Below are 71246 nucleotides of genomic sequence, written 5' to 3'. Positions count from 1 at the left end.
CAGCTCTGGGAGAAAGAATTCACATCTCCTGGAGGAGAGGAGCAAAGTGGATCCTTGGTTGCAGGACATATGAACCAACCCTGCAGGGCTAGACTGTCTCCTGGTAGTAACTGGAAATAATTTGGCTTCCCTGGGGGACATTTGACAGGATCTCGATACTTCATTTCTCATCACTAGGGGATGGATGGATGCTTTTGGTATATAGAGGGGGCGAAATCAGGGATCCTACCATACATAGGACAGCCTCAACAAAGAATTATCCAGCCCAAGGCCGTGAAAACAGAGACTGTAATCACCTACCCTACACCCAGTTTCTTTTTCATACTCCAGATACCATTGGAGTATGAGGGTTGTAGCGGTGACTTTGGGGTATTAAAAACACTGCCATTGTTTCTACCATAACTACGATCAAAATCATACAATTTCACTGACTTCTGAACTCTGTGTCTGAGATTTCTATTTGGTAGTTGCCCAAAAGGGCCCAATCCAGCCAAGTCCATACAGAGAACAAAACAGGCTCCTCCTCCTCCTATTTTCCCAGAAGTGTTGCAGCAACAAAGATTCACAGATCAAATCCTGGCATGTGGGAGTATGGGCATCACAATGCAGCCTTTACTTGTCTGACTTCCCCAAACTGGGACTTCCAGCGTTTTTTTTTTTTTTGAAGGCAGGAAGCTTGTCAAGCCTAGCGCTCTGTCAGGCCCAGGGCAGAGGCAAGACCAGAAAGGCCAGGTTTAGATGCCCTCTCTTCTCCTCTGCCAGCGAAGTGAACCGGGCTCTTTCCTCACCCGTACACTGGGATGGTGTATATCCCATGCCACTTTCATGAGCGCATAGAAGACTGCATCGTAAAAAACCTCAGCAGAGCGCAGCTCTCACTGCCCCGGGGTACAGGACAGCATCTTAGTGTGCTTCCTCGGTATATTAGATGCAAAATGTAGACGGCACCTTCCTGTCCCTAGGGAGAAGATGCTGCACATATGAGGATAGTAACGAGCACATGCTGTGGTCCCTTCTCTAACTCCCATGGCTGCTTTTCCTCTTGGCCGTTTGGGGCATGTGATGCAGGGGTCCTGGAGCAGGGAGCATGGGGTTGGCAGAAGATCAGGAGCCAGCCGGTTCCCCAGGCAGTGTGAAACTAAGAAGGGCCTCTCCTGTGCATGCTTCTCGCTGTATTGCTGAGGAGCCCTATCGAAGGGAAATGGCACCTATGAACAACCACACACGTTAAAAAGCCACCTTCCTTCTCTCAAGACACAAGTTGTGTGATAATAGTGTGTTTTGTGTGTGTGAATGACAATTTGTAAATGTTGAATTCTAGGCTTCGACAATCATTGTCAGTGCAGATCAAGCTGATGTTGAGAAAGATGCATCACAAGCACAGGCTGGAGGCTAGGGGCTGGATGGTTTTGAGGAAGAGGTCTTGGTGGACTCTTTCGTGGAGCAAAGGGAAGCAATGCCTTCTGGGAAATGAGCTAAGTTTTAATCTAGTCTTTAAGATTAGAAGTCGAAAACAAAAATATTAAGGAAAGGAAAACCTAATTGATCTTTGAAGTATTGTTATGTGGAATTGAGTGGGACTTTTGAGGCTTTTCTTCCAGAAAACAAGGACTTGGTTGTCAGGCCTATGTTAGGCCTAAACCTTGGTGCCATGTAGTTGTACTTAAATCATTTCAATGGAAAGTGTCTTAGTGATTGGAACTTCTAGTGCAGTTTGGAGTTCTTCCATTTGAAAAATGTGATATTTGCATGGGATTGTTTGAATTTTGTTTTCTAGTCCCTCCCCATCACCACCCTCATAGTCTGAAGGTAGATTTTTCTTTCGATAAAGGAACAAAAAAAGTGAACATCTTGTTTGTAAATGGGTATCTAGTAGCTAGTGGTAAACTTGAAATGGTAGAATTCTTTAAAGCCTAATTCTAGGTAGTCTTAAGAAAATGTATCTTAATTATTTTTGAACCTGTATTCACCTTGTTTTTTTCAAATATCTTAAGTTATATTTTCTTTTTCAGAGCTGCTTCTTATTTGGGGCTATTTTTTTTAATTGAGGCGTAATTCATAAAAGGGTATATTGTTTTGATGAGACTCTCTACAACTGTGGCTGGATGTCTTTCTTTAGTCTTCCAAGAAGGACCATTTTACTTTTTTAGAGTTACTTTTTAAAGTCATGAGATCAACAACTTGGACTACTATGCACGTAAGTGCTAATGAAAATTAAAGCCCAAGTTGACCTCCAGCAGCAGTTCATTCTATGTTGACAGTGAGAAAACACTTTGCCTGTTAGGATACTGTTACTCGTGGACTGAAATGCTGAAGAAACCCCTCCCCCTATTTTGTTTTTTGCAAAAATCAAGGTATATTCTAGGGTTTCCTGGTTGACCTCAACAGATAAACTGAGATGATAGTTTTAGTTCAGAATTGATCTGAATGTAGATTTACAGTCTACGTGTACAGCTGGCTAAGTGAGATCGCTTTCACAGTTCTGCATGTATCCCATCGGCTCCCCATTAGTCATTGAACTCTTAAAACTGGTATTGTAACATTACCACAATGTTTTGCACCAATTTTATAAACTTTACAGTGCAATATGTGTTCCTTTTCTGAGGCAAACCAAAGGTATATTTCTCAAGGTTCTGCTTCTATCAGCAGCGTTGATGGAGGATTTTTTATACATTTGTAATAGATAGAAATAAACCAGAAAAAAAAGAAGAAAAAAAAAGTGGTGGAGGAAAAGGTGAACACTGCAAGAATACTCAAAAGGGCTGAGAGTTGCAAAGAAAAGTTTTAAAAAAATAAATAAATAAAAAAAAAAAAAAAAAAAAAAAAAAAAGCCACCTTCCAGAGCTCAGGGGCTTTTCCAGGTAAGAAACACAGAGTGGGTGCTAGAAAGGCTCACCAGTCATGTCTCCCTTTGGGGGGGGGCGGTATCTAGGGAGTGATGTCAGGGTTGCCTAGAGACCACCTGGCATCTGAGTGGCCAGGTTGTGACTTGCAAATCTCAGTTCTTGAGCCTGACATAGACTCTGGACTCTTGCTAAGAAGGGGGTGGGTCACAGCAAAAGCAGTGGTAAACAGGGCTTGATGAAGGGTCAGGGTTCTTCTCATGCTATGTTAAATGAGAGGGATTTGAGCACAGCATTGCTCGTGCTGGGGAAACATTTGAGAATCGTGCATGGCATTTTGACAACACAATGATAAACAGAAGCAGCTCTGCTAAACCAGGAAGGGTCACCACGTATCACGGGGAAAACAAAGGAGGGAGCTACACACACTGACCCACTCTTGGGTGGGGGAGGACTAAGCGACAGTTGATACCCAGTCCCCGAGAGGAAATGCCCGGTCATCTTTCTGCTTCAGATTGGCAGAGAGGGTTGCCCTGAAATGGAGTCAGGATCAGGACTGTCCACCTGGTACATTGTGTGGGGACAGAATCATACAGTGTTATCACATGATTAACTGTATTCTGACATGATTCAAAACAGCCATGGAAATATATCCGCTGGGTTAAGCATCATTCTGTCTGCTTCAGCAAGACGTACCCACTCTGGGGCGTAGTCATGGTACATGTGGTGGAGATGGCCCACCCTCCTTCTCTCTTTCCTGACTTATGCTCAGAGTCATGTTGTCCTCCCCAGAGGTATAATTCCCTCAAAAGGTTAGTGTCTAAGATGCCTTTCAAACTACAGGAATTCTTCCTCTGCCCTTTGTCCTCAGTGTGGGCAAGGACTGATCCTGTAGACCAGCACCCTGGAGCAGTGTTTTGTTTTTTTAACATCTGAATTGCTTCAGAGTCACCATGAGTATGGCACAGCTGACCAGGCTCTTACCCCAGAGTTTCTGACCGAGTGTGTTCTAGGAATTGTGTCTCTTATTGGTTCCCAGATGAGGCCGCCACTGCTAGTCTGGGCACCTTCCTTTAACGGCCACTTAGTGGATATTCTCAGACTTCAACTAGGGTGTTTCCCTTGAGAGAAAGGGCGAGGACGACAAAGAGGTGGGTCTGGTGTTGCGAGGCAACCACTAATAATGGAAGGTGAAGAAGATTCACGGGGTACCAAGAAGAGCAGCTGATGGAGGGTGACCAGACTTGACAGGAGAATACTATGACTAACTTCAATTTATTGTTACCTCTCCAGAGGCATAAGTAGGCCTCATCCCTATTTACCTGAGGTGTCGGCAGACTACTTGAAGGCCTGGCAGCTGACCAAGGAGAGCCTCTCTCCTGGCCGGGCCTTCTGCTCCTTGCCCCAGAGAGTCTTGAGCTTGCGGTAGTATACCTTGCAGCTGAAGCCCTCCTTGAAGCCCCCCTTGATGTGGCTCTTGAGGGAGTGCAGAGTGGGGTACATGCGACAGCAGGCCGCACACTTGTAGCCATTCTGTTGGGCTGGGTGCCACTTGGAAGCCATTAGGATGTCCTGGGATGTAATAGACTCCAAACCATGCTTGGATTTCTTGTTGGCCTCCCTGGGGTACGTGTTCTCTTGGGAGGAGGAAGACGAGCAGACACTCTCAGCCACATCCTCAATAAGGCAGTTGTCGCCTCTGCCCTCTTCCCGGTCCACCTCTGGGAACCCATAAGCCTCCAAGTGGCTCTCTTTGTCTGTGCATACGAAGTAGCTGTAAGGGGAAAACCAGGGCCGGTAGATGGTGCAGTTTCGCCTCAGCTGCTCCCCATTCTGGGCGTTCCCCAAGTCTGCAAAGGAGAGGGCAGGGTCTGAGTTTGGGGCTGAGGAGAAGGAAGGGTGAAGTGGCTGGAGGCAGTCAGGAGAAGCAGGCAGTCAGCCACAACCTCACCAGACCCAAGTCCCACCTTGACGGTGGCTGAGAGGCCACGGTTGATGAGGGGATGGGAAGAACAGGCCAAGACATCCGTTCCTGCTGCGTTCTTTTCCTGCTGGTGAAAATAGCCATTGGGGGTCTTGGCAGAAGACAGAACCTGCCCTGTGCAAAGAAATCCTGACTTCTGACTCCTCTAAGGATAGGCAAGGGCAGGTAGACACCTGACAACCTGTAACCTTTCTCCCGCCAATGACTTGACAACTTCTCCAGTCTCGGTACCCATTCTAATCACTCCATAGGCGACTCAGACAGAAACTGGCCCTCCACATGAGCTTGGCAGAGAGGACTAAAAGACAAGACGCCTCTGTGGGCCTGTGGGCCTCTACTACAGGAGGTACAGGTTAAAAGGCAGCATGTGGTGAGTGGACACCCTTCCCTTTAGGGGTACAGTGTCTCTCGTATCCCTGCCCAGAGGAGGAGAAGGCCTCACCTGGTGAGGGCACTTGGCTCTGCACCCCATGCTGGAGAGCATTGCTTTGGTACTGGGGTAGCAGGTCCTGAGCTGGGCTGGAAGCCTCAGTGGGTACCTCCGTCTTTACAATGTCTGGGTTATAGAAACGGTGAGCTGAGCAAGACTGGGAGTCCTCTTTTGGGGACCTTCCAAGACATACTTTAGAGGCTTACCTTCTGTGTGTTTAGGGATATCAAAACTAATGCAAAACAGTGACTTCTAGAGTCAAACAAGCAGACCTGTTCCAGGTGGTATCCCAGGGAGTCATAGATGGGGCAGTTTCTTCAAACCTAAAAAAATGTCCTCTGGGAACCAGGTTATAAGATTTGGCCAGGCCGGGGGCATGACGTAGTAGTAAAGGTCATGTGTAATACAATGAAAGCCTTGGTTTCCAACCTTATTATGAAGACTTGGCTCAGAGGACACTTTTTTCCCTGGCCCACCCCTCACCTGACGGTCCTGCTTATCACATGTAACTTCCTTTTCATGGGACTCTGGGACACAGGTTCCAAGAGGGAAGCTCTGGTCACAGCTTACATAGGCAAGTTGCATGCTGAAGTAGCTACTAAATCTCAGGTGACAAGTTCACTTAAGAAAAGGTTATGGCCGGGCGGTGGTGGCGCACGCCTTTAATCCCAGCACTCGGGAGGCAGAGGCAGGCGGATCTCTGTGAGTTCGAGGCCAGCCTGGGCTACCAAGTGAGTCCCAGGAAAGGCGCAAAGCTACACAGAGAAACCCTGTCTCGAAAAACCAAAAAAAAAAAAAAAAAAGAAAAGGTTATGGCCGTCTAGGGTTAGGGGTTAGTTCAGTGGGAAAACACTTGCCAAGCATGCCTGAGGCTATGGCTTTGATCTCCACCAAGTAGGTCTGGGAGAAAGTGGATCGGCCTTGAACTCCATGGCAAGAGCTAAGCTTTTAGGAGGTAAATTTTAAAATGTTCTCTGTAGGGGCAAATGGATGTTTAGGAGAACTCAGTTCTAGTGTGCATGGGAACCCCTAGGGGCTCTTGTTCTGAACCACTGGATCTGGTATGGAGGCCTGAGAAGCTGCCTCTCTCATCTTCCAGGTGATGGTCACACTGAAGAGCTAGGGTCACACTTCAGTTGACAAATCTTCGTGTGTCTACCTTTGTTCCTGCCTGTGCTCATCAGTTAGCCTACTACCTGCCACTAACTAATGCTTTTTTTCCCCCAGTTTAAGACCAAGTTAATGCAAGAGCCGGCTCCCTGTGTAGACAGATCACCACCTCGAGATTTCATACAGAAGCTGGCTCTAGGGGAAAGAAACGTGGCAACAAAGGCTTCTGCCATTTGTCCCTTGCCAGAGATAGTCAGCAACATTGACTAGGAATGCAGTCTTTTGAAAACTTATATTCTCCCCCTATGTTATTTGGCTTCCTCAAGCAATCATGATCCTATAGTGTGATCTGACAAGACCATGTTTTCCAAACACAACTCAAAGAAGTTTAATGAACAGAATCCCCCACCTTTGTAGTCCTGGTGACTTCAGCATTTACCTGGCAAGCTGGTGGCAAGTGAGGACATAATGTCAGGAAAAGCACTCAGGGCAGAGGAAGAGATTCGAGGTCTAGAGACGCTGAGAAGTGAGAAGTTCTCCATGTTCCGACCACCACAAGCTACGGAGGTCACACACCTGCTCCGGGAGGCTGGCCAGATTGTCTGGACAGTAAACATTCTGAATGCAGCTGACATCACAAGGTCCCACAATTCCACTAGCCAGTGGGGTTACGAGTTTAAAAGATGGATGTAGTTGTCTTGCATGCAAGACGATTTCGCCTTTTAAAAACTTAACTACTTTTTTGTTTTCTTTTTCCTTACTTTAAATTTTTTAAATCAATATAACAAAGGATTCGCTATCATTATAGAATTTTGTTATCAAAGTATGTTTTAGTAAATTCTCCTTCCTTCTCCACCCCCTCTAATCTCCCAAGTCCCACAACCTTTCCCAGTACCTTTCTACGTTGACATACATGTGCCCTTTGTCCTTTCCCACTATCCTTAGCATCTCTTTTTATTATTTATGGGTCCCTTTTTCTAGTTTTCTGCTGGCTTCACCCACCTTTACACCCATCTATATACATCACAAACTAGAATCTGCACCTAAAAAAAAGTCCAGTTTTTAATCTTTCTGAGTTGGGTCCCCTTGTTTAATATTATAATTTCCACAGGTGTTAGACTAATAAAACAGGGGAGATGAAAATAAAGTGGCAGAGCTGTAGCCACCTAGTTTTTGACAAACGTGTCAAAAGCATACAATGGGGGAAATACAAATAGTTGTAGCAACCGGGCCCCCACTGCGGAAGACTACAATTGGACCTACTGTCTTTCACCTCATGCAAAGGTCTCTTCAGAGTAGGTCAGAGACAGTCAAACCGAAAATGCTGGAACTGCTAGAGGAAACATAGATATACTTCAAGATCATAGCCATAGTCAAGAACTTTCTAAGCAGAACTCCGGTCACTTGGGAAATGGCCCCAGGATGGAACTGCATGAAATTAAAGAGCCACTGAATAGCAAAAGAAGTTACCGATGGAGTGAGCAGGTATCTCCCAGGATGGCAGGAAGTCTACTCCACCTACACTTCAGATGGGGAGCTAATGGCGGGAGTTTGTTTGTTTTTGTTTTTGTTTTTGTTTTTTTGTCATTCCTCGGTGGTCCGTCTTGGCTGAGAATGCCCAGCCAGAAGGAAGAATATCATAGAGCCATAACAGTGATGGTGTTTGTCCCCCATTTTCTCTATGAGTGTCAACTTTTCTGTGTTCCCACGTCTGGGACCCTCCGTCCTCTGGGTGGGAGTGACCATCTTGCTTTTCTTCTTCCTATTTTCCTGGCCTCTACCACTGAATATCTGTGTTGTTTTGTTCTACTGATCGCATTGTTTAGAGCATGCTTTTTGCGACACTTTTGGGAAACAATTTCAGTTTCTAAAATGTGCAAAACTTAAAATTAGTACAGAAACATCCACAGACTGTGTGGCTAGATCTTCCTGTTTTAACATTTTTATCCCATTGTGTTATCAGTTCCTCTTCCAGTCATAATTTATGTGTACATATGTGTGTGTATGCATGCATGAATGTGTGTGTATTTGTCTGTGTGTGTATGCATCTGTGTATGTGTGTGTCTGTCTGTGTGTGTGTGTGATTGGGGATGAAACACAAGGTCTTATGCATGCTGGGTAAGCACTCTACCACTGAGCAACATTCCCAGTTAATGTGTTTTGTTTGTTTACTTGTTTTTTGAACAATTTGGAGGTAAGTTTCCCCATGTCCTTTTATACCTAAAAACACTTTAACATATATTTCCTAAGCTTAGGGATCAGCTATTGTTTCTAATTGTTGGTGCTCTTTTAGGTAAGTGGCTTCCTCCATCCTGCTTTGCTTATTAAGGCAGTGTGCTGGTGAGACTGTGGATTCTGGGGCCGCTTTGTCTCTCTGCCATCCTTTCCCATATAACAACCTGGCACCCTTAGGAGGATGTGGAATAAGAATGAAAGGTGATTGTGACCCTTAGAAGAGGAGATGCAGGTGTCCCATTCTGGACATCATCAAAGCCCATCAACTTAGATACGTAGAAGTGCTTTGGATGTAAATGGTGATGTGTTTACCTTAGCTGCAAAAAACAGCCCCATCCTCAACTCCCAACTCTGGCCAATTTTGTAGAGCATGTCTGAGCATTTATTCCCAGCTACTTGAACATTTGAAGGGATAAGGGAACCTAACTTCCCTTCTGTTTCTCCCCATGGTTGGTTTAGACTGCTAGAATGTTTACAATGTAAATTAACATTAATATTTTGGTGGCTCTAAGGTTGTTGGCCATTTCCCTTGAGTCACCATGGTGTAAACAAAGCTCGTGGGTCTGGGAGTCAGGCTTTGTGATTTTGAATCCCCTTCTCCATCAGCTGCCTATGTGGTGGGCAGCAGCCTCTGCCATTTGGTTTTAGTACTGTTCCTTTAGACTGAGTTAGAGTGTATGAATGAATGTCTTCCTGGCTGCAATGTAGTAGTTTCCGTGTGAAAGGAGCAAAGATGTGAGCTATATGCACAGGGTCCACCGGGTTTAGAAGTGTTTCCGTTACTAACTAGGTAGATTCTTTTAAATTCTTGTAAAGGGGGCCCAAAATGTCCGGAGGGAAATGGGAAGGCTGGCTTTTGGTTGTTTTGAAAACACGACCCTGTTTTGATTTAGCTATCGGAGAGTTTGTGGGAACTCGGTCTTTGCACAGTTTGCTAAAGCGGTTTGTGGCACAGCCTTTTTCGTGGGTTGTTGCTGACGGCTCAAACAGGAGATAACCTCTCTCACAGTGGTTGGTCACTACATAAACGTGTCTTTCTCTCATTTGTTCCCCACCTGCCTTTCGAGTCCTTTTCTCGGACAGGTAAGACCCCCTCTTCCTTGTGGATGATGTATTTTCCCAAACGTCGCCCTCCGCTTGAATATGTGCATGTTATGGGGTGCTGCTGGGAGGGCTTCCCTGCTGGGATCCAGTCATCCTTCACACCATCATCATTGTTCTGTCAGTCACCAAGACTAGTCCCCGGGGCTGAAGGCACAGAGTGTGAGAGGCTCATTAGCGGGAAAGGGACTCACATTGGGGACTACAGAGGCCAGCTTTACAGAGAAGATGATGTTTCCTAGCCTGAGCTCAGAAGCCTTCGGAACCACTGCCACAGAGAGGGCTTGAGTGCTTTCTGAGACTGGAGTCACAAGTCTAGAGACAGCTTGAGTGACTTCCTTATATTCTCAACCCATAGTTGAGATGGTTTTGGGTGTTTTTTTTTTTTTTTTTAAGAATTCACATAAAAGTCAAATTCAATTAAACTGATTTATTAAATGCTTATTGTTATGCAAGGCCTTGTGGATAATAAAAGCACTCTAAGATTCTATAGCCCCTTCCAAGGATCTTCCCCTTCTGTTATATAGACCAGGTGTACTTCCCAGGAAAACTGAGGTAATGAAAAAGAAAGCATAGAACAGACTTTAAATTGCTGAGGAATTTAGCATCTTTCACAGACTATATTATAAAAAGTAGAGAAGTACAGGAAATCCAAATGAGGCATCATCTAAGTTGTTTGTTAAAGGTGTGCGTTGGAAGTAATAGGCACCCGTGATTTATGAATCACATTGATGGGCAGTTTTAGTGTTTCTGCCTTTTAAAATGAGTGTGCTTGCTCTGACATTATAAAAACTGCCAGAGAATTATGAGATCCAGGAAACAGTGGCGAACTTGCTGTTCCTAATGCACACCTATAGAGCATTGCATACAATTCCTTTCTGTTCTGTGCTCTTTCTGGATGGAAGGGGGGAAAGGGATAGTGAAATTAGTTTCCAAATAACCTCAGCTAGCTTGCAGAGTGCCTAAGTAAATAAAATGAAAGGATTTGGGTCACGATAGGCAAATTATGCCAAAGTGGATGACATGGCAAGACACACTCTTAAGAGAATGGTCAGGAGCAGCTGTGGGGTAGCCTGAGGGCTCTGCCAGTGTGATAGGTGCACATCTGGAGTCCAAGCTGCTCGAGACTTCTCCAAAATTCCCTGGCATGTCCCTCCCACCACACAGTAATTCCACCCCAGGAGACCTGAGGAGCTGCTAGCCCATATTCCATGAGAAAATGTGCCCATGGGTCAAGGCTACTCAGAGGTGAAGACTATGGAAGCCATCCACGGGTGAGAGAGTTCCGCTCTTCTTCCCATGGCTTTCTCTCTGCCACCTAGGGACCCTTCCAATATAAGTTATCTAGGTGATTGATTCAGTTGGGATTTCTCAACTCAAATCACAGAAAGTAAAGCATTCCCCCTGGCCTGGAACTCAGCAATGCAGGACAAATGAGACAGAACATGAAGACTTATCCTCAGGCAATCTTAGGAAAGGTCTACTGAGATAGACCCTTAGCAGACGTATTGACAATGGGAGCCCAGGGACCACATGCAACCTCTCTTCATCCAGATAGACAACAAAGCTGGAACAATGGCCATAGACAACTAAGGCTCAAAGTCTGGTTATTTTGATGACCTAGATGAATTTTCAGAGAGAATATGGATACCCAGGTGTCAGCATGTCCTAGTCAGGGTTACCATTGCTGTGATGAAACACCATGACCAAAAGCAAATTGGGGAGGAAGGAGTTTATTTAGCTTATGCTTTCACATCCATAGACCATCACTGAAGGAAGTCAGGACAGGAACTCAAACAAGGCAGGAAACTGGAGGTAGGAGCTGATGCAGAGGTCATGGAGGGGTGCTGCATACTGGATTGTTCCCTGTGCCTTGCTCGACCTGCTTTCTTATAGCACCCAGAACTACCAGCTCGGGGATGGCACCACCCACAATGGGCTGGGCCCTTCCTCATCAGTCACTAATTAAGAAAATGCTCTATAGGCTTGCTTATGCCATGTTCTTATGGAGGCATTTTCTTAAGTTAAAGCTGCCGCCTCTCTGGTGACTCTAGCAGTGTCAAGTTGTCATAAAGTTATACAGCACCCTGTGTCTGAGCAGCATAGCAAAGAGCCTGGAGCTCCAGCCATTTCAACAACAGACTTCATGGCTACTGTCTTAGCCTTCCTAAGTCTCCACCGGCAATGTGAATTGGGGCAGCTCATCTGAGATGCTCATTGAGTACCTGCTGAGTACCAGGCCCAAGCTTGGTGTTGAAGATGCAAATACAAAGATACATGGAGTGTGGCCTCAGCCTTGGGAATATTTACCATCCAGTAAGCCAGCCCTCAAACTAACTGTTCAAGCCCTACAGAGGTCCCAAGAGGACCCTCTTCCTTAGCCATTCCATGACCCAAGTAGAGGAAAGAGCCCAGGACTCTGGGTTAGAAGGCCTGAGTTCTGATTCTAGCCAACCCACAGCTAGTGTGGTGCCAGGCCTGCAGCTGCTGCTCTGAGCCTCTCCCTGGTCTAATGAGCTCCTTTAATGGGTTCCCATGGGGACAAGTGGACAGGGGTTTGTCAGGACATTTGTACTTCACTGGAAGCAAGGCCCTGTCCGTGTGGCACACACTGGGTCTGATTGACTGTCTGGCCCCTGTGTCCACAAGTTTACCTACTCTCCCAAGTTCCACTCCAGAAGACCTGAGGAGCTGCTGGCTCATACCCACCCCATGGGGAGAATGTGCCACACATGTGGCTTTCAGTAGGGAACTCCCAACACAGATCCCTGTCTGCCCTTCCTGCAGCCAGCCCTGTTTCCAGTGCCTGAGACAGAGAGCGCAGTGTAAACATGTCACATTTCACTATGTCATCCTCATTTTTCTCTCTGCTTCAAAGGGCCTTGGTGACCTTAAGGCCAAAGAAGTCAAGCCACGAGTCAAGGAGGCTGGTTTAAAGGAATACGCCTGACTTTTTATGACTGGAGTCAGTCACTGATTAACCAGGGTGGGGAACAACTGGAATTTTTGGTCCCATGTCCTATCCCCAAAAACTACCCTGGAAAGTTTAAAAGCATCTTTACTAGAAGCTTTCAAAGCTTTGTGAGGTGATGAGTGTGCTATAAACGAAGGGAGGCTGAGTGGCACAGTCCAGGGTCCTGCTCCCCTCCACTCACCTGTCTCCTCTCTCCTCTGTCCATAGTTGACCACAGCATGTTCGAGAACTTGAACACAACCCTCACTCCCAAGCTCCAGTCCAGCCGTTCCTTCCCCCACCTGTCCAGATCTGCGGCGCCAAGCTCCGTCACCCCTGGCTCTGCAGAGGCAGGAGGACCAGGACTGAGGGTGGGCAGCAGCCAGCACCTGAAGAACCTGGGCAAAGCCATGGGGGCCAAGGTCAATGACCTCCTGAGAAGAAAGGAGTCCTCAAGCCTGGGCAGTGTGGGTGTGATGGAGATTAACAAGACTGTTGGGGCCCAGCTGCCTGGTGGGGAGGATGCGGCCTGTGAAGCCTGGCTGGAGGATGAAAGGTGAGTCTTCTCATCTGCCCCTTATCCCACTCGAAGACGTAGGAACATGGACAAACTACACTGAGTTCGGGAGAGAACAGACCCAAGGAGGGGATGAGCAACTACTGTCAAGAAAAGTGGAGAGAGATAGGCCTGAGTTGATGAGAGCCCACTTCAGACTCCACAGTCAGAGAAGCGCTTTCCGGTCTGGGTGTGGTGTCACACTGTAACCCAGGCTAGCCCGGAACTCACGGTCCAGCCCAGGCTGACCTCAAAGTCAGAGCAATTCTCCTGCCTTGGCTTTTCTGAGATTAGAGCTGGGAGCCACCATGCCAGGTTTAAATGTATTTTCATTTGCAAATTACCCAAGTTCAGAGAGGTAGCTGTGCCTCTCGGTATTTGGAACTGAGTTTGAACCCTGGTCTTGCCCACATGGGTTCTGATGCCAGCCATTCCTGAAAACTGCTGCTGTAGACTGAGTGCCTGGTAGGAAGGGAGAAACCTGCTACAGCTACTTCCGTTTCCATCCAACAGCTCCTTTCTGGGCCTTGATTCCAACACCTATGCCCTTTAATGGGACTTGGGTTCTGAGATGACTGGGATCTTTATCTTGGTGCCACTCTGAGCACTGAATGAGGAGGGAACGGCCCCATAACTAATTGTGCTGAAGTTGCTAAAATCTGCACCCTAAACCCAGAACGAGCGCTCAGCAGAGGAAGCATGACCTGGGGTGGGGGGTGGGGGGCAGTGAAGGGGCAGTTGGAGTAGAGAATTGAGAATGTGTGTAGACTGGTGTCTCGCCATCATAAAGCCTGGATGCTCATTCTCATGGTCCTGCAGGTCAGTCCAAGAAGCCTTCCCTCTGCTGGATCCTCCACCTCCCATAACCCGGAAGCGAACCCCTCGGGCCCTGAAGACCACCCAAGACATGCTGATCTCATCGCAGCCCGTCCTAAGCAGTCTCGAATATGGGACAGAACTGTCACCTGGGGAGGCCCAGGACTCTCCACCCACTGCTCAGCCTGCCTCTGCAGATACTTCGAGGCCAGAATCTACCGTTGAAATGGGAGATAAGGGAGAGGCTCTGCCCAATGGTGAGGTGTCTCTCTTGGTACCTGACCTAATACACAAGAACAGCCAGGAGGAATCCAAGCTAAAGGCAACTGAGTGCAGAAAAGCCTCCTCCCCTGGCCCCATTGAGAGGAATGGCCTCAAGCTCAGCTTGAGCCCCATCAGCCTGGCTGAGTCTTGGGAGAACAGCAACCCGCCTCCGCGGGCACGGACCTCCAGTCTTGACCACGAGGGCCTTCACCCAGACCTGCTCTCCTTTGAGTAGTGTGTCTTGTCTTCCCAGCCGAACACGCTCTTCACTTTGTCCTCCACTGCACACAGGTCCTTTGTCCCAACTCTGCCATGCCCCCATCTTCCTCGTGGAAGACACAGCAGAGCCCACTTTCAACCTGAGCTGCTGTGGGACCAGATGGCCACAAGTAGTCCCAGCGAAGGAGTCTGCAGAATGGCAAAAGGATGTGGGTGGCATCTCTGATCGATCCTACTTCTCTGTAAGATCCTCTGGCTGCTGTTGGAACGCATCTACCCTCAGGCTTGTCCCAGCTTCCTACTGAATTACAGGGCCACTGGCCTAGGAGGATGGATCCAGCAGGAATTCTCTTTGCCTGTCTGATCAGATGCATATGCTGTCTGTTTTTATCTACCCCCGCCCCCACCAAGTCCTGATTCTGTCCCTTTCTTCCATAGTGGTCCGAGGACTGCCTGCCTTGAAGGAAATACAGCTAGGGAGGAATGGGAGGCTTGGTTTAGTGATGGGATCCTGCCTGGAAAGCTGCAACTTGACCACAACCTCATCATACTTCCTTTAGCCTCCAGGCCATGTGGACCCCTAGCCACCATCTTTCTTCTGTTTCTGGGTTAGGGCCAGAAAAGGTGCTTCCAAGGCCTGGGACCTTGAGGACTTCCTCAAAGGTTGAACCTCATCACCAGGGTTCCAGGGTTTTCCTATCCAGTGAGATATACCCCTGCCTCTCTGGGTAGGCACTTCGGGCAATAGTATGGGCAGTTGTGCTACGTTTGTGAAGATAGAATTTGGCAGGCCCCTGCGGAAGCAGCAGAGAGTGTTCTAACATTCAAGAGGAGAGCTTGGGAACATGGAATGGTCCTGTAAGAGCCAAGGGCGGAGATCATAGAGAAGAGTAAAGTGAGGACTGAGAAGGGCGTCACTGAGAATCAGAGCAGCTTCTCAGGCCACTCCACACCAAGAATGAGGCAGTGCCAGGGCCTGGGAACAGTATGTGTGAGAGCCAGGGTGGAGCATGTGAGAGACTGGAATGCGGTGAGGACCGTGGTGGCAAAGTGGTTGTGGAAGTGAAAGTGCTTCTTTGTGTGTGTGCTGAAGGGTCCTGAGTTCCCCGCAGCAGCAGGCCTGCCCAGAGATATCCCCTGAGCCTCTGTCCTTTACCCGGGTGATAACGATCCTCCTCTGCTTCTGCCGGCAGGATCTGTGTAAGGAACCAGCAAGGTTTATCAACCCTTGACCGGTTCCTGCCTTCCAGGTTAACTTGCTTTGGGTTCTTTTCTCCCTCCAGGGGCCCTAGCATGCTGTCTTCCTGTGGCCAGGAGACTCTGTAGTGATCCCAGCCACGAGGGTCTTTGTAGCCAGAAGAGGACATCCCTGGTCTCGAACAAGGAGGTCAGAGCCCCACAAGGAGGCTGGGGATGGTGCACCCAGCCAGGGCAGGTCCTGTAGCACTCATCTGGCTCTTCTTCCTGTGGTCTTTCCTTGGCTGCCTGCTGGGCTTCCCATCTGGGAGACTGGGACTCCAGGCCTCGCTTCCCAGTTCAACATCACCAGCATGCTGCCCTCCTCCCAACCAGCAGACATCTGAGCTAAATCCTGCAGAACCAGAATAGGAGGCCTTGGCCACCGGGATCCCTGGGATGAGGTTCCCCTCTCATATACTTGCTTAAGCAGCTGTATGGCTCCAGCCACCTCTGCCCTCTGACCCTCTTCTCTCACCCCATCTTCCATTGCCACAAAGAACAAGACTTCATCTCGCTGCAAAGTCCTGTCTCTTCCTCTCATGAGGAACTGTGCAGCCAGGCATCTGAAGGCCCCGATGGAGTATATAGGATGGTTAACACATATGTAGCACATGTGCCTTGTTCCAAGAACATCCCAAGGATGTGACATCTGACCTTGAAGTCAGAGAAGTCCTTAGGACTAGCATTTGAGGACCTATGAATTTTCCCAGAATGACTTGTAATATTAACCTGAAATAGAGAGTCTAGGCTGTGGGATGGAAAGCCTAAGCATACACTAGAGAGCAAATCCAATGTAATCTGAGCTCTCCAAGCCAGAATCTTGGTTTGCTCCTCTGATGGGAAGCTCAGCTGGTAGCTTCTCTCTGGGGCTGCCCTTCCCCAGAGACTAAGTGATAAGGTTGCCTAGGACCAACAGCATGAGGCTTGGCTTGCCTAAGCACCCAGGATACTGCTAGAGTCCTGGCCCTCAGGCCCAGGATTAGCCAAAACATCCCATCGTATTGGCCCAGGACCCCTGAAAAGGAAACTTCTGAGTACTTTAGACTTGTTTTGGGTGTTGAATTAGGTGTCATGGATGCCTGCACCAACTCCTAGAATCTTGGTCATCTCCCAGCTATAGAAGTGATGCTGCTACCTCAGGAAGGCCTTTGAGACTGAGCTGTGTCTTAGATGCTGCAGATGCTGCCTGGTGCTAGGGGGACCAGCAGGAACAAATCCTCTTGAGGGCTTTGATTCACCTCAGCTCTTCCATTTAGTGCCCCAACAGGCTCACTGACCATCCCAACAGTCTGGACTGTAGTATGGCAGCCTTCACAATGAATCAGGATCCTCTGGGGGCTTGGTCTTTGGGTAGCTTGATCTGCATTGGGGCAGGGGTGGGGAGGGTCGTCAGGCAAATGGGGAGGAATGGAGAATCTAACTTCTATGTTTAAGAAGCTGGGGACTTGGAGCCTTTTTCTCCCCCACTTCTTTCCAGCCCCATTGTATACCCCCATTCAGCCCATAGCTTTACCCTGATAGATCACAAAGTCTGCTTCCAGAAGCCTGGAAAGAGGGTGTTCCCTCCCCAGTCCCAGCCCACACCTCTCTCTAGAAATGTATCTGTGAATGTTCTGTATCTGGGAGACGTGAAGACATGTGTTTTTATTCCATCATCTTTTACAGAACAAGTTTGGTCCCTGTTTGAAAGAACAAGATTATAGTTCTATTCTGAGTATTTTTTAGAGAGTTCGTATTTATATTTTTAGAGTTTTTTTCTTGTAGAAGGAAATTGCATAATAAAATGATAATGTGTTTTGCTGGCTTGTCTTTTTTCTTCCTGACTGGTGGAAAATTCTGGAGTTCTGGGATCCTAGAGGCTCCCTGGGTAGGTGCACAGCCATGGCATTTTGCTTTGCAAACCTGTGAGACTGGGGAATGAGGGAACTGGAAGAGATGAGGAAGAGGGCCACTGCAAACAAACCTCCAGCTTGACACTATTAGAGTAGTGAGGATGAGTTAGGATGGACCATCTTTTATGCCCCAGACTAGCTGACTGCTGTGAGGGTCCCCATCTATGACTTTCTGGACCATCAACATGATGTGTGCATGCCCAGCCCTCCTTGGGAAGCTGTAAGGAAACACACATGCCCACTGACTCCTTCTGAATGAAGATCTTTCTTACCCCAGGGTCCACGGTCTGCTTCCATCACAAAGGGATGGAATGACATGCTCATGTGTATACTTTTCCACACAGGGACCAAAGCAGCTCCCTCACAGGGAGTTAGCATCAGCAGCCACCAGAAAAACACTCAAAGCTGACAACTTTGGGGAAATTGCTCTGCCATTGCTGCTCTGGACTGGAACAGTCCTTGATGTCATTTGCTGATGTCATGAACAAGAGCTGGTGTGGAGTCCTTTTGCTGTTACTGCTGTCAGAGCTCAGAGTCCAGAGGAGTAACGCTCTAGAACAACAGTTCTCAGTCTGTGGGTCGTGACTCCTTTGAGGTTGAACAACCCTTTCACAAGGAGTCACCTAAGACCATCAGAAAATACAGATATCTATATTATGAGTCATAACAATAGCAAAACTATGTTATGTTTGGGGGTCACTACAACAAGAGGAACTTTATTAGAGGGTTGTAGCATTAGGAAGGTTGGGAACCATTGTTCTAGAGAATTGGGCCTTTGACTTCCTCAAAGGGAAGAAGATAGAGAAGAAATGGGAAGGGAGGGAAAGGGGCTTCTGTAGTGTTCACACAAGCCACTCACATGCCAGAGGGGGGAGATGGGGGCCTTTCTGTCTAGACCTTTCATTTGCTGCCTTGACTAAACCTGGGTTTAGAGTCTATAGTCCAGCATGTAGAGGTTCCCTTGTTCTGTGTCAGGAACATCTCAACGTGGGGTGAAGGCTCTGACCTTTTCTGCATCTCATTGTGTTTTCCCAGAGGCAGCAAAGAAGAGAAAAACTGGGTTTTCTAAGCTAGCTTGCTTGCCCCACTGTGGGGCACAGCTATGTTATTCCAAGAAAGCAGGAGTTATACAAAAACCGACCCAGCAGTATTCCATGCATGGGAAAATGCATTGAAAATACTTACAATAGCAACATTTTTCTTTAAGTGTGTGCTCTGGTGACCATTCTTTAGGCAAACTCTCCCATTGGATGGTCTGGAGATCTGCTTCTATCATCAATTCAGGTGTGAAATGTGCCTATTACATGCCCTCCTTTCCCACCACTGTGCAAAGTTGGTTTTGGTTTTTTTTGGTTGGTTTGTTTTGTTTTTTGTCTACAGTCAAGTATGCAGAAATGGTAATGAAAAAAATTTTAGGAAAATTTTTAAGTGTAGAAATGAGTGTGCACATGACACTTTTTCAATGCTGTCTTCTAAGCTGAACCACTGGTCCAGAAACTAAACTGCATTTTTATCCAGACATTGGAGGCAAGTGATAGATACCGGGCCCTCTCTGTTGACAGTGGATGAGGATGCCATGCCTTCCCTGTAGATATTATGCTAACACAAGTGTCTAGGAGCATGGCAGAACCACCCAAAACAGGCCAGTTAATTTCAATTGTAAGAATGTCCATTTCCTCTGGGTTTACAGCAAGTGCTAGGGGACATGGACAGTCTCCCGGAGGCTGTTAACAACTCTCCTTTGTTCCCAGGGTCTGTGTGAAGCTGGTGTGGAACCCAGCTGATGTTCAAATGTAATGGAATTAGCACTTCTAAACAGCGCCCCCCACCAGGCTGTCCCAAACTCAGGGAATTCCTTCTTGGTCCATTTGCTCACCAGTTTTGACATCCCTCTGAAGGATGTTATTGTCTCTTCGTTCCCTGCCACCCCATGCCTCTGAGTTTCCCAGCCCAGCTTGGCCCATAATGATTGTCTCTGAGATTTTGGTCCTGGGGTCCCTGAGGTCACTCAGCAGTGCTCCCCACAAGGCCCTCCCAGGTTTAGGGTGCCGCATGTGAAGCACCCCACCATGGCTCTCCTGGGAGCAGGAACAAGTACAGGTAGCTACTGTGGGGCAGACTCACTACCCCCCTAAGTACAAGTGGCATGTCTGCTTTTCATCTCCCAAGAAAAGCTCACTTTGGAAGCTTCCCATTGTCCAGTGAAAGCCCAGTGGAGGTCTTTACCCCTCCAGTGAGCTTTCCTCCCGGCTGCCATTTGTACCAGGGGCACATGATGAAAGCCCAGACTTCCCACCACAGACTTCCTACTAATGAGAAAATTCCTCCACTTTCCGTATCTAGGGACTGACCCTCTTGAGACTCAAGTCTTTGTGTCCAGCTTATCTCCAGCTGCTGCCATGATGAATAGCCCAGCCCAAGGGAGCCTGGGGGCAGCTGTACCCCCAGGAAACTTGGTTATTAATACAGACAGGGAAACAGTCCTGAAGAAATATTTAAGGACCAACTCGAATAGAGCAGACTGCATTCTCTCTCGTGGGAGTTGCTTAAGATTTATGTTGGTTACATGGCACAGGGAAACGTGGCCTGTGTTTTCCTTTGCTATAGAGGGAAAAAAAAGGCCTACAAATAAAACCTACCAACAAACTGTAGCTCCCCCACCTCCTTTCACCGTTTCAACAGTGATCTATTTCCAGTGCCATCTGCTTAACCACCTCCTTTCTTAAAACATCCCTCCGTTTGCCACCTTATCTCTCCCAAGCTTCTGCTTCTTATGTAATTCTAGTTGGCTCAGTCTGATGTTCAAACACATCCAAGTGTTCAGCCCACACTGTGGGCCAACTCACAACTCCCCAGGAGGTTTGGGGTGGTCCTAGCCACTGAAGGCTAGTAAAAGGAGCAGCCTAGACTCCTGTGGCAGAGGGAAGTCATTCCCATCAGTCCTGTGAAGGACTTGAGACTCAAGCACCCTTGATGAGGTCCTTGTGCCTACAACGGGCAGACCCAGTCTCACGCCACCTCCCGAGGCACCTCCTGGTTTCTGGGTAAAGTCTGTTCTGATTAGTCTTCCTGGCTTGGCTCAGTCCTGGGTCCTCTGTCTGGAAGAGTCAGCAGAGCTGGAGGACACTCTCTAGTTGGCGGGGCTTTTCTGGGAGCTGTGTCTTTAGAGATGCCGTATTAGTCTGTGGGAGCAGAGGTGTTGGTCAGGCCTCTTCCCTGCCAACTGGTGACTGTGGGTCGTATACACTGTGACCAGGCCTGGGGCCTTGCTGTCAGTGGTCCTCGGTACTCTATCTAGACCATCCTCTGTCCAGCCTCAACCTACCTTCTTTTCCAGGTTCGTATGCCACCATTCCATCTCTGCCCCAGAACCCTAGAAGCCCAAATTGCCTAGAATTGCTTCTCTGCCTTTGTTTTAGTTTAGTTTTTGTTGTTGTTGTTGTTGTTTGTTTGTTTGTTTTGTTTTGTTTTGTTTTGTTTTCTTTCTTTCTTTCTTTCTTTTTTTTTTAGAAGGGGTTTTACTACATAGCCTAGGATAGACTTGAATTTGCAATTGTCCCGCCTTGGCCTCCCAAGTGCTGGGATTATAGGCATTCGCCCCCACAGCTGCCCCGCCTAATCTCACACCTTCCTTCCCTCTGATGTTGCCAGGCCGTGATAACTCATCCTTCACATTCCCACATGCTTTGCCCTCCCTCCGGGTTGCCTGCCTTGCCCCCACCCTGTTGTGCTTTGCATGTGAAATCATGAGTTCCAAGCCAGGCTGAGCTCTACCTTCCCAGATAGTGCCATCAGCTGGGGACCAAGTATCCAAACACTGAAACGTGGGGAGCATTTACATTCAAACCGCACCCTACCCCACCATGCTCTCCCACACCACCCTGTAGTTTTAGTCACGTGCCCCCCATGTGGTTTGCAGAGCAGTGCGGCCTTCTGTGTCTCTCTGCAAGCCTCTGAGCGCTTTGGGGCAGGGGTCAAACCATCTCCACATAGAGCTCCTCAGTTCCCACACGGCACCCGTCAGGTTGCAGGAACTTTGGAAAGATAGGCTTGTAATTTGATTTGTGTGGGGCAGATGAGCTGAGCTTACCTGGGTTTGGAGCAGGTGAACGCTGCTGCTTCAGGCTGTCTTCCTCAGTGTCTCTGTCTGGAACAACCTTCCTGGGCCTGGTTAATCACTGCACAGGAGACTATGGGAGGCCATGCTCAAAAGGGAAACTGACTAATGGGCCAGTAAGAAGCTCATTTATGTCCACCTAGAGCCTTCGTTAACTCTGTTCCCTGGGTGGACAGGCGCAGAGTGCCCAGAAACGTGCTAATACTCCGTCTAAGGCAGGAATGCTAGGCACCTGCTGAAGCCAGAGAGATGCTTACACCCCTGAGCTCCAGTTCTTCATCCTCCCTTTTGTTGCATTCATTGGGGCTTAATTGTAGTCTCCAGAGCGTCTGTCTATGTAGTCCCGCAATTGTTCTGATCAATTCGCACACATCACTTCCTTTGTTTTTCTCAGTAACACTGTACAAGCAATCTAAGGAAGCCCACTTTTCAGACACATAATCTTTTACTATGTTTGGAAAAATCCACACACCTGATCCCATCAGTTCTCATATCTTGAGAGGAGGTATTTCAGCAGCACTGGTGGGGGTGGGGGGTGGGGGTGGGGTGGGGGACAGAGGGAGTGAACCTTACAACTGATGCAAAGCAGAATGAGCCCCCGAGGCCAAGGTTTTCAGACTGGGGGATCGCCCCTCTTCACTGCCACCCATGGCTCTGTGTGCTTCCATCACACCAGCTAATAAACAAGTCCAGGAACTAGTCACGGCCCAGAAATACCTTTTTTACTGTGGCCTTCTCCAAGGATAAATGCACTTCCCCTGAACACTGAACGTTCATTCAGAATGGGAATTTAGAGACCCGCTCTTCTGCCCCTCATTTTCCACAAGAGGAAACAGCAGACTACGTTTTGAAAACCATGCTAGGAAGGAGTCTCATGGAATGCCCACAGTACTCCTTCGAAGCAAGGGTACTTGTTTTCTAGGTATCTCCCGTCAAAGTTTTAATGTCTGTCAGTAACAAAGCCGTGTTAGTGTCTCCACAAAACATTCATTTAAAAAAAATTATTTATTTATTTGTATTTCACGTGTGTTACTGTTTTGCTGTCTATGAGGGTGTTGGCTGCCCTGGAACTGGAGTTACAGACAGTTGTGAGCCCCCAGGTGGCTTTGAATCAATTTGGGAATTGAATCCGGCCCTCTGGAAGAGCAGCCAGTGCTCTCAACCACTGAGCCATCTCTCCAGCCCCCAAACACTCATTCTTAAGGGCGTTATGTATGTTAGTAAGAATCCACTCTGAAATGCAAGCATTTCCACTTGCAGAAGAGTGGCCGCCGGAATAGAGAGGCAGGAGTACTTCTGTTACAAACTCGGGGAGGGCTGGCGTATGCACTTCTCTGGTTATCGACCCTGGAGTTATTTAACTGGGCGCTGAGTCCTGCTTGGCAAATACCCGCCAAAGAAATCGTTCAGGGTTTGCAGCTACCATGGTTACTCAACAAGGCTTGAAACAAAACAAAACAAAACCCCTCGTGGTCCTAGTTTTCTTGATGGCTGGCTGACCCCTTGTGGATCGATTTAGGATTGCAGCTTCTCATCCCTTCCACAAAAGGAAGATTCTTCGTGACAAAAATGGCATTAAGAAATGCTGCCCTCTGCCTAGAGATGCTTGTATGTACGCTAAGCTCATTTGTCTTAGCATAAGATAAGTAGTTTTTGGAGGAAAAAAATAAAAGTGATGACACTTCTTAACTAGACCTTCTAGGTGGAGAGATAAAATAACCAGAAAGAAAATCTTTGAATGAAAGTGTAGGTTTTATTCCCTTCTTTCCAGCATGACTTGGAGTGGTCGGGCCATGCTGTCCTATAATGCATGCATGAGGCAATCTGGAATTTGAGACCCACTTGGGCTACCTAACAAGTTCCAGGGCAGCCTCAGCTACATAGGGATGACCTGTTGATAGAGACTGGGGGGTCTGCAAAAATTCGAGGTCCTGAGAATCAAATGATGTACAGAGTTTTGAGAGAGAGAGAGAGAGAGAGAGAGAGAGAGAGAGAGAGAGAGAGAGAGAGAGAAGAGAGAGAGAATATTTTTAAAACACACTACAATTGGACACGTTCCATCATGGAATTTAAGATCATAAAGACAAACCATCCTTTAACTTTCCAGGAAAAAAAATCAGCTGTGAAGGAGAATCCATTTGACATGCTTTCATGGTAAGATGCCCATGCACAAAGCTAAAGAGGATGATTGATGACAGTAACTTAGCATGTTGGTGTTTTGAGGTTTGAATCTACCTACTACTTGCTATTTAGTTCAACTACCGCAATGTCTAAAAGACATTATAAAGCATTCAAGACCAAAGAAGGCTTGCCACTCAAAGATCAGCTCTAAGGAGAACACTGCAAATTTGCCAGGGTACAAAAATCCCCTTGCAGTAAACACATTAGCAAACCATTAAAGTCTAGAGGACACTGTGTACTTTGAGATGCATAAGAAGAAAGAAGGGGTAGTTGGTTCAGAGGTTTATGTCTACAGTATTGCAGAGAAAACCAGAAACATAGTGCATAATGAGTTATGGGTAAACCAAACATAGTGCCTTCATATGAAAAGAAATAAACTTGATCTTCTCAATAGGGAGCTGAAAAGGAGGGAAAAGAAAAATAAAAGAACAGTATATGGAAAGGAGTAAGTTGCCACCAGTCTGAGGCCAACCTGGGCTATATGGTGAGTACCAGGCTAGCCAGAGCTATACAGCAAGACTCTGATTCCAAATAAATATAAATGAATGGATAGATAGGTAAAACAAATATATAAATAAGTATATCAGAAAATAGCAAGTAGTGAAGAAAATAGCAGATAACAATTTAGGTGCCCCCATGGATGGGAAACCTGTCAACAAGGAATAATAATCTAAAAATAGTAACAAAACAAAAAGAACAGCAAAACAAAAGTCTGGCTTTGAAAGGACTAAGATAGACTTGATTAATATAAAAGAGAAAGAAGTAAGACATAGAATAATGAAGGAGACAGGTCTGTAGGTGCAAAAGGAGCATTAAAATAATAAAAAGGATATGTCAATGGAAATGAAATGTCAACCATTATGGGGAAAATGGAAAAATCACTGCAAAAACAAAGACAACACTGGTAAATAATTTAATAAAGCAATAATTTCTTTTGCTTTGTTTTTAGAGACAAGGTTTCTCTTTGTAACAGCCCTGGCTGTCATGGAGCTAGCTCTGTAGACCAGGCTGGCCTCGAACTCACAGAAATCATGCTGCCTCTGCCTCTTGAGTGCTGGGATTAAAGGCGTGTGCCACCACTGCCCTGTAGCACCAGTCTTAACAGGTCTTATTAATAAAAAACAAACCCGGAGCCAGGTATTGGGGTGAATGCTGGAAGATCAGAGAAGCAGAACAAGTCACAGCCACCTCACCTTGCAATTCCTCAGCTGATCCTGTTTCCTCAGACTGGAAGCCTCTGTGTCCTTATCCAAATGGATCTCAGCTGAACTGCTTCTTGAAAGCCTGAAAAGCTTAACCAACTCTAGTTCCTGGTCCTCATGCCTTATATACCTTTCTGCTTCCTGCCATCACTTCCTGAGATTAAAGGCTCACTTCCTGGAATTAAAAGCGTGAGTCACCATGCCTGGCTGTTTCCAGTGTGGCTTTAAACTCACAGAGATCCAGATGGATCTCTGCCTCCCAAGTGATAAGATTAAAGGTGTGTGTGCCACCATTTTCTGGCCTCTATGTCTATCTAGGGGTTGTCCTGTTCTCTGACCCCAGATAAGTTAATTAGGGTGCACAAAATTTGGGGGAACATAATATCACCACACTGCCCAGTTCAATAATTATTCTTTATTGTAATAAAATAAATATTACTTTATTTTAGTCTTCTTTTCATGAAAGGCTCAAACTTAAATTTACAAAAAAAAAATACCAAAATTTTTTGTTTTATTTGAGGCAGCATTTCTCTGTGTAGGCCTGGTTGTCCTAGAACTCACTCTCAGGTTGTTCTCCAACTCAGAGATATGCCTGCCTCTGCCTCCAGAATGCCGGGATTAAAGGGATGCACCACCACCACCACCTGGCTAAGAAAACACCAAAATTTTTAAGAAACAGCTAATCCTGACCTTGCAAAATTATTTTCAAAAATAGGAAAAGGTGGAAGACTTTAATTCATTTATTTGCTGTATTATGATTTGGATCTGGAAAAACCCAATGGGCTCATGTGTTTTGTTGGTTTACTTTATTTTAAATTTAAGATAAATTTTTTTTTTGGTGTATGGGTGTTTTTGCCTACATATATGTCTACATACCACATGCAAGCATGGCACCCATAAAGGCCAAAAGAAGGTATTGAATCCCTGGGAACTGAAGTTACATACAGTTCTGAGCTGTTGTATGAGTGCTGGGAATTAAACCCAGGTCCTTGAAAAGAGTAGCCATTGACTTTAACCACTGAGCCATCTCTCCAGCCCCAGGCTCATGTGTCTGAACACCCATCCGCTCCCCAGTTGGTAGCACTATCCTGGAAGATTGTAGGGCCTGGCTGGTGGAGTCTTTGAGGGTTATGGCCCAGCTTTGCTTCTGGTCCCACTTTCTCCAGGTCCTGATCTCCCTGGTGTGAAGAGTCACCAAGGCACGCTCTTATTGCCATGTCTTCCATGCTGTGACAAACTAAACTTCTGGGGTCAGGAGCCAAAATAGTCCTTTTCCCCTTTAGGTTACTTCTGTCAGATATTTTGTCCTCCCAGCAACAAGGAAAGTAACAAATACAGTTTTATGAATTTTAGTGTAAAAATCTTAGAAATTAACTCATGAAATTTAATAATTTATTAAAATATAGTATATCAAGTTACGCCAATGCAAGGATGGCATGATAGCTATTTCATTCATTGTAGTGACTAAACTTCATAATGCATCGAAGATAAAAAAGAATGTGCTATCTCAATAAATGCAAAAAAAAACTTCAAAATTTTTCATGTAAAAATCCTAAAATGGCCTTGATTAAAACTATTGAAAAACTTATAACAATATGCTTAACTTGAGAAAATTTTTTAACCATCCCTGTTTTAGTTACTTTTCTATTGCTGTGACAGAACACCATGACCAAGGCATCTTATAAAAGTGTTTAAATGGGCTTACAATGTCTGATGGTTAGAGTCCGTGATGGCCTAGCAGAAACAGGGTGGCCGAAACAGCTAAGAGCTCACATCCTGATCCAGACAGAAGGAGGCAAGCACACTGGGAAGGGCACAATGCTTTTTGAAACCTTAAAGCCCACCCCTAGTGACACACCTCCTTCAAAAGGCCACACCTCCTAATCCAAACAGTTTTACCAATGGGAAACAAGAATTCAAATATATGAGCCTATGGGAACCATTCCCATTCAAATCCCCCAAATACTGCACATAACACAAGAGTGTCCATTACCATGACTAGGGCTGAATGTATAGTAGGAGCCCTAGCGAATGAAATAAACCTAAAAAAAGGACATATCAGTACTGAAAAGAAAGAGAACAAAATGTTATTAAATACACCCCAAAAGAAATTTACACAGGACAAACACAGAGCCAACAGGTAAGTTAGTAAGTCCAGTGAGAAAATGTTCTGGTACTATCATAAACTAGTAGAAAAGTAATAAACTATGAGATGCAATTTATGGCAACTGAAAAGAATTAATATCTTAAGAATTAATTCTTAGCCAGGTGGTGATGTATGCTTTTAATCCCAGCACTTGGGAGGCAGAGGCTACAGAGCAAATTTCTAAGACAGCCAAGGCTACACAGAGAAACCCTGTTTCAAAGAGGAAAAAAAGGAATTAATTTTTAATTAATGGAACATTCAAAGCCTGTATGGTAAAAATTTGGAACTTTTGTTTTTCTTTGGCACAGTGGCTGCACCTTAACCTACTGCTATTTCAGCCAGCAACTGTGACTCTGCAGTTACCAGTCTGCTTCTTGGCAGTGATCTGATAGGAATTCTTTTCTCATAGGCACTGGCTTTGCCACTGCCACTAAAGGTAGCTTTAACTAAATCTCTATTGTTGTATTTATAAACAAAACTCAAGACTCAAAGGCTGGGGTGAAAACCTGCTAGCTCAGAGAGACTGAGTAGCAACTAGCAAATCTTCTCTCCTTGCTGGTGTCTCCCCAAAAGCACACCCTGCTCCTCCACTAAAACAAACAAACAAACAAATGCCCTCAAAATCCCTCCCTACTATTTCCGGTGTGTCTCTTTATCTCTTCCAGACGCCCACTAATGCTCTATTATTATTTTTTTGTCAGCTAGTTGCTAACTCAGCCTCCTGACCCAAGGTTAATTTTATTTAATTAATTCAAATGCAAACTCGGGGTTCACAGTGTGATTAAATATTCCCCAACAATAACTCCTTTACAAACCACCAAAGATGAGTGGGTAAATGCAGGGAGCATATTTATGTATAAGAAAATATCTCAAGGATGTCCATTTCTTTCTTAATTATAAGACAATGGCAGTTTCATTCAAAATTCTACCACAATATCTTGAGCAAGTTAACATATAATATAAAATGTATTGGAAGATTCGTAAATAGCTAAGATAGTTTTGAAAAGATAGGAGAGGGTCCTTGTCCTAGAAAGCAGGCAATACACCATATATATTAAGGCAAAGAGGTAAGACATCACAAAGCCAGAGTACTGGGACTATTGTAATATTATATAATGAAGGAGTCATAGAGTAGGGAAGGGATGGATTACTAAGCAGATCCATTACTAAGATGGATTACTAAGTAGGAGGGCTTCTACTAGTGAAATGTGAAAACTGGCTTAATAGATTTGAAGAAAAGTATAGCTGGGTTCATACCTCTTATGATATGCAGATTACACCTAAATTCATCATTTATTCAACAGAAACTTATTGAGTATCTACCATGTGTGGAAGACGTTTCTGGACACTGGATATGTGTCAGTGAAAAAAATGAAATCCTCTCAGTATTGTTAACCCCAGTAGGGTAAAAGGGCCAGCCAAAGAAACCCACCCTGGCTCTGAACCCAGAGCCAGTCAAAGAAACACTTTGGTCTTGAAACCGGAGCCAAAGAAACACACTTTGGCCCTGGACCCAGAGCCAGTGAAAGAAACCCTCATGGCCCTGAAACTAAAGCCAAAAGGCTGAAAGGGGCAGTGAGAAAAAAAAAGTTTGGCCCTGAAAACAGAGCCAAATTTGTCCCTGACCAACTGAACCTGAAACCAACCAATCCCTGGGCAGGAAAACTAGCCAATCTGAGCTTGTCTGAGCTCAATGGAATCAAAATCTGACTAATTCCCTCCCTGAAAATCTCCCTGGAAAAACTCCACCCTTAAGAAGCCCTATGTAAGCCCCCCTGCCTATTCAGTTATCAGTTGTCCTTCTCCACCCTGGCAGAGGTAGCCATTCTCCTGGATTCCTCCTTCCCAAATATCTTCCTTTTTAAAAAAAATATTTGGTGTGTGTGTGTGTGTGTGTGTGTGTGTGTGCGCGCGCGCGCGCGCGCGCGCGCGCGCGTGCGTGTGCGTGCCATGTGGGTACAGGAACCCACAGAGGTCAGAAGAGGGCATCAGGACCCCTGGAACTGGAGTTACAGATGGTTGCAAGCCCCCATGTGGGTGCTGAGGATCAAACCCAGGTCCTCTACAAGATCAGCAAGTGCTCCTAAATCCTGAGCCACCTCTCCAGCCTCTCCAGCTCTTTCCTAAAATAGTTTCAGGTGAAGATCTTCTCTCCCAGGGAGGAGCACAGTCTCTGCTGGGAAGCTCCCTTGGGAGTAGAGCAGGGCAGAAGAAGAAACGGATACTTCGGCTGGGAAGCTCCCTTAAGCGGAGCTGGGCAGAAGTAACAACTTTTCTCTGGAGCCAGAGCAGATTGCTACGTTTCTGCAGGGCTTTCCCCTTTAGCAGAAGTAACATCTTGGGTGGGAGCTGAGAAGAACAGAGCAGCCCAAGAAACGGATACCTCTGCTGAGAAGCTCTCTTGAAGGGGCAGGGGCTGCAAGGCAGAGCTCAGGTGTAATGGCTCTCTTTCTCAGAGAAGCAGGATTGCTACATCCTGTGGGGAGACTATCCCCCACCATACCCAAGCTTCAGGTATAGCCTGACTTCCTGACAAGTCAGGATACCTTTGTCTTCACAGCTGTAGGTATCCAGGACACCTCCCTTCACAGCTGCAGGTATAGCCTGACTGCCAGACAAGTCAGGATACCTTTCACTCTGGAGCTGTAATACTTGCAGTCCCTAAATGTAAAGAGTAAAAGCAAATATATATATATATTTAAAAAAATAGAAGAAAATGTAGCATCAGTTTTTTTATGACCTTGGAGTGGGGAAGGACTTCTTCCTAGACAAGAACCAGAAAAGCACAAAGCATATGGAAAAACAGCAACATGATAGGCTTCGTGACATAATGAATATGAGCGCACATTTTGATCCACTCATCTGGTCTAAAGAACTCCCCGCTGTTCCCTAGGACACTCGTGCAAGACTACCATAACCATGTTGTTTGTGGAAGCAGGAAGTTGGCACCAACTTTAATGCCTGCTTCTAGAGGAACAGGTGAGCAAAAGTGTGACAGACACACACTGTGGAACACGACCTGTCAGATGGAGGTGTACACTCAAAGCTGTGGAATAGACCCATACAATATTTCAGGAACCAAAGTAATAACAGAACTGAAGGGATACTACCATACACAGTCAGGGCTATGTATTTGACATCCACATTCAACACCTTCTATCAAAAGTATAGAAGTGGCTCCTGTGGAGGGAGGTGAGTGTTAGGGTAGAAATTAGGAATTAAAAGAAGAAAAATAAATTAAATGAAATAAAATAGAAGATTTTTATAGACTCATGCTGATAGTAAATTAAGAATCAAAGAATGGATAAACTCAACTTTCCATACCAAAGAAAGAGAAAGCCTGACAGTAGTGGCGCATGCCTTCAGTTCCAGCATTTGGGAGCCAGAGGCAGGCAGATCTCTGTGAGTTCGAGGCCAGTCTGGTCTACAGAGGGAGTTCCAGCACAACCAGAGCTGCTACACAGAGAAACCCTGTCTTGAAAAGAAGAAAAGGAAAGAAAGAAGAAAGAAAGGAAGAAAGAAAGAAAGAAAGAAAGAAAGAAAGAAAGAAAGAAAGGAAGGAAGGAAGGAAGGAAGGAAGGAAGGAAGGAAGGAAGGAAGGAAAGAAAGGAGAGAGAGAGAGGGAGAGAGAGAGGGGGGAGGGAGGGAGGAGAGGGAGGAAAGAAAGAAGAGAGAAATCTTCCTGTTGTGATCACTAGAGATTGGAGTGATGAGCTGGAGAATATACCACCTTCCCCCTGGGCCATCATGCAGGATGGACTGTTAGGCTATGGGACAGCTCTAGAAATGCAGCCTTCTTTCTTACATTTGGTTAAAACTGTTCTCCTTGAACCCCCAGCCATTGGTCTGAGTTCTGAGATTTAGCATTATACTCACATCCTCCACAGAACAGCATGCAATGGCTATTAATAATATATTATGATTATATAATTTAAATAGAATTATATTAATAAGGGGCATTACTCTTCCAGTGAAACATGCTCCAAGTTTCCAGTTGTTCATCCAGTAACTCATTCAACATCTTTCAAAAATATCAGGGGTTCACAGCATGAGGTCAACATCAGGCACGAAGCACGGCCTTAGTTGTCTCACAGATGCACTAAAAGTCACTGGGATCAAGCATCACTCAAACTCTCGATATGGGAAAAGAAGAGGAAATTGCTTCTAGGAAGTGGCATGTGCCTATAATCCTAGCACTTGCGAGGCCGAGGCAGGAGGAATTCCATGAGTTCAAATTCCACTTGGGCTACAGAGTTAAGACTGGATTTTGAAATCTACAAAACTCTGTCAAATCTTGGCTATCAAAAATGAGTGATCATATCTTTATAGCCCTATCCATTCATCCAAATATGTATATGTATACACACACACATATATATATATACACACACACACACACACACACACACACACACATATATATATATATATATATATATATATATATATATATATATATATATATATATATACACACATATTTCCTAGGCAAGGATTACTGCAAGCTCTGGATATTGAAACATGCTTATTGGCACCATAGAATGAAAGACCAGGAACTGAATCTCAGGGAGCAGACTTGCTCCTTGCATCTTCTACTGAAGATGCCTGCAGGATTTCTCCCCTTAGCTCTCTGAGCATGGCTGCCATTTTGGCTCCCTCTCTACTTGATAGCAGTGAAGGGGTTACTGGGACCCAATTCACAGTTATGTACATTTGGGGACTCTGGTGACAAAAATCAGTTTGTGTTATCTGGAAGTCTGGTGTTCCTTTCTGCAAAATAGACCACTGCAGTTTGAAAACAAAAGGCACAGAATGAGTACACTCTGCACTAACTGGGCTGCCTATTTATTATTTTTGAGAAGAGATCTTGCTGTGTGTCAGGTCCCAAAGAAACCCGGGGAAAGTCTCACTCAGTATGTGTGGCTTCTCCCAGCTCTTCTCACCCTGCCCCCTACCCTGAACGTCTTCAGCCCAGGGGCTTCCTTTCTCCCAGCTTCTCTTCTGGGTAAACTGAGTCATGTGGCTATGGGCTCTCTCAGTTCCTAATTCCTCGTTTGGCCTCTGAGTATCTTGGTTCCCATGTGCTCTCTTTGTTTCCTCTCTCTTCTCTTCCTCTATTGCTCCCCTACCTTCCTTCTACCCCCTCCCCGATGGTCCATCAGTCCGCTGACCCAGTTCAGCCTAGACTCTTCCAGATGACTCTGGCTGTTGTCTCCCTCATATCTACAATAAAGCCCTCTCCTTAAGCATCACCTTGGAGTAGTCATGTGCTCATTCTCATTCACTGGGCAGCCCAGGCTGAGCTCTAATTCTCCACCCCACCCCCCAAGTGGCTAGGATTTCATATGTATACCACCACACTTGGCTTCTAACCAGGCCTTAATTCATTTTACTTACTTACTTATTTATTTATTTATTTATTTATTTATTTATTTATTTATTTATTTATTATATGCTGGTGATTGAACCAAGGCCTTGCACATACTAAGCAGGTGTTCTACTGCTGAGCTACATGTCCAGCTTGGTTTAACATTTTTGAACCAGCAGAAAAATTCAAGAGGCCTTAAAGTCAACTCATCCAATCCTTCAGGAAAAAAAAAAAATGCTTTCAGTCCATAATTCCTATGTGCAGGGAGGGCATAGCTCTGTGCATCATGTTTCCACAAGGGGGGGCACATCTATGCTCTGATGGCACTTAGAACGTAGGCAGGAATAGAAACACCCATGCGAGAACATCTTTAAAATAGCCGCACGTTGGTACACATGCACAATGGAATTAGAACAATGAACCTAGAGCATTTACACACAAAAAATGCACAGTCCTGAAGGTCATTATGTTAAGTGAAATTTATCAGATTCAGAAGGGGACCAACCACATTTTTCTCATATGTAAAATCAAGATTTAAATATAAATATATATGGAGGGCACGGAAGTTCAGAAATTGGACGATGAGGCGGGAGGAAGAACAGAGAAGGCAATGGAATATGGGCAGAAGGGGTTCTCTTTGGGGACAGGAGGGCTCCAGCAAGGAGGGAAGGATGGAACAGTACAAAGGAAGGTTAAGAAAGAAGAAAGTATTGCCCACATATGATCACTTGTGCCTGTAATCCCAGCACTGAGGAGGTTTGAGTTTGAGGCTGGCTTGAGGATAGACTGAGATTCTGTCTCAGAAAAAAAAAAGGAGCGAGAAACAACAACAAACAAAAATCCCAGAGTATAATGATTTATAGGGTACAAAAAGGTTGAAATGAAACCCATTTCTCTGTATGCTAACCAAAAAAATAATAAAATAAATATTTTTATCACGTTTATCAGAAGGCAGAGCTGGTAAAGTGGTTGCTGCATATGTAGAATTAGGAAAAACTGTGGCCATAGGAATGTCTGGCAGAAAGCCAGCCTTAGAAAGAAGAGATGGGACTAGCCCAAACTGAAAGGAAAGGAAACATGGATGGGTCACAGCCCTCATCAGGACCAAGACCTGCACAGGTGGAGGACATGTTTGCTTCTTCAGTATCCTTAGACCTTGATTTCTCTGCTCAGACCCCAGCTCCACCTGGGACAACCAGGCTCAAGAGAGGGTCCAGGTTAGTGTGTATCAACCACTCAACCACACTAGAGAGGGTGTGTTGTCCAAAGTCACAGACTGCTGAGTATTCTCTCCTCTCTATGAAGCTGTCCTTCCCATTGTCCTTAGATGCCATCAACCGGGGTCCAGTGGCGGTGCCTCTGACCAGTCAGAAGACTGGATTCTGGCCATCCAATTCCAAGACAGGAGAGTGACAGGTGAGTGGTGGCTTTATAGCTTCTTGTGAGTGTGCCAGAAGGCAGGCATGCAGAAAGTGACTTCTCCAAGGTTGCAGTAGAGAAGATCCCACTACCCAGATCAGGAGGGTCTCAGAGACCTGCTAGAAATTGGCGATTTAGATGGACACTGAGAGCCCAGCCATCTCTCGTCTAGCTTGTTTTTGTCCCATGTCCTTGTCCTCAAGGCAAGATATCCACATAGTCCTTGTCAGTGTTCTCTGGGGGAAAGCAAAGGACAGCCATGAGATGCCGCACCCAGACGTCCCACCAGCCAGCCCGACTCAAGGGAACACCAGGCACAAAGCAGTGCCAATGCCACATCAAAGAGACTTCTTCCAAGGCTGCAGTGACATAGGAACTTTCTTGGCTAAATTGTTTTTTTTTTGTTTGTTTGTTTTTGATAAGTAGAGCCCTAGTCTCTAGTATTCAATGTCTGCCTTCACCAGTGGCAATCTCATGCCTTCCTCAGAGTAGCTCTTGTTCTAAGGAGGCAAGAGGAAGGGAAGGAAGAACTCGGGCATTGGGAAGGCATTTTTCCCTTTGGTAGCTAAGTACCTGGAGCACACTCTACCGGGTCTGACCACGCTTGGAAAATTGGGGTGGTCAGACCCATGTCCAGTTCTTGGGAAAGACCTCTCCCAAGCCCTTCCTCTTCTAGGGATTTGGTGGCATTTTATTACAGCTTAGACAACACTATTACCACCCCCAGCCACCCCCAGCAACTCATCTTGGTTTGCACAAGCATCTGACTTGGACACATTGGTGCTTTCTTCCCCTTAACGCGTTGTGTGTAAGTGTTTTTGCACGCTTGTATGCATGTATGCAGGTGCGTGTGCACATGGGTGCCTGTGCGTGTGTGGCCAGAGGTTAGCCTTATGTGTTGTTCTTCAGGTTCTATCTACTTATTAGGGTCTACCTCTGGCTTGGGGCTCACCAGATTCGATGGTCAGGGAGCCCCGTGGATCTACCTGTCTCTGCCTCTTCAGCATTGGAATTACAAGCACGTGCCACCATGTCCAGATTTTCAAAACCATCCTTTCTAGGGATCTAACTCAGGGCCTCCCACAAGCAAGGCAAACACTTTACCAACTGCGCTATTTCTTGAGCATTTTTATATTTCCTAATTCCATAAATTTTGGTGGAAAAGAGCAGTGGATCTACACCTATGGCTGGACCTACAGAAAATGATCAGTTTGTAATGGCCACACAATCCCCTGAATGGTGATAATGGGTATAAACAACAGCAGGGGGCAGGTTTTATCTTAATCATTAAAATCCCACTCCTCATCTTTGTAGAGAAATGGGAAGCTTACCATGGCAGCTTAAAGGGCGACTTTGCTCGGACAGAATAGCATGGATACGGATGCTTCTGGGCTCCCTGAGAACTCGTACCCTCTCATCATTTCCCCTAGTTAGCCGATCTGCTGTCATCACCATGGCCACCCACAGACAGCTGCAATCCCTCTCACACAGAATAAAACCACATATTTCATCATGAGAAGCTGGGTGGGACCATAAACGTCTCTGAGTGTCTGTGTGCGTCTGTGTTTAACTCAAAATTCACCACAATGGGCAGATACTAGGTTCTTTCAAAGTACTCTGCAATGGGCAGATGATGAAGGTGAGGGTAAGCTTGTAACGAGATCTGAGAGTTCTGTGAATAGACTTTCCTCACACATACTGACACCCATGCATCTCAATGGCTTCATACCTTTAGGGATATATATGAAATAATTTGTCCCTGATCATTTCATAAATGAATGTTTGCCAAAGATGGAACAAAGGGTAACAGGATAAGCCTTGGTGGGTGATTTGGTATGATTGGTTTTTTCCAGTGAAAACCTGTTCATATGTGCATTTATTCCCGTGAGTGGACTGCACGTGGTCACAGAATGAACTCCAAGTCAGCTTTTCACTCAGGACTTTTCCTCTCCTTCCTAGCTGTCCTAGAACAGGCAGCTCTATGTCTTGGCCACACGCAGGGGCTAGAAGATGCTGTGTCTCAGTACGGTAGAAACTGCACCTATCGGGATGAAGCTCTTTAGAGTAATGTCCTAGAACAAGTCCTCCATGGCCACTCTGCAGAGTAGACCCCGGGGTGGATGTCGGATTCAGGGTCCCTTCTGACCCTTTGTCGGGGCTCTTACCGTAAACATTCGGCTCTGACTTCACTCTTCTCCCTCTCTGGCAGAAGCTGTTTCTCATTATTGGCTTTGAAAGGTGAACCACCAGTCCTTGGCCCGGCTTCTCATATTTGGAGACTAATTCTTCTAGGTTTGGAAAGATCTGCCTTGGAACACCTTCCGCCGTCTGCAAAGACATTAAAAACGGTCACTCTTCATTGCGCAACTGTGGGCAAAACGCGACACTTCTTGCAACAGTGGTTTTTAGGGCTGCTTCTGAGAGTCGAAGAGCGGAAAGTATGAGGCTAGCCACACAGGCCCAGGGTTCTCACCCACTGCCTGTCACAGAGGTTCCTCATTCTGGAGAGGAACCTTGTGCCCCAGCTACGCTTTTTAAAGTGAACTTCTACTTTAAAGATCCTCAGTCACTGTATTAAGTGAGCCCCAACCGTGGCAATTTCTCTGGGGTGGTTCTTACGGTAGCTCCGCTGGGGTTCCCTGTCGGGCTGTCGGGCTGCCGGCCTTCGCTAAGTTAGGGAACTCATGAGAGGAAATGCAAAATAATTGACCTGTAAGATGCGTGTGGACTCTCCACCGGGCGCAGATAAGAGAAACAAGTCCCATTTTATACTGAGAGAAGGATGTCAGCGTGACTTAGTGAAATTGGGGACTTGTTTTCCAGTTAGCAACTAGAAAGAAAAGAAAAGTCCTCTTTTCTGATATAACTTGACAGAAGGAATTTGAAAACAAAGAGTTTTCTTCCCCTGCTCTTTTGAATGTGGTTTTCTTGGTCATCACCATGGTGGTTCCTACAGCCCTAGCATCGGCCAACAGATATGGCTGGAAGGTGGTTTGTTGAACTGCACGCTTAACCTCCAGGGTAGAGATGTGAGTGCTTCCGCGTGCGTTTCTTTAACGGGGTCGCTTCAGCTTGAAGCATCACCTGCTGCAGGTCTGCAAATGCAAAGCCTCTCAGCCAAATGCTTCTCTGGATCTGAGTTATGTGCCATATAGAGTGCTCCCCGTTTTGTTCATAAAAATGAACAAAAGGGATAAAACAGGTTCTGGGGGGACTATCCAGAATTCCCCAATGCATACAAGAAAAAAGGAAAAAATGGATTTCGAAAGAGTCTGCTTTATAGAAGGCATTTTATTTCGAGGTAATTTCAGACAGACACAGACAAATTGGAAAAATAGTAAAAGTAAAATTCCCATAAATTCTCCATGTATGTTCTATATAGTGATATTTTATTTGTTTGCTTTCTTATTCTCTCTAAAATGTGTAAGCTTATATATTTATATATACATATACATATTTATATGTACATACATATATACATACACATCTATAAATACATATAGATATGTATTTTGTTCTATTTTTGAAACAAGGTTTCAAGTAGCCCAAGCTGGCCTCAAGTGCACTACATAGGTGAGGATGACCTTGAACTTCTGAACCTCCTGCTTCTACCTCCTAAGGGCTAGGATTATGGGCATGAGCCACCATAACCAGTTTGCATATGTTTATCCTTTTTTAAAAATTGTTTTCAGGGCTGAAATTCAATAGCCAGTTCGGTGTGATTTTCCCGCAGAGGACCATTTCTCCCACTCTCAGCATCCTTTAGCTGCCTGTATTTCTTTAAGTTGGGTTGAGGCCCCATGAGCTTTCCTCTGTCCACATTCGCATGTCTGTTGGTGTCAGCCATGTTCAAGTCGTGTTTAGGCAGCCATGTTAGTGAAAGTTTATGGGTACAAGTGACATTATGCAGTCTGAGTAGGTTATATTTATGTATTTAGAGGGGTGTGTGTGTGTGTGTGTGTGTGTGTGTGTGTGTGTGTGTGTGTGTGTAAGAGGGCCTGAAGGGAGGAAAGGGCAGGGACCATGATACAATTATATTATAGCCTCAAAGAAATATTCAAAAACATTTGAGGAGTTAAGTTGAAGGCATGATATTTCTTTAATTCTAAGTACTTCGTAGCCCAAAAGGCAAAGACATTGCACAATCATGTTATAATGACTAAAATGAGAAAATTAACTTTCATGAAGTACTAGTTACTAATCTTGTTTGAATTTTTTTTTCTTGTTTGAATTTTGAAACAAATTCAAATTTTACCAATTGCCTCAAGGATGTCCTCCACAGCAAAAGAAAAAAATAGATGCTTTAGTATTTTAGGGATCGTTGTAGGTTCTAATCTCTTTTGGATATTCACAGTTACATGAGCATATTGAAGATGTTTTTCAGAATGTATTTTAAGATCTTATGTTGGTAATTAAGAATTCCATTACATTTGTTATACTTACTTCTTAAAGAGTATAACTAAATTCAAAAGAAGCAAAGAGATTTCTCTGTTGAGTGCACAGGAAACCAGAAACACTAAAGGAGTCCCTGAAACTTCCAGCTATTTAAATGGCGCCTGTTCCGTTTTCCGGCAGCTGTGGACATGCTTGGCTTTGGACCACTGGAGCTTCCGCCCACCCGCCCTCCCCACTCCCATGCTTCAGATGTTAGTATTACAACAGTTGTCAGTGGAGTCCAGGTCCATGTGTTTGACCTTCACAGGAGCGGGCGTGGCTGCCTCCACAGTCTGGAGGAACAGCCAGGGTTACTGAAATGTGGAGCTCAACTCTAGTACTGGCCTCTTTCTCTCAGAGAAAAGTCAAGCTCACTGCTTATCAAACTTGAGATGGCACTCCTGTTTTTTAAATCCTCCGTGTGGCCACCTCAAAGTTTCAGGAGATGACCCCAGCTTTTCCCTAATTCCCACACTGGTTGTGTGGCAGTCCTTATGTCCTCTTACCTGTATCTTGTAATATCCATGTTTCTCTCTGAAGATTCGGTAGGTGTAGACAAACTTTTTAAACCTATGGGAAAATGACTCTGTGAATCATAATGTTCTTATATACAAGTCTCCATAGTGGCTGTCTTTATAGTTTAGACCCCATGTGTTTTTCAGTCTTAGATCCCAAGAAAAACTGACCATTACCAGGCTCTCTCATCTCAATTTGAAAGAAAGGGGAGTTTTGAAACACAGAACCTCTTGGAGATGATGGAGTGTGAACTCTAGCCCAGAGGATGAGGGGAAAGAATTGAGGGTCCTTGCTTGCAACTTGATCTTTGTGAGGAAGTACAACTATTTCAGAACCAGAATTCCACACAACCTGTTCTTCTATCATATCTCATCTCTTTCTCTACCTCACTGAGTCCACAATTCCATGGACTTTCCAATCCATCAATTTCTCCTCTTCATTGTTTTCACCTACATGCTTTCAACTTGATTGTTCTGGTTAATTTTTTGTCACCTGAACACAAACTAGGGTCATCTGAAAAGAGGAAACCTCAGTTGAGAGAATGCTTTCATCAGACTGGCCTGTATGAAAGTCTGTGGGGCCTTTTCTTGATTCGTGATCGATGTAGGAGGGCAGACCCACTACGAGCTGTGCCATCCCTGGGCAAAGGTCCTATTGAGTATAAAAAAGACAGCTGAAGGTGGTTTAAAAACACAACGGAGAAACATTATTATTCCTTTTGTGACGACAAAAGAAACTCACTTAGGGTGGTCATCCATCTTGGTGCTGACCAGTTGTCTCTCTATGGCAAGTCCCTGGAAGGTAAGTTCCCAGTAACCCTGACACAGTGACCCCACCTCAAAACGTATAGCCTCGGTGACCATCTTGTTCTGATGTGACTAACTGATTTTTTTGGCTTCTATAACCTGCTTGTACAGAACTCAAGGTCTTCCTGCGGTTTCACCTTTAAAACCCTCCCCTTACTCCCTTCCCATGGCAGTCTCAAGCTTGGCTCAGAAATTGTTATCCTGCTAGCCGTTTGAATGAATGGAACTAATGATAATCCAGATCAAGCCTGTGGTCTTTTCCCAGGAGTCTTGAACTCCATAACATTTTTATTTCTCTGACTTATGCTGATATATATTTTATAAAAATTCTTTAAAGTTCCAAGGGTGTATTCTTTTATTACAGGAAAGATTTTGACTCAATATTTAAACTAGCATTACAAAGTAACTTCTTCTAGTATTTACCACTGTAGGAGAAGGTCATTTCACTATGATTCCCTAGAGGGGGGAAGGTACGCTATTTTAGAGTCATGCATGCATCATTATTACGCATGCACGCACACACACATGCGTACACATTCATCTCTAATAACCATTGTTTTTCCATATCCCATGAGAATTCACTATGCATGAATATATCAGATGTTGTAGTTAAAAAAAAAAAAAGGTAGCTGAATGTGAGCCTAAGGAGCAAGTCAGGAAGCACCTTCCTTCCATGGTTCCTGCCTCTGCTCCTGCTTGGGTTCACGCCCTGAATTCCCTCAATGATGGAGTGAGATCTGGATATGTAAGTCAAATAAACTATTTTCTCCCTAAGTTGCTTTTGGTCATGGTATTTGTCACTGCAGTAGAAAACGAACTAATACATTTATTCTGCTTAGATTACTTACCCATCATTATCATCATTTCCTCTAATACTCAGGTGATATACGTATGTATGCATGTATGTATGATTTATGTGAATGTTAAGGAAGTATAGCCTAATTCAATGGTTTGATTTACAAACTTCAATTTTATGATTTCTTTGGTTTATGTAGTATGAAAATAATATGTGTCGGTAGAAATTACAGTTCAGATCTTGAGATTTTAATCAATACGCTGTTTCTGTCTTGTACCAGGCTTTTTCTTTTGGGCCACCAACCAGCTTCCAAATCATGACACAGAGACTTCTTATTAGTTATGAAAGCTTGGCCTTATCTTGTGCTTGTCCCACTGGCTCTCGTAACTTAACCTGTTTCTCTTCAACTATGTTTTTGTCTCAGGGCTTTCTAACCTTTGTTTCCTTCTGTAGATCTTACTTTCACTGTTTCTGTTGTCTGGCTGACTGGAAGCTGTCTGGCTTCTGGCCCTGGGCATCTCCCTCTCTTTCTCCCTCATTCTCTTCTCCTCTCTCTTCTCCTTGAGCCTGCCAGCCGCCCCCCCCCCATCCCTCTTCTGCCTAGTTATTGGCTGTTCAGCTTTTTATTAGACCAATCAGGTGCCTTAGGCAGGCAAGGTGAAAAAATGCAACACATCTTTACATAATTAAACAAATACAGCACAAACAAATGTAACAACCCTTACATCATTCATTAAACAAATGCAGCATAAACAAATGTAACACACCTTTACACAATTAAAATGATATTCCACAGCATAAACAAATGTAACACATCTTTACCTAGTTAAAATATTTTACATTCCCCCCCTTTTGTCTAAATAAAAAGGAAAGGTAACTTCAACATAGTAACACTATATACAAAAAGAACAATTATCAAGTAAGAATTACATTTACAATATCCAGTCCATTTGTATTTGGCAAATCCAGAAAAAATACTCCATTATTTATCCTATCTTGGTGAATCCAAATTTGTAGCTAATGTACCTTCTATCAGAATTATGGAAAACTGTAACTATAACTATCTAGTCTTCAACTTCATCAAAGACTTTAGAAGGATATAATACTACCTGAATAAATAGGAAGGGCAGTGTAAGTCACTTCCAAAACTATAGAAATGACAGTCATCTGGCTGCCTGGACAGTCGCTCAAGGTTCTTCTATAATGTTGGGGCATTCATCTTCAGTCTATAGGCCTAGACTATCTGGCAGACTCTTCTATGAAGCAGGAATTTTAAAGGACTGTCCCACCTAGTCTTGGCAAAGTTCAGCAGTCACTTTCCTGTGTGTCCTGCAGAATGTCTGGCAGACTTTTCTATGAAGCAGGAATTTTGAAGGACTATCCTGCCTTATTTTGGCAAAGTTCAGCAGTCTTTTTCCTGTGTGTCCTGCTTGTCCAATTTGCATAGCATACTGTCAGCAATCAAGGCAAAACATTGGGCAGATTTGTCTCACTGTCATGAAAAGCCTTAGGTTATTAAACATCTTAAATGCCATATTTTGTAGGCCTTTGACATGTTTGACAATCACCTATCTATCTAAAATATATATTTGTATGATCTTGAAAACATACCTAACATGACTACAAGTTTGATTATAGATGACAAATAATCTGCATTTCTTAACTATACATTGCATTTTAAAATAAGCTGCATAAGCACAATACCTTAAACAAGAATAGAAACATATATATAGTATAACAAAAATAACTTTAAATTTGTATCAATATACCAATGTAAAATATTTGAGGTTAATAGTGGTGTAGACCAAGCTGGCCCAGAACTCAACAGAGATCCCCCCATCTCTGCTCCACAAATTCTGAGATTAAAGTCATGTGCCATCATGACCAGCTTCTGTGGTGATAGTTTATTTGTGCTGAAATGTGATGGTATTTTATTTGTATGTTAATAAATAAAGTTTGCCTGGAGATCAGAGGTAACAGCAAGCCATTAACACAAAAGTCAGGCAGTGGTAGCACACACCCTTAATCTGATCACTTGGCAGGCAGGATCTCTGTGTGTTCAAGGACACACTAGGGAACAGCCAAACTGGTGACACATGCCTTTAATTCCAGTACTAACCATAGAGATCTGGAGGTCTGTACAGATAGGCAATGACAAGGAAGTGAGGTAGCTGGGCTAAGAGCTAATGAGAGGGCAGAACAGCAAGGCAATAAAGGCGTAGGTTAGACAGGAAGTAGCCCCTTTTTGGTAGCTGCAGAGCTGGAGAGGTAAGGTTGGTGGTATCACTATTTCCCTGATCTCTAAGGCTTTCACCTCTATATTTGGCTCCGTGTTTCTTATTTAATAAGATCGTTTAGAAATTCATCTACAAGCTTCACTCAAACTCTTTTTTGTTTGCTTATTTGTTTTTTTCAAGACAGGGTCTCTCTGTCCTAGAACTTGCTCTGTAGACCAGGCTGGCCTAGAACTCCGAGATCCACCTGCCTCTGCCTCCTGCCCGACTCACTCAAATTCTTAATGGTTCCAGGGAATCAATTATTTTCCTGTGTTCCTCAGGCACAATTTTCTTTCTTGTCCTTTCTTCTTAAACCCATTCTCTCCCTTTTTAAAAAAAATTATGTGTATGTGTGTTTCGCTTGTGTGTACGTTTGTGCACCACATGCCTGACTGGTGCCTACGGTGGCCAGTGCTCTCAACTGTTGAGTGGAGGGAGAAAGACTTTTTTTTGAGGTGAGAGACTTTATAGGTTTTACTTTCCAATTGCATTTTATTTTTGTCAGAGTAATATATGCATGCAGTTTAAAAGGTCAAGTGTAAAATTCATTACCAAATGTTGCAAACATCCCTGTCTAGTTTTCCATCCCATCGCTGGGCACTGCTCCTCGGCCAGTGAAACATGCTTAGTTTCTCTTTGTGCTTGCCTTGTTTCAAAATCGCGTACACAGACTTCTGTTAACTTCCTTCTCCTTTTTAGACATTATTTAGTATATTTTGTTTTGTAAATGAGGGCTTATCTTTTGTGTACTTCTGCCTCTTCTTCTTGTCTCTGCCCTCTCTTCTCGGCAATCACATAATTTTTAGGTAAATTAATATTAAGTGTTAGCATTACCATGACATTATAAATACTGTTTACAGTCTACCTAGACAATGTACCATGATTTTTGTTTCCCTGTGGAACAACATTCTGCTTTCCTTAGAGTAGAGAGAGAGTCCTGCTCTCTCTTGATTGTTCCCATCATCTCAGTGAAGTAATCACAGTGAGAAACGGGAGAAGATGGAAGCACTCAGGGGAGAACCCTAGCCTTCTAACACGAGCTCACCAGTGTCCCTTCCCATATAGTGCCACACCTATTGCTGCCACACTCATCACTGCCACATCTATCACTTCCACACTCATTGCTGCCAGGTTTGTATCACTGCCATGCTTGCACACATCAAAGCCTGCAACTCAAGTACTCTGTCATCATCACTATAGACAAAGCTGTGTATTTGGCTCTCCAAAGCAAGTTCCTATTTTCCCTTTTCAAGGACACAGCTCCAGTCATTCTCTGACATCACTACTCAAGAGCCTGTGTGGTCCTTTTATAAACTGTGAGTCAGATCATGTCATTCCTCTGCACACACAGAGTCTAAGCTTAGAATAGCCAGGCCAGTTTTAGAGAAGTGAAAGTTTGGAGTGTATGTGTCTGGAGGAAGGTCCTGTCTCCACAGCTCTAAGGCTTCTTACAAAGCCAATGAGCTGGTTCCAAAAGAAAGGTATTAACAGCACAGACTAGCTCAGGTGTACCCCTGTGCGAGCGCACGTGCGTGCGTGTGTGCGTGTGTGTGTGTGTGTGTGTGTGTGTGTGTGTGTGTGTGTGTGTGTGTCTTGATAGACAGCTCTGCCATAGCAGAGCAGATTAGTGAGGGAAGAGACCACAAGTAGCATCATTTCCATGTGGAAACACATAAACTTGGATCTCTGCTCCATATTAACTCCATTTTGGAAAAAAATAAATAAACTTTGGAGAAATAACTACAAATGAACATCTTGATAACCTCAAAGTAAAATAGAAAAAAAAAACTTTTTTTTCAATTGTAAAAATTTCAAGCTACAAAACAGAGTAATGTGTTTGTTTGTTTGTTTGTTTGTTTGTTTAATTAAAGCTTCTGTTTATCAAAATACACTGTTAACAAAGTGAAAATGTCCAGAGACTGGGAGAAGTCAATCACAGCACCAATGTATAATGAGGATACTAAGACAAAAGAAGTGTCTGTCAGTAAACACAGGAAAGATGGTTCATTTCGTTACCGCCTAGAGCAATGCATAGTAAGCAACAGAGAGGTCTCGTCTGGCACAGACTGGCAGAGCTGGAAGAATTTACCAATTACTGCTGGGTATAATATCTTGGAGAACAATCTGATAAAATTCAGTAAAATTAGAAAATGTGTATTCTATGAGATAGCAATATTGAAACAAAGCAGATAATGCCAACATTTTATCATTTATTAAGAAGTAAAGATTTAGAGAAACCCTGTCTTGAAAAATCAAAACCAAAACAAAACAAAGCAAAAAAAAAAAAAGCAAAGATTGGTGATCCTACACATTTAGTTCATTTAAAATACTTAATGGGAGCCGGGCAGTGGTGGCGCACGCCTTTAATCCCAGCACTCGGGAGGCAGAGGCAGGCGGATCTCTGTGAGTTTGAGGCCAGCCTGGTCTACAGAGTGAGTTCCAGGACAGCCAGGGCTACACAGAGAAACCCTGTCTTGAAAAACAAAAAAAAAACTTAAAAGAGGGCTTAAAAGAGAGAGATGGCCCGACATTTAAGAGCAGTTGATGCTCTTACAGAGGACCCAGGTTCAGTTCCCAGCACACAATATAACTCACAATCACATGTTGTTCAGGTTCGGGGAATCTGATCTTTTCTGTTTTCTGTGGGCACCAGGCACATTCCTGGTGCACATCTACACGTGCAGGCCAAAACTCAAACACTAAAAAAAAAAGTGCATCTTTAAGGTAAAATAAAATATTAAAAATTCATGAATATAAAGCCAAGTGAAAGCATACAGTAATAAATTACATGATTATTTCTCCTGTGATTAAATTATCACAATAAGTACAAAATAGGGGTTTAGGAAGATGGCTCCGTGGTTACAGCACTGGCCACGCAAGTGTGAGGACTGGAGTTCGGATCCCCAGAAACCCATAAAATGCCGAGTGGCTGTGGCTGACTTCCTGTCTTTTCAGCCTTAGAAGGTACACCCAGGAGATCCCCAGAGCCAGGTGGCTGGTAAGTGAAGGGCTCTAACAAGCCCAAACATGGTGCTGGCAGACTGCCCTTCCCATCTGCTTTCTTGTGCTAAGCCCCTGGATTCCCTTATTTGGCCACTTCCCCATTCCTGAGACTGACCACCAAGGTCTAGACACCAACATTCCTTATTTGGCTACACAGTGACCAACATAGTCAATCAGAACTTACCAGCTTGCCCTGGCATGGGATTCCCCTTTTTTCTCCTGCTGAGCTACTTGTTTCTGTTTTTGCCTGATTCAGATTCCGCCACCTTGTCTATCTATCTCTCTTGCTTAATCAAAGATCTCTTGGTGTTGGAAACAGGGGTCCGGGTGTGATCTGCACCCAACAGTGCAGCAGTCCCTTCATTAAAACTAGCTTTATCTGTCAGCTCTGGGTTGGACTGAGAGAATCCACCTCTGAGAATAAGGTGAAAGAGCAATTCCTGAGGATTCCCTACACCAACCTCAGGCTTCCATGTGCTTCATAAATGTCTACACATCCCACCCCCTCAAAACACACACACACACACAGAGAGAGAGAGAGAGAGAGAGAGAGAGAGAGAGAGAACATCCTTCAAAATGATTAAAACTCCATAAACCTAATATGTCCCTTTTAATTATGAAAAAATGAAAGAAAATGGCTTTATTCAAATGCAAATTTTAAGACGAACACTAAGGAGGACAGAAGAAGGGATGGAGGGAGGGAAGGTCAAGGAAGGCAGGAGTGCTGAGAAGAGGGAGGAAGAGGAGGGGTGCATCAGTGGCTTCAATGTCCACTGAGAATTTGCCTTTGTGTAGATTTTCAGCTATTGAGTAGACTGTCAGCCAGTGAAAAGGTCTTTTACCTGTCTGTGAAATGGTAATGCAGGATCCCCCCAAAACTTTCTTGCTTATTCATCTTTAATAATCCTACCATATCTTCTTCAACTTTGGGAAGACCTTCCATGAACTGAGGCATGAATCTAATTAATCTTAACAATAAAAACCTGTAGTCAGATATCGGGGTAGTAACTTGAAAGTTCAGAGAGGCAGAACAGCCAGCTACCAGAAACTTCTAACCTCTATGAAATCTCAGACTGAATGGGGCGACCCTGTCTCTATGAATCCTCAGACTGAATGGGCTGGCAAGACCCTGTCTCCACCTGCCTTATATTCCTGTCTCCACCTCCCTAGTGCTGGGATCAAAGGCTTGAGCCTCCCAAGCGCTGGGATTAAAGATGTGTGCCACCACTGCCTGGCCTCTATGTTTAAGTAGCAGCTAGCTCTGCCCTCTGATCTCCAGGCAAGCTTCATTTGTTAGAATACAAACAAAATATAATTCAACAATGAATATATTGAATTTTACAGGGATTAATATTTTTGTATTGAAAGCAAGTTACAGAAGAAAGAAAGAAAGAAAGAAAGAAAGAAAGAAAGAAAGAAAGAAAGAAAGAAAGAAAGAAAGAGAGAGAGAGAAAGAGAGGGAGGGAGGGAGGGAGGGAGGGAGGGAGGGAGGGAGGGAGGGAGGGAGGGAGGGAGGAAGGGACAAGTTACAGGTTTTGTTGCATAACCCTCTAGTGATCTTGATGGGAGCCTTCTAGATTCCAGGCATTTCCTTACTGTTCCAATCTTTATATAAACTCAAAAACAAGACAATTAAACATATGAAAAGAACTAAACCCTGAGTAATCATAATTTTTCTCACCAACCTTTTGACATTCAGTATTTGGACAGCAAAGGTATGCTTTCATTTATTTTATTTGTTTGTTTGTTTGACTGAATACCCTTCTTCTATTTTTGTGTATATTGTTTGTATACATGTCTACCTTTGGCTGAGACTCATCAGAAGCACTACTTTCACTTGCCAAGGCCATAACACAAACCCAATGTCCCATCTCTGGAAGAAATGTCTGTCTGTACTAAGCCCCCTAAAGGAATAAACTATGTATAGTGTTGATTCCCACATCCTCATTTTACTTGGGTCTTTGACTAGCATAAAATCCAAATATATCTTGGAGTGTAGATGAATTATTTCAATTTTATTAAAAATTACTGTACTTATAGTTACAGTTTCACACTTGCATTTTCTTTTTTAGATTAAATACTCACAGATGACCAAGCAAAAATGCTTCCTTTATATATGTATGTGTATATGCGTCCATTTAAAAAATTCTTTGTGTGTTGGGGATTTAGCTCAGAGCACTTGCCTAGCAAGGGCAAGGCCCTGGGTCCGGTCCTCAGCTCTGGAAAAAATAAAAATAAAATAATAAAAAATTCTCTACAGTAATGTAGTCAATACTAGTTTGCTTTCATCTGATATAAATTTCAGAAAATAGCCATGATTTTGCCTCAACTATTATGCCAGATTTCTTTCTCATAATAAAGTCCAGATGGACCATAGTCATCTTCATGTCCTATAATATATGATGTTGGCTGGGTACCTTAATGCCATTTGTTAATTGAACCACATCACATTACTTCCATTATTACTTTCCTAACTTCTGATGACTTAGACTCTTTCAGGGGTCTCCCCTGGCCTTGCTGTGTTAATACGGAACTCATTTCAGTCTATTCCACACATAGCATCCTAAATAATATTTTACAATTATCAATCAGATATAGAGGTGGAAACTCAGAGCTGGGAGAAGGAAGAAAGCTAGAGAAGAGGAGAGATGGGAAGGGCCAGAAAGAGTGTGGGTGACAAACCCCAAGCAAGGAGAGGTAAAAACCAGAACAAGGAAGTGCAAATATTGGTAAGATCAACAAAGGAAACCCAGCTCCATGGGTAGAATGCTTGCCTGAGGCCCCGAGTTCTGTCTACAGTACAACCCTACAGTACAACCTGAGCTCGGGGTGCTGGTACACCTAGAATTCTGGTACTTGGAAGGCCAAGGCAGGAGTATTGCCATGAATTTGATGTCAGTCTAAGCTAGAGTGTAAGACTCCCTGAATAAATAAATAAATGGATAAATAAATAAATAAATAAATAAATAAATAAATAAATAAATAAACAAATTCCATAGACACAAGCAGTACACACACCTATACACACATACACAGGAGTCTGATATTCTGAGTTACAGTGAGCACATACCCAGAATGTACACATACCCAGAACGTAAGTAGGTAGATAAGTAAGCACAGATAGAGAGATGATAGATAGATAGATAGATAGATAGATAGATAGATAGATAGATAGATAGATAGATGGATGGATGGATGGATGGATGGATGGATGGATGGATGGATGGATGGATGGATAGATAGATAGATAGATAGATAGATAGATAGATAGATAGATAGATAGATAGATAGATAGATAGATGACAGGTAGATGGATGGATGGATGGATGGACGGACAGACAGACAGATAGATATCAAACCACATTGTTTAAAACCCTCCCTGATTCTTACTATTTTTTAATAAAAGTAGAAGCCTTATAGTCGGCAAGGACCTACACAATCCACAAATCAAACTTCACTTTTTGGCCTTTTCTATGCTCCAGACATACCACCCTTCTAATTATGCTCGAAACACATCCACAAGATCTCAGATCAGAACCTGTGAGTTTTTTCTCTCACACACCAGGTAGACTTCCTTCCCATTTCATCTGAGTGTCAGATTTCAGATGTTCAGAGAGGTCCCCAAACCACTAGTCACTTTCCACACTCTATTTCCTTCCCTTCCCCCCTTGTACTTCATATACACTTTTAACCGTATTATAATTACTACAATCGTTATTTGTTTATTTGAGGCAGTGTCTTACTATGTAGCTCTGGATGACCTGTAACTTACTATGTAGACTAGGCTGGCTTCAAACTGATAGAGATCTGCCTGTCTCTGTCCCCCAAGTCCCAGGATTAAAGGTGTGCACCACCACACCCAGCAACTTCAACCTTTATTTTTCTCTGTACTCATGTCCTGGGAAGTTGGAATAGAGCTTATCCACCGTAGGTCTTTCTGGCAACCTATCCCCATCCTGAGACTATTGTGGTGATATGGTTCCCCCAATATATTGTGCACCTTAATAAACTTATCTGGGGTCAGAGAACAGAACAGCTGCCAGACAGATATAGAGGCCAGAAAATGGTGGCACACACACCTTTAATCCTAGCATTCCAAAGGCAGAGATCCATCTAGATCTCTGTGAGTCCAAAGCCACACTGGAAACAGCCAGGCATGGTAACAAGAGCCTTTAATCCCAGGAAGTGAAGGCAGCTTCACAAGTATACAAGGCACGAGGAATAGGAACTAGAGCCCGGTTAAGCTTTTAGGCTTTTGAGCAGCAGTTCAGCTGAGATCCATTTGGATGAGGACTCAGAGGCTTCCAGTCTGAGGAAACAGGATTAGCTGAGGAATTGGCAAGGTGAGGTGGCTGTAGCTTGTTCTACTTCTCTAATCTTCCAGCATTCACCTTAATATCTGGCTCCTGGGTTTGTTTTATTAATAAGAACTTCTAACAATTCATGCTACAGGCTATCTTGGAATCATTTTGTTAACATATAAAAGCCATTCATCACCCCCACAGAGATCCAACTTTTTATTATAAATCAAAACATCATACCTCCCTGCCTCCAATTCTCCATTTTCTCTGCTAAGTCATATTATTGAACTTGTGATTAAGATAGTTGTGCTAAATGGTGAACCTGCTCCCTGGCACATAGTGAATGCTCAATACAAGATGACTCCTTCTTGTGGCCACAGCAATATTTTTAAATAAACACAGGTATTTGTGGTAAGTACTAAAAATACACCAATTATAACTTCTGCTTCCAGCCAACATGAAATAATGGGACCACATTTATGATCCCTTCTCCTCAAAAGCCCCCCCCCAAAAAAAAAACTGGGAAAGGGTCCACAGAATTGCAGCCTTTAAACACTGGCTATTTCAGGACACTGATCCCCCAGAGAAAGGAAGGAAAAGCAGCCCTGCTACATTGGTTTTGGCTGGAAGGCATGTTTCCTGTGGCCTGGCAAGGACCGTAGTGACTCAGTGTAGGGGCATCTAACAGTTCCCCTAATGCGAAGAGGAACTGGCACTAAGCAAAGTCCAAGGTACCCAGAGTTCAAGGTCTGAAAGCAGTTCTCTTCCTCATTGAACAGGGGAGAACTGTGGTGATTTTGTGTTCTGACAAATAAAGCTTGACTGCAGATCAGAGGGCAGAGCTAGCCACTAGTTAACCATAGAGGCCGGGCAATGGTGGCACACACCTTTAATCCCAGTACTAGGGAGGTGGAGACAGGAATATGAGGCAGTGGGAGAGACAGGAGCAGCCTCCCTTTTTGGTCTGAGGATTCGGTAGAGGTCAAAAGTCTCTTTAGTGGCAGGCTCCTTTACTTTTAACTCTGATCTTTCAGCATTTACACCGATACTTGACTCCGGGTTTTATTAAGACAAATTAGAATTTGTGGAACAGAGAACAACTTATATATCCATCAGTGGGCTATGCAGAAAGACAGCCCACCTCTACCTAGTAGAGAACAGAACAGAAGTCACTCTGGAACCAAAGCTATTCTTGGTTCTAGTAAACCATCAAAAGATAAGACCATTTTCAAATAACTTAGTGCCTCTTAGTACAAAGTTCAAGAATATTTGTGGGAACACTAAATGTTGACACCAAAAGGTAAAATTCACTGTGTCTGGCACCTAATCAAAATTTTCCAGGCACAAATAAATACAGGAAATAAAATCAACAATGAGAAGAAGTAAACCAGTAGTGAAAAGTTAATCAAGAAAAATAGACTCAGGAATGACAGGTAATAGGAGAAGACAAGGATAATAACACAATTTTATTGCAGATGTTTAAGAATCTGGAGGAAAGATGGAAATTTAAAGTCCAGATAATGGTGATACAAAAAGCAGTGAGGTGAAAGTTCCTTAAGTAAAAGTCTACTGAGTCCAAAAGGAAGAATATACTAGATAGGTTTAGCAGCAGGATAAATATCACAGAAGAAAAGAAACTTTAGTACAAAGAAAATCAGAGAAAAAAAAACATTTGGAAAGACCCTCTAGGCTTCACTTATTTTGAACTGTTTCACTGCAGCATGGGCTAGCCTTGGGAATGGTCACTTGTTGCTGAAGCATGAAGCACTATGTGTAGATCTCAACTGATTCATGTACAGTTAGTTCATGAGTATTTTGTCCCAGTCAATGTCATGGAAAATCACGTTTGTAGTCAGCCTTTTAGTTTTCTTTTAACCAAGCTTCAAAATGTCAGTGGAAGGAAATGGAACCTATTACAGGACCCCATGATGTCAAACAATTGTGAACTACATTTTTCCATGCCATGTTGGGAAACCCTGGAGAAGCCAAGGTAATAAATAAGCCAGGTTTTGAGTCCCATCATTTAGATTAGAACGTGTGTCAGTGCAAGCTGGTGCTGTATTAATTTGTTGATGTGCATGACAAAATTCAAATGTCTAGACTTTTATAAAAGGCAAATTTTCAAATGTGTAAGTACAGAACTGTCAATTGTTCCAAATTATATTTAATCCAATAAATAAAATGCAAAATAAAAAATAAGAAATAACCTGGATGTTTGACTATATATAAATTATCATAATTCTAATCACAAAATGCTACTCAGTCGTGAGGGGATCATAGTGCCGGCTTTGTTGGGCTGGGGAGGTGGTCCTGTCAGTAAAGTGCTTCTCCACAAGTACGAGGAAGTGAGTTCAGATCTATGTGAAAGCCGAGCATAGCATGGTGTGCCTATATTCCCAGCATTGAGGAAGAGGAGACAGGAGGATCACTGAAGATGGCTGGCAAGCTAGTCTGGCCAAATCAGTCAGCTCCAGGATCAATGATTGAGAGATCCTGCCTCAAAAAATAAGATGGAGAGCAATTGAGGAAAATGCTTGACATTGACCTCTGGCCTCCACAAATACACACATATGCATATGTATGTGTGTACCATCTCCATACTAACATGTAAACACAGAGAGAGAGAGAGAAGAGAGAGAGAGAGAGAGAGAGAGAGAGAGAGAGAGAGAGAGAGAGAGAGAGAATCCAGCTAAAAATTATCATGTATAGAGAGCCATTTGTTACAATTGCAATATGTGCATGGCAAAGTTTGCTGATGTGTGTGCTGAAAAGTGACTTCTGAATGTAGAGGGAAATGATTTCTGCTTTTGTTTTTATATTTGTTGATGGCTCTTTGTGTTCTTTCTTTTCTCTCTTTCATTTTTGCCTCTCTCCTCACCTCCTTTCTTTTCTTTTTTTTTTTTCCTTGCCCTTATGACAGGATCTTACACTATATTCCAGACTGATCAAAAACTCACTGAGGAGCTCAGGCTGGCCCAAAACTCATGACAATCTTCCTACCCCAACCTCCTACATACTGAGAACATGGGAAAGAATCACTGTGCCTAGCTTTAAATTTTATTGTGAGAATTATTTTAGTAGTAGTAATTGTATTTTGGTGCTATGATTGCACTCAGAGCCTTGTACATGCTAGACGAATTCTTTACCTATCAACTATACCCAGCACTTTGGTTTTTCTGAAAGGCGTTTGCAAATGTCTCATGCACAATATAGACTGTTCAGCTTATTGCTTTTCTTTCTGAACTCTTTCCAAAAGTCTGGAAGTTGCAGCTCTGATGACAGAAAGTCCTTGTCCCATTCCCCTCAATACAGACAGCACCTGAAGCCTCTCCATGGCTACAGAAAGTCTACCCTTTCCTTGATGGATTCTTTCCATGAGTGAATCCTTTTCGCCCCCTAATATCTACCCTATTTGGACTCTGTAGGTTGCAAAGGTTTCAATTTCCTCACTTTCACAAAGTCACACTACACAGCCATTTCACACATGGAGGTTTTCTAGCTCGCATGTGTTTGGGCGGTCAGATGCGGTTTCCTGTTTGTGTGTACGGTCAAGCTGCTAAGTAGGTTCTCTAAGGCTTTCTGCCCTTTTCATTATTTCCTCCTTTCCTCCTCATCTTCTTCCTCCTTTTATTTATTTTTTTAAGCAGGGTGTTATATAGCTCAGGCTAGCCTCAACTTATTGTGTAGCCAAATCTGGCCTTGAACTTCAGATCTTCTTGCCTCCCCGTCTCAAGGGCTAAAATTGATTCCAGGCATACATTACCACACCTGGCTAAATGGTCCTCCCTCCCTCCCTTCCTCCTTTTCTTCCTTCCTTCCTTCCTTTTACTTTTTGGAATTTTGAGACAGGGCCTCACTCTATAGGCCAGGTTAGCAATCCAAGTTGCTAGGTTCCAAGCATGAGTCCCCCACGGCTGGCCTCCCTTCTTTATCTCTAACTCCTCATACTTTCCTCGGTGGGCCCTGCAACAGCTCAGAAGTCTATATAGTGCAGCAAAGAAGGGGTTTGTCTCTGGCAAGCGGGATGTCGAGATTCTGGATATGAGCGCACAGCCCAGGCTCAGGTTCCCTGCTTGGGCACTTTATAACATAGTCCTGAGGTAACTACCCTGAGTGTATTTCAGTGGCCCTGGGGACATTAGTAAAGTCAAGACGTGGGATATTATATAAACAGTTGGATGGTGCATACTTGTAGTCACAACATTTAAGAGGTGGAGACCGGTCAATTTCTGTGATTTTGAGAGCAGTCTGAGCTACATGGTGAATTCAAAGCCAGCCTGGACTTTGTGAAACCCTGTCTCAAGAAACAAAAACTAATAACAAACAAGAGCAGTTGTTTTTTCCCCTCCTAAAATAGGGATGACATTAGTTACTACAAGAATCTTTGCAAAGGGACATTTCCTCCAGTACTTGTCACTGTGCTCCAGGGCTTAGGCCCATGCTTAGAACCTAAAGAAATTCAGTATACGCTAGCTGAATGAGTAAAAGAAGGTTCTGTTCTGTTCATCCTCCAAGACTCAGCATCAGCGTGAGACTTTCTGCTCCTAATGGATCGGTCATTCTTTGCTATCGGCTCCCACAGTGCACCATGAAGCTCTAATCATCACAGCCATCGCACGCACCACAGGGTCCACTTCTTAATTTCTTCTACTATGCTCTGGCCTGTGTTGAAGGCACCAGCTAAGGACCTAGCACAGTGCTTGGCCTATGAGAGACTTTAAATAATGGTGATAATAAGCTTTCATCAAGTCTATGATGAGGTCACTAGGGTCATTTGACTTACACTTTATGTCTGAGCACCCATGACATCTCATCTGCTCTTCTGTAACATGGGTGAGGACATGAGATGTCCTTCCGTGACCTGGGTAGCAAGGAGGGTGACGCTTGATATCTGAAGGTGCTCAGCAAATGTTTATTCATTTATTCCTTTCTCATTTGACTTGTCTTTTTTTAACAAGTCTAAGTGACCTTTGCTTTAAATGGACATATGAACTGGGTTGACACACCTCAGGGAAGCTGAGAATAAATGTCAAGTTGAAAGAGAATCTCAATGTAGACCACGTACCTTGGGATACTGGCCAAGATCTGTCCAGTCTCAAGGATGTCCCTTGTATTTTTGTCTATTGCCATGTACCCCACCATAAGTAGCTCTCACCATCTCCCATCCAGAGGTGCAATGGTATAACGCTAATTTTAGTACTTTTGAGGAACCTGCCGGACTCCCGTTTGAAGGCAAGAGTGATCATGCTACGTTGTTAAAGATAAGTCTTTGCTTGCTGTAGGAGCTAACTTGCTCTCTGTTTCCAGGAACCTGACATTTCCTAACCCATGACTTTGACTCCTTTTTTTTTTTTTTTTTAAAGATTTATTTATTTATTATGTATACGGAAGAGGGTGCCAGATCTCATTACAGATGGTTGTGAGCCACCATGTGGGTGCTGGGAATTGAACTCAGGACCTCTGGAAGAGCAGCAGTGTTCTTAACCTCTGAGCCATCTCTCCAGCCCGACTTTGACTCCTTTTTAAGGATACCCTGATCCTCCCCGACCCTCCTTGACCCTCCCCTGAACTTTTCCCAATCATGGTGACCATGGTCACCATCATCATGCTGATCACATGATATTTTTGTGCCGTGGGTAGCTGTTCCAGGTTTGACCTGGAAGTACCACCCCTAGTGAGGCTTCCTGTAACTGCCAGGCCTACCTATAACCTACCCCTGAGGCGGGGCCTAGATGGGAGCCCTTAAGGCCTGAGATCTGGATATGCTGGCTTTCTTGGTGCCTTGTGATCCTGTATGCTGGATGGTAGACTGAGCAGAGTTCTCCAGAGAACCCTGCTGGACTGCACTTCACCTCTCCTGGATCCTGTAACCAACCCCTTTACTAGCTGTTAGTTACCCCGAAAATAAACCTTTTTAACTAAATGGAGTTGCCTTAATAAATCCCCCAATAGTTTTGTTTTGTTTTAGGTTTTGGTGGGGTTTTATTTCCTTATTGCCCTATCATCTCTCTTCTGTAGAACTACTCATGAATTTTCTTCTTAAAAGGGGCTCAAAAAATGGCTGCTCTCTTTAACCTGACTTAGGAGGCAGTCACTAGCCAGCTCTTGGGTATATCCCAATAAAAAAATCAAGCTTGCTTTAAATTTAGCTCAAATTGTGGTAGTGGTCTTATTCTCCACGTTATCAGTTTGAAGTTCCAAATCCCAGCACTTGCCACTCATCTGCTCAGTATGACCCCAGTTCTGGTGAAGGCCCCCTTGGCTGTATCACATAATGGCAGATGACATCATGCAGAGGGAGTGATCACATGGAAAGCCAGTAAACCAGAACAGGCATCAGCAGAAGGGCCAGTCTTCTTCTTCTTCTTCTTCTTCTTCTTCTTCTTCTTCTTCTTCTTCTTCTTCTTCTTCTTCTTCTTCTTCTTCTTCTTCTTCTTCTTCTTCTTCCACTTAGGAAGAACTAACTCAGAGTCCCCCAAGATCTTTCCGAGGGTAATAGTTCCAATACCTATGGTCTCCCTTTGTTCCATCTCTTAACATCAATACATAGGGACTATGCCTCTGACACATGAAACCACAGATGGACACACCAAAAACAAACATGTACTTGAATATCACTTTTAGCTTAAAAAGCTAAGATGGACTTAATGCTCTCTCTCTCACACACACACACACCCTTTTGTCTAGGTACCATTTAAAGAAACAAAGATCTCTGTGTAACAATTAGTAATGACAATCACTTTTGCCTTCTTAACTTTCTCCAAAACTCCAAGAAGCACAAGAGCCCTTTCCTATAGTGACAGTTCTTTGTTCGCCCAGACTTCAGTCAAGCTCCTAAACATCCTAGGCCCACCTGTGCATTTCCCTACACAATTCAGCTTTATCAAAGAATCCTGCTCCACTAATATCTGAACACACCTAGCATCTCATCAGATTCTTCCATCAGGCACCATCCCTCAGATGGTGTTCTAATCACAGTGACCTTTACTCAGCTAAAATACTGGCGTCCTTTTAGATAGCATTTCCCTTCTCTCTGACGTTTCCTCTTAGCGCTTTTCCATGTACTGACCCCCAACCTGCTCCTTGCTAGGATTTCCTACCTGTTCACACCGAATTCAGAGTTTAGCCCACTCTCTTTCCCCAGCTGAAGTCACCATTGCAGCAATCACAACACCCGTCAAGAGGACCCTTAACAAGGTCCTCCTCAATGTCTATAACAGACGTGATAAAAGATTCTGTGTTTCTCTATTTCTTCGTCTAGAAAATGATAATAACGTCTGCTTGCCTCGAATGGCCACAAAAAGCATAAAAAGAAGACAAAAAAATGCTGCTTATAAAGTCCTTTACCAACCTGACAAAGTATGAAATATTAGCACTTTAAATATTGCAAGTGAATGCAGCCCAACAGCCTTTCAGGCTGAAATATTACAGAGGGACCCTATCCTTCTCCACATCAAATAGAGACATCTCATTTTCCTTCTCCACCATCCCCATTTCTACTGTCGCGGTCTGCTCATGTGGCATCCACCACTGGAAGGGAAAGGCAGGCAGAAGAGCTGGGTAGGCACATCTTTCTAGCCTCTCCTGGCCATGCCTGGCTCTTTAGCATTGCAAAGTAGAATGAGATACAACTCCCTGAGTATATGGCTGCCATCAGGGTTCAACTCATGAAGACAAGGTTACTCACGAGACACAGAGGCACAGGACTCCTGGCACGGACTCGCTGTCTCTTATCAGAAAGTTGCCATCCAGCCCTCCCTTGAGGAGCAGGGTTTCACACTCTCTCTTGGTCAGCTGGCCATGATAGTAAGGCAGATCCATGGAGGGCTAAGTTATGCTTTAGCTGCCCTGGCAACCTGAGATCAAGTCCCAGGCCAGGCTGTGGCTCTGAAGAGGGAAGTGGAGAGAACAGAGAAAGGGAAACGTCCTTTCTTCCAGTGTTGTCCAAACAAGACACGAGATTGCTCTGTGGGTTCAGTCAGTTTTACGAGACTCAGGAAATGAGAAGGGAGGGGTGACAAAGTGACCAAGACATTTCAGCCCAGGGGTGGCTGGCTTAAATATGACTCACAGAAGCGCAGAAGCGGGTGAGCGTCTTCCAGCTCAGTACTGTGTGTGGGCTGCAGCAGCAACACTGGATTCAAGCCTCCCTGGTACAGGTTACAGTGTGTCCGTCTGTCCGTCGTCCCCGTCCCACCCCTCCACCCCCACCCATTTTCATCCCTTATGGCTATCAGTGTGCTCTCTGAGGAGCATACTGCTGACCCTGCTATACTGGATACATAGATTCTTCTGGGGCTTTCTCAGATAGTCCTCAATGTCAATCGCCATCTATTCAAAAGTAAGCTTCTCTGATGAAGGTTGAGAAAAGCACTGATCTGTGGATACAGTAAGTCCTTTGGTGATGGGTTAATACCATGTCCATTTAACAAAGTCATAGTAGTAGGTTCTCCCCTAGGTACAAGGACTTCTCTAGCCACAGGTTCTTGACCTCAATAACAGTGTTAAGCACAAATTTCTGTTTGGGGGCATCCATCAGAGGCTTCTTTGACACAGGTTTAAACCAATAGAAAATCTTTCTTAGCTAGCCAATGACTACATGACTACACTGGATGTTCAGTTCGAGGTCCAGCCTTGTTTACAAAGTGAGTTCCAGGACAGCCAGAGCTGTTACGTGAAGCAGGACCATAGAAGCCAAAAAAGCAAGCTTAGTACCTTTAGAGACTTTCCCAGATTTGTGGACTTTGATGGATTAGGTCTTCGTTTTCATTTTTTTTTTTTTGACCCAGTGGTTCTCAACCTGTGGATTTTGACCCCCACAGGGGTCACATATCGGATATCCTGCATATCAGATATTTACATTATCATTCATAAAAGTAGCAAAATTACAGTTACGAAGCAGCAACAAAATCATTTTATGGTTGTGGATCACCATAACATGAGGAACTGTGTTAAAGAGTCACAGCATTAGGAAGGCTGAAACCACTGTCTTGGCACTGTCTATATGCTGAGTTTAATTTTAGGCCTGAATGGTACATTCATCATGGCGTCAGTTCTGCTAAGGTCTAGTGGCTTACTAATGTCTGGGTGCCTGTTCCAGTTTCAATTGGTGGAGTGGACTTTAATCCAATCAGAAGTTGTGTTGGTCACTTCTGTGACATTTGTGCTGCTGTCGCACCAGTGGACATATCTTGCCAGTTGCTCCTTGCTTTAGCTCATAGGGTTCACAACTAGGTAAGAATAATGATTACTTTTCTTCTCTCGTAGCATGCATAGCACTATAAAAACTAGCCAGGAAGAATGAGGCTTCTGGGTAAAAGGCAACTTAATTTCTCTGTGTTTCATAACTCAAGTATGTGGTGTCTTCAGCTCCAGGGCCTTACCATAGAGTTCTGGAGAATAACCCAAAACAATGACAATACCCTATAATATTTGAGATCTATGGGACCCGTAGTGGTTTGAAAATAATGAACCCCAATCAGGCCTAGAGGTGAGTGACTCTGTTCATACCCAGTGAGCCCTGCCCCTAGGACCCATTCCTGGGCCCTAGCCATTTCCCCCGGAAGCACCCATCCAACTTGGCCCCAGTTGCCAGCCAGCAGGCAGGGCTCCTGCAGGAAGGCCCCTCCCTCACCAAGAACCCTTAGCGGACGCTGCAATCTATATGCCCTGCCCCCATACCCATCCGCCAGAGACCCCAGCCACTTCCTGGGGCTTGGAAACCAAACCAGCTCTATTCAGACCTAGAGAGAGAGCTCCCATTGGACAAAGAGCTGTCATTGGACCAAGAGTAACCTCAGGAGACAGGCAATCTGCCAGCCCTCATTAGAACAAGAGTGGTTTTCTGAAAAGTAGAATCGGCCACCTCTCATTGGACCAAGAGAGGCTTCCTGAAACACAGAATCTGTCAGCTCTGACTGGACCAAGAGCCCTGATAAGACCAAGAACGAATCCATGAGTCACAGAATCAACTAGCTTGGGTTGACCCAAGAGAAGCTCCCTGAGACACAGAATCTGCCTGCTCCAATTAGACCAAGAGCTAAGATAGGACCTCGATGGGCCCCCTGAGGCACAGACACAACAAGCACAGAGAGGACCAACTTTCTCAGACACAGGCACCTCTTATACCCATTAGCAAGATGGGCAGATGTCAAGGCAGAAGTACATACAACATAAAGAGCAATACAGCTTTACCAGAACCTAACCCTCCTCCAACAGCAAGACCTGAACATCACAAGGTAGAAGAAGCAGAAGAAAGCGACCTTAAAACTAGCATCATGAAGATGCTACAGGCCTTTCAAGAAAAAATAAAAAATAAAATTGAGGAAAAGACAAACAAAAAAGTGGAAGAAATCAATAAAGAAATTGAGAAAAAGACAAACAAAAATTGGAAGAAATCTGTAAAGAAATAGAGGGAAAGACAAATAAAAAATTGGAAGAAATCAATAAGTCCCTTAAAGAAAATCATGAAAAAGCAATTAAACAGGTGAGGGAAACCGTTCAAGACCTGAAAAGGGAAATAGAAACAATGAAGAAGACACAAACAGAGGGAATGCTGGAAATAGAAAATCTGAGTAAACAAACAGAAAACACAGACGCAAGTATAACCAACAGAATACAAGAGATGGAAGAAAGAATCTCTGGTGTAGAGGATATAACAGAGGAAATAGATTCATCATCAAAGAAAATACCAAAGCCAAAAAAGTCATAACACAAAATGTCCAAAAATCTGGGACACCATGAAAAGACCAAACCTAAAAATAATAGGGATAGAGGAAGGAGAAGAATACCAACTCAAAGGCACAGAAAATATATTCAACAAGATCATAGAAGAAAACTTTCCCAACTTAAAGAAGGAAATACCTATGAAGATACAAGAAGCCTATAGAACACCAAACAGACTAGACCCCCCAAAAAAAAGTCTCCTTGCCACATAATAATTAAACAACTAAACCTACAGAATAAAGAAAGAATATTAAGAGCAGCAAAGAAAAAAGGCCAAGTGATTTATAAAGGCAAACGCATCAGAATAACACCCAATTTCTCAATGGAGACTTTGAAAGCCAAAAGGACCTGGAACAGATGTAATGCAGACACTAAGAGACCATGGATGCCAGCCTAGACTAATATACCCAGCAAAACTTTCAGTCACCATAGACGGAGTGAACAAGACATTCCAAGACAAAACCAGATTTAAAAAATATTTATCCACAAATCCAGCCCTACAGAAAGCACTAGAAGGAAAATTCCAACCTAAGGAAGTCAGATACACCCACGAAAATAGAGGCAATAGATAACCCCACAGCAGTAAACCCCAAAGAAGATAAGTACACACACACTACCACCAAAAGATAACAGGTCATTAATATCCCTTAATATCAATGGACTTAATTCACCTATAAAAAGACACAGGCTAACAGAATGGATACGAAAGCAGGACCCATCTTTCTGCTGCATACAAGAACACATCTCAATTTCAAAGATAGACACTATCTCATAATAAAATGTTGGGAAAAGTCTTTTCAATCAAATGGTCTTAAGAAGCAAGCTGGTGTAGCCATCCTAATATCCAGCATAATAGACTTCAAACTAAAATCAATCAAAAGACATCAAGAAGGACATTACATACTCATCACAGGAAAGATCCACCAAGATGAAGTTTCAGTTCTGAACATTTACGCCCCAAACATATAGGCACCCACATATGTAAAAGAAATATTACTAAAACTTAAACCACACATAAAACCCCACACATTAATAGTGGAAGACTTCAACACCCCACTCTCACCCCTGGACAGATCTGCCAAATCGAAACTTAACAGAAAAATAAGGGAATTAACTGATATTATGACTCAAATGGACTTAATCGATATCTACAGAACATTCCATCCTAACAAAAAAGAATATAGCTTCTTCTCAGCACCCCATGGAACCTTCTCTAAAATCGACCACATACTTGGACACAAAGCAAATCTCAACAGATACAAAAAAAAATGGAATAACCTCCTGTGTTCTATCAAACCACCATGGTTTAAAGTTAGATTTCAACAAAAAAAAAATTACAGAAAGCCTAAAATCTCATGGAAACTGAATAATGCTCAACTGAATCACCAATGGGTCAAGATAGACAGAAAGAAAGAAATTAAAGACTTCCTGGAGATCAATGAAAATGAAAATACTACATACCCAAACTTATAGGACGCTATGAAAGCAGTGCTAAGAGGATAAATTCATAGCACTAAATGTCCACATAAAGAAGTTGGAGAAATCTCATACTAGTGATTTAACAGCACCCCTGAAAGCTCTAGAACAAAAAGAAGCAAAGTCACCCAGGAGGAATGGACGCCAGGAAATAATCAACTTGAGAGCTGAAATCAATAAAATAGAAACAAAGAGAACAATACAAAGAATCAATGAAACAAAGAGTTGGTTCTTTGAGAAAATCAACAAGATAGACAAGTCCTTATCCAAACTAACCAAAAGGCAAGGCGAGAGCATCCAAATTAGCAAAATTAGAAATGAAAAGGAAGACATAACAATTAACAGTAAAGAAATCCAGAGAATCATCAGGTCATACTTCAAAAACCTGTACTCCACAAAAACTGGAAAATCTAAAAGAAATGGATAATTTTCTGGATAGGTACCACATACCTAAGTTAAATCAAGACCAGATAAACTATTTAAATAGACCAATAAACCCTAAGGAAATAGAAACAGTCATTAAAATCTCCCAACCAAAAAAAGCCCAGGACCAGATAGTTTCAATGCAGAATTCTATCAGATCTTTAAAGAAGAGATAATACCAATACTGTTTAAATTGTTCCACACAATAGAAACAGAAGTAACGTTACCAAACTCCTATGAGGCTACAATTACCCTGATTTCCAAGCCAAACAAAGATGCAACAAAGAAAGAGAACTACAGACCAATCTCCCTCATGAACATTGATGCAAAAATACTCAATAAAATATTGGCAAACAGACTCCAAGAACACATCAAAACAATTATCCACCATGATCAAGTAGGCTTCATCCCAGAGATGCAAGGGTGGTTCAACATATGAAAGTCTGTCAATGTAATACACCATATAAACAAACTGAAAGAGAAAAACCACATGATCATCTCACTAGATGCTGAAAAGGTCTTTAACAAAATCCAACACCCCTTTATGATAAAGGTCTTGGAGAGATCAGGAATACGGGGAACATACCTAAACATAATAAAGGCAATTTACAGTAAGCCAACAACCAACATCAAAGTAAATGGAGAGAAACTCAAAATGATTCCACTAAAATCAGGAACAAGGCAAGGCTGTCCACTCTCCCCATACTTATTCAATATAGTACTTGAAGTTCTATCCAGAGCAATAAGACAACATAAGGAGATCAAGGGGATACAAATTTGAAAGGAAAAAGTCGAACTTTCGCTATTTGCAGATGATATGATAGTATACATAAGTGGCCCAAAAAATTCGACCAAGGAACTCCTACAGCTTATAAACACCTTCAGTAATGTAGCAGGATAAAGATTAACTCAAAAAAAAAAATCAGTAGCCCTCCTATATGCAAATGATAAACAGGCTGAGAAAGAAGTCAGAGAAACATCACCCTTTACAATAGCCACAAATGATATAAAATATCTTGAAGTAACTCTAACTAAGCAAGCGAAGGACCTTTATGAAAAGAACTTTAAGTCCCTGAAGAAGACCCTGACATTAATCCACACACCTATGAACATATGATTTTCGACAAAGAAGCCAAAAGTGTACAATGGAAAAAAGAAAGCATCTTTAACAAATGGTGCTGCCATAACTGGATGTCAACATGTAAAAGACTACAAATAGATCCATATCTGTCACCATGAACAAAACTTAAGTCCAAGTGGATCAAAGACCTCAACATAAATCCAGTTACTCTGAACCTGATAGAAGAGAATGTAGGAAGTAGTCTTGAACGCATTGGCACTGGAGATCATTTCCTAAATATAACACCAGTAGCACAGACACTGAGAGAAACAATTAATAAATGTGACCTCTTAAAACTGAGAAGCTATTGTAGAGCAAAGGACACGGTCAACAAGGCAAAGCGACAGCCTACAGAATGGAAAAAGATCTTCACCAACCCCACATCTGGCAGAGGGCTGATATCCAGAATATATATAACTCAAGAAATTAGACATAAAATACCCAACAGTCCAATTTTAAAAAATGGGCTATAGAGTTAAACAGAGAATTCTCAACAGAAGAAGCTCAAATGGCTGAAAGACATTTAAGGGAAATCCAAATCAAAATGACTCTGAGATACCATCTTACATCTGTCAGAATGACTAAGATCAAAAACACTGAAGACAGCTTATGTTGGAAAGGATGTGGAACACACTCCTCCACTGTTGGTGGGAATGCAAACTTGTACAACCACTTTAGAAATCAATATGGCACTTTAGAAAATTGGGAATCAGCCTCCCTCAAGACCCAGCCATACCACTCTTGGACATATACCCAAGGAATGCTCAATCATACCACAAGGATACAAGCTCAACTATGTTCATAGCAGCATTATTTGTAGTAGCCAGAACCTGGAAACAACCTAGATGCCCTTCAACTGAAGAATAGATAAATAAAATGTGGTACATATACACAATGGAGTACTACTCAGCAGAGAAAAACAATGACATCATGAAATTTGCAGGCAAATGGATGGAACTAGATATCATCCTGAGTGAAGTAACCCAGACTCAGAAAGACAAATATGGTATGTACTCACTCATAAGTGGATACTAGATGTAAAGTAAAGGATAACCAGACTGCAACTTACAACTCCAGGGAGGCTACCTAGTAAAAAGGACCCTAAGAAAGACACAGGGATCGCCCAGTGACAGAGGGATGAGATCTACATAAGCAAATTGGGGGTGAGGGGTGTAATGGAGGGCAAGGGTCGGGAGAAAAAGAGCTTAGGGAAGTGGGAGGTCCCAACTGGATCAGAAACGAAGTGGGAGAACAAGGAAAAAGATACCATGATAAATTAATACCCCATGGGAATAGGAAGAAGCAGAGCGCTAGAGAGGTCCGTAGAAATCCACAAAGATACCTCCACTATTGACTAGTGGCAATGGTTGAAAGAGTGCCTGAGCTGACCTACTCTGGTAATCGGATGGCTGAACACCTTCACTGTCATGATAGAACTCTCATCCAGTGACTGGTGGAAGCAGAAGAAGAGATCCACGACCATACCCCAGGGGGAGCTCCAGGAGTCCAATCAGCGAGAGAGAGGAGGGATTATATGAGCAAGAAATATCGAGACCATGATTGGAAAAAGCACAGGGACAAATAGCCAAACTAGTGGAAACACATTAACTGTGAACCAATAACTGAGGAGCCCCCATGGAACTGGATCAGGCCCTCTGGATAAGTGAGACAGTTGATCAGCTTGAACTGTTTAGGAGGCCCCCCAGGCAGTGGGACTAGGACATGTCCTTGGTGCATGAGCTGGCTTTTTTGAACCTTGGGCCTATGCTGAGCTACTTTGCCCAGCCTTGGTACAGGGAGGAGGAGACTGGACCTACCTCAACTGAATCTACCAGGCTGAACTGAATCCCTAGGGGAGACCTTGCCTTGGAGGAGGTGGGAATGGGGGGTGGATTGGGGGGGAAACCCAGGGGGGTGGGAAGAGGGAGGACAGGGGAATCCGTGGCTGATATGTAAAATTAAATTAATTATAAAATAAAAATATTTGTTAAAAAAAAGAAAGAATGAATGAACCCCAAAGGTGTGGAGTAAGTGTGTCACTGGGGGGCGGACTTTGAGGTCTCCTATGCTCAAGATATCACCCAGCATCCCAGACCACTTTCTGTTGCCTTCTGTTCAAGATGTAAGGACCCTCAGCTCCTGTTCCAGCACTATGTCTACCTGCATGCCACTGTGTCTATCATGATAATGGACTGAACCTCTAGAACTGTAAGCCACCCAATTAAAAGTTTTCTTTTATAAAAGTTGCCATGGTCATAATGTCTCTTCACAGCAATAGAAACCCTAATTAAGACAGGACCTCACTGGACAACAACTCCAAAAGAGTAGCCCATTCCTGGCACTAGATTTTTATTTGTAAGCTTGTAGTGTCTAATAGGAGCATTATTGCACCATCACAGGTAACTTCATTTTAATTTTTTATGTGTATAATATATGTATGTAGAATACATACACACACACACACATACACACACACACACACACACACACACACACACACACACACACACACACACATATATATATGAAGCTTCTACAGTAGAAGGTTTTTTCAAAATGTCTTTAGTGTTGGTTATCTCTCCCAGTATTCCCTCCTCTATTCACCCTTCCATCCACCTCCTCACTTAACCCTTCCTGTACCATTATTTCCTTTTAACCCTTTACACCACTGCATCCTATCTCCTTTCTCTTGAAATATCACCCCATGTGCCCTAATTTCCTCACCTCTATAGGTATTCCAATTAGAACATACATATTTGAAACTTTAAAACTAACATCCACAAATAGAGAAAACATATGATTTCAGTATTTCTTGATCTGGGTTGTGCTATTAAGAATGATTACTTCTGCCTTTAATTCCAGCAGGCTGGAGGCAGAAGCAGGTGGATCTCTGTGAGTTCAAGACCAGCCTGGTCTGTAAAGCAAGTTCCAGGTTAGCTAGGGCTGTTACATAGAGAAACCCTGTCTCAAAAATAAAAAAAGGTGGGGGGGAATGGTTGTTTCCAAGTCCATCCATTTACCTGAGAATTTAAAAATTTATTTTTTTAACAGCTAAATAATATTCTATTCAGCAAATATAAAACATTTTCATTATCTGTTTTTCAGGTATGGGCATCCAGGATGTTTCCATTTCTCAGAGCAACAGTGAACATGGATGAGTAAGTATCTCTACAGAAGGACATAAAGTCCTTTGGGTATATGCCTAAGAGTGATCATGTGGTAGATCTGTTTTTAGCTTTTTGAGAACCTCCACACTGATTTCTGTTAATAGTGACACCAGTTTGTGCTGCCACCAGCAATGAATGAATGTTTCTCTTTACTCATATTCATGACATCATTTTTCATCATTTGGTTTTTGAATCTTAACTACTCTGATTGGTGTAAACTGAAATCACAAAGTACTTTTAATTTGCATTTCTCAGATCACTAGGGATGGTTCTCTACCATTCATATTTAATCTTTTGATAATTCTTTGTTTAATTTCATGCCCCACTGTTGTGGATTAATGTTTTTGTACACTGTGAAGATGTGTCTTTGTATACAGAGATACGACATTTTTTAGAGGCCCCCGCTACTGAGCACTTGAATGGGGTTTATGAGCAGCAGGTGGTGCTACTTGGTGGTGGGAGACTAGGTAGAAATGCCTACCGCAGTACAAACTGAGAAACTTCCTAGATGTGGGGAAGATAGACAAGCTCCAAGCCAGGGCCCACAGGCATGAGGCTCTGCTCTCACCAACCCAAAGGGGGTGGAGTCAGCCACCAGTGCCACTATGCTGTGGGATGGTCTGTATGTCAAATTGTTCTGATTGGTCAATAAATAAAACACTGATTGGCCAGTGGCCAGGCAGGAAGTAGGTGGCCAGGCAGGAAGTAGGTGGGACAAGGAGAGAGGAGAATTCTGGGAAGCAGAAGGCTGAGGCAGAGAGACACTGCCAGCCGCCGCCATGACCAGCAGCATGTGAAGATGCCGGTAAGCCACAAGCCACGTGGCAAAGTATAGATTTATGGAAATGGATTAATTTGAGCTATAAGAACAGTTAGCAAGAAGCCTGCCACAGCCATATAGTTTGTAAGCAATATAAGTCTCTGTGTTTACTTGGTTGGGTCTGAGCGGCTGTGGGACTGGCAGGTGACAAAGATTTGTCCTGACTGTGGGCAAGGCAGGAAAACTCTAGCTACACCACTCCACAGTGGTAGCCTAGCAGTTTAAGATTTGTCTCCTGCAAGCACACAGCTGTGGGCATGCAAAAACTCAGGTCCAGACTGAAAAAAAAAACAAAAAAACAAAGACACCTCTAAACAGGTAGAATACAGTTAAAAATGTGCTTTAGGTGCCAAAAAAAGAAAAGAAAAGAAAAGAAAAGAAAAGAAAATGGGTATAGAGAATCATAGAAAAAATAAATAGTATAAAAATAATAGTAAAGTCTTTAAAGAGAAGATCAAGTAGTGTAAAAAGAATAAGCCAGGCTGGAGAGATGGCTCAGAAATTAAGAGCACTGAATGTTCTTCCAGAGGTCCCGAGTTCAATTCCCAGTATCCACATGGTGGCTCACAGCCATCTGCAATGAGATCTAGCACCTTCTTCTGTGTACATAATAAATAAATAAATCTTTTTTTTAAAAAAAAAAAAAAGAATAAGCCATGTAAAGATGGAAAATACAAAGGTCATCTGGATTTTGTATGTTGCTTTGTTGACTTTAAATTTTTTAAATGCTAATAAACAAAAGGTGACAGCTGCTAAGAGACATTGGATTAGGAAAAGAACTGCTAAATTGAACCAGCCTATATATTTTAAAGATGTCTTAACTTTAGAACGGAAGTCAAAAAATGTGTTGCATTGGGGGAGAGGTTATGCTTTTATTTCCACAGGAAACAAAAAGCTATGGATTTCTTCAAAATTAATAAAGATCAGATTTGACTGGGGAAGACTTCCTGAAAATCTTGGCTACAAACATGAAGGGAAAAAACCTATAAGACAGGTGACATATAAGCTGACTTTCTACATGAGAACAGCTCTGAGACTAGATGAAACGTGGAAAATCTTGTTGGATACAGAGTCCTCATGACTTATTATTATGTGCCATCTTTTCATATGGCATAGATGGAGATTTATATTACAGTTTATATATATGTAAGTCCAAACTGACTTATAAAGCTGACAGATGTCTTTTACCTGCTCAAACACAAAACAGAAAATCATCTTTAGCTGATTTGTGCATGCTGTACATTCCCTACTTGTGTTAGTGCAGATATGCATGTTACCTTTAAAAGTTTGTGTGTTTTGAGGCGGGGGGGGGGGGAGAACTAGATGCCAATAACGATAAGTTGTGCAGGTCATTCAGCCTTTCAAAATGCCTCTGTTGCATTTTCCTCAAAATTCTGCATCCAGAACAACTTCAAAGCTGCTAACTGAGATGGTCCAACCTCAAAGACTACTTCAGCCAGGACTTCAGGTAAATTCCACACTTTCCCATTACACAGAGACTAAACAAAAAATAATATAGTTAGCTCTCCCAGGACTTGACCATTATTCCAATTTTCTCAGGTCCCCCAGATTGTGAATCTGGAGACAGGAAATTAACCTCCTTATTTACCAAGAAAGAATGTAAGAACTGCTAATTCATGCTACCATGTATAAATACATGGCTTTCTTACTTTTATAGGATAGTAGTAATCCATTGGTCTTAGGAGTCAAAAACTTGGTGCAACTCCAAATGAAAGTAATAAACACTATTACATCCTATATCTTCCTAAATTTCTTCATACTTATGCTTCCTGTGCTAATATCACTAATTAATATTATCAAAACAATTAATTACCCTAATAATGTAACAGTGTCAATCAAATATGCCTTCCTTCTAAGCCTTATTTTTTCCCCTTACCATATTTTTCTCCTCTGAAGCTGAACTATGAATTACTAATTGACACTGACTTACTATTAACAGTTTAAAACTTCCCATGAGCCCCAAATTTGACTTCTGCATTATTTTCTAGGAGAAATAATACCATCACCCCCAGGCAACAGGGAGCAATCTAGAGTACATGATGCCCACATTCCCAAGAGGTGGGGTGGGTAGTTTCTGGTCGTTCCGTGGGTGTTTGTCATTGTTTAAGGGAATTTGTTACGAGTTGTTATTGGTCATGGTCAGGGAGGAAACATAACAAAGGAGGTTAGATTCAGGGATATTTTTCTAAAAAATATTTTTTAAAAGGGGGGGAGACAGAAATGATAGAATAAAAGGGTAGATTACTGAATCTACTTTTAAACTAAAAAAATGGCTATAAGTCTCAAATATTTTACATTGGTATGGGTTTTTGTATATTGATACAAATTTAATATTATTTTTGTTATACCGTATATATGTTTCTTTTCTTATTTAAGATATTGTACCTATGCACCTCATTTAGCAATGTAATGTAAATTTATAGTCCTTGAAAGCTATTATTAGAAACTATTTAGAATAATTAAGAAATACAGGTTAGTAGTCATCTAACAATCAAATTTGTGGCCATGTTAGGTATGTTTTCAACATCAAACAGAGATATATTTTAGATAGATAAGTAGTCTTCAAAGACTTCAGAGACCTACAGAATATGGCATTTAAGATGTTTTAGTAACATAAGGCTTTTCATGACAGTGAGCTATGTCTGCCCCTGGCAGTACTAATATACTATAAAAAAAAAGATGTTGGGTGTCAAGGAACCTCCATATGGAGTTTGCTTTTATTGTGACAAAGTTAGCCACTGGGCATGAAACTTCCCTTGCCTTGACTGCTGACAGTATGCTGTCCAAATTGGACAAGCAGGACACAAAAGAAGGCAACTGCTGAATTTTGCCAAGACAAGAAGGGACAGTCCTTCAAAATTCCTGCTTCATTGAAAAATCTGTCAGATATTGTAGGCCTGTAGATCGAAGATGGATGCCCCAACTACAGAGGAAACTTGGGTGACTGCCCAGGCAGCCAGCTGTCTCTGTCATTTCTACAGTTTTGGAAGTTGTTTGCTCTGTACTTCCTGTTTACTCAGGTTATTTTATATCCTTCTTGGATCTCTGATGGCTGTTGAAAACTAGATAGTTATACCATTTTCTTTGTTATCAAATTCAAAAAAGTAACTCACAAAAGAGGTATAAAGTGTATAAGGTTGAGAGACATAAAAGTTTAGGTTGTTTATCTAAAAAAGTGTTTAGGTCTAAAAATTTTTTAGGTTGGTACTACAAGTAATGATAACAAATGGTTTAGGTATAAAACTTTGTATTCATCAAGATAGGACAGATTAGAGTATTTTTCTCTG

At 43.3% G+C, this 71246-nt stretch overlaps 4 protein-coding genes across 5 annotated transcripts in view; 2 read left to right on the top strand and 2 right to left on the bottom strand.

The window, feature by feature from the left end:
* Nos1ap (nitric oxide synthase 1 adaptor protein) overlaps positions 1-2830 on the top strand; it is a 287554-nt gene extending 284724 nt beyond the window's left edge. For both annotated transcript variants that reach the window (XM_076547944.1, XM_042258557.2), the window contains exon 10: positions 1-2830. This exon is cut by the window's left edge and continues 3477 nt beyond it. The gene's annotated coding sequence lies outside the window, so the exon portion shown is untranslated.
* A 1269-nt stretch (positions 2831-4099) lies between these two features.
* Positions 4100-6940, bottom strand: Spata46 (spermatogenesis associated 46). The gene is made up of 2 exons (XM_042258559.2): positions 6807-6940; positions 4100-4693 (listed from the first exon to the last, which is right to left on the bottom strand). The coding sequence occupies exons 1-2, from the start codon at positions 6907-6909 to the stop codon at positions 4182-4184; spliced, it is 615 nt and encodes a 204-aa protein (XP_042114493.1). The 5' UTR covers positions 6910-6940; the 3' UTR covers positions 4100-4181.
* Positions 6941-6959: 19 nt separating this feature from the next.
* Positions 6960-17548, top strand: C11H1orf226 (chromosome 11 C1orf226 homolog). Its single transcript, XM_006994433.4, has 3 exons — positions 6960-9685; positions 12885-13212; positions 14032-17548. Exons 2-3 carry the CDS (start codon positions 12896-12898, stop codon positions 14525-14527), a joined length of 813 nt encoding a protein of 270 aa, XP_006994495.3. The 5' UTR covers positions 6960-9685; positions 12885-12895; the 3' UTR covers positions 14528-17548.
* Positions 17549-32710: 15162 nt separating this feature from the next.
* Sh2d1b (SH2 domain containing 1B) lies at positions 32711-58183 on the bottom strand. Its single transcript, XM_006994432.4, has 4 exons — positions 57895-58183; positions 39016-39079; positions 36241-36403; positions 32711-34311 (listed from the first exon to the last, which is right to left on the bottom strand). The coding sequence occupies exons 1-4, from the start codon at positions 58026-58028 to the stop codon at positions 34274-34276; spliced, it is 399 nt and encodes a 132-aa protein (XP_006994494.1). The 5' UTR covers positions 58029-58183; the 3' UTR covers positions 32711-34273.
* Positions 58184-71246: the final 13063 nt, after the last annotated feature.

Source organism: Peromyscus maniculatus, chromosome 11 (genome assembly GCF_049852395.1).
Source record: "Peromyscus maniculatus bairdii isolate BWxNUB_F1_BW_parent chromosome 11, HU_Pman_BW_mat_3.1, whole genome shotgun sequence".
In the NCBI taxonomy this organism is placed as follows: domain Eukaryota; kingdom Metazoa; phylum Chordata; class Mammalia; order Rodentia; family Cricetidae; genus Peromyscus; species Peromyscus maniculatus.
This window is presented reverse-complemented; position numbering and strand designations above follow the sequence as displayed.

Coding starts and splice junctions, on each gene's coding strand:
- C11H1orf226 (XM_006994433.4), top strand. CDS start 12,896: ATGTTCGAGAACTTGAACACAACCCTCACTCCCAAGCTCCAGTCCAGC. Junction 13,213..14,031: donor GCCTGGCTGGAGGATGAAAG/GTGAGTCTTCTC, acceptor ATGGTCCTGCAG/GTCAGTCCAAGAAGCCTTCC.
- Sh2d1b (XM_006994432.4), bottom strand. CDS start 58,028: ATGGATCTGCCTTACTATCATGGCCAGCTGACCAAGAGAGAGTGTGAA. Junction 39,080..57,894: donor GTCCTGTGCCTCTGTGTCTC/GTGAGTAACCTT, acceptor ATTTTCCCATAG/GTTTAAAAAGTTTGTCTACA. Junction 36,404..39,015: donor ATGGATATTACAAGATACAG/GTAAGAGGACAT, acceptor ATGTCTTTGCAG/ACGGCGGAAGGTGTTCCAAG.
- Spata46 (XM_042258559.2), bottom strand. CDS start 6,909: ATGGAGAACTTCTCACTTCTCAGCGTCTCTAGACCTCGAATCTCTTCC. Junction 4,694..6,806: donor ACTTGCCACCAGCTTGCCAG/GTAAATGCTGAA, acceptor TCTCCTTTGCAG/ACTTGGGGAACGCCCAGAAT.